This window comes from Caloenas nicobarica, chromosome 2, assembly GCF_036013445.1.
Source record: "Caloenas nicobarica isolate bCalNic1 chromosome 2, bCalNic1.hap1, whole genome shotgun sequence".
In the NCBI taxonomy this organism is placed as follows: Eukaryota; Metazoa; Chordata; class Aves; order Columbiformes; family Columbidae; genus Caloenas; species Caloenas nicobarica.
The window spans coordinates 3,758,288-3,829,879 of NC_088246.1; the positions used below are offsets into that span (position 1 = coordinate 3,758,288).

A 71,592-nucleotide genomic window follows, 5' to 3' on the forward strand; every position below is an offset into this window, starting at 1 on the left:
AAGACCCGTGTGGGGTCTCCTTCATGTATTTTAGAAGCTGCATTTACATCCATGCCCTTGCCTGAGTGATGCTTGAAGGTTTATCCATGCCCGGCCTCGTACTTTGCTGATCCTGACCCGCTGACTTGGCTTCCTTGTTAGAATTACAGAATCATCGAATCATTTTGGTTGGAAAAGACCTTCAAGATCATTGAGGCCAAGTGTTGACCCACCCCTGGAACTACCCCATGTCCCTGAGAACCTCATCTCCATCTGTCCAACCCCTCCAGGGATGGTGACTCCAGCACTGCCCTGGGCAGCCTGTTCCAATGCCCCACAGCCCTTTGAGGGAGAAATTGTTCCCCAGATCCAACCTCAACCTCCCCTGGCGCAACTTGAGGCCGTTTCCTCTTGTCTTATCACTTGCTACTTGGGAGCAGAGCCCGACCGCTCCATGCTCCAAGCTCCTTTCAGGCAGTTCAGAGATCAGAAGGTCTCCCCTCAGCTCCTGTTCTCCAGCTGAACCCCCAGCTCCCTCAGCCGCTCCCATCACCCTTGTTCTCCAGCCCCTTCCCCAGCTCCGTTCCCTTCTCTCAACTCGCTCCAGCACCTCAAAGGCCTTTCTTGGCGTGAGGAGTCCAAAACTGAACACAGAATTGTTGCTACAGACTTGTCTGGCATCTGCTGGGCCCTTGGCCGGACTTGATCGCTCTCATGGGACCTGCTCTACTCTCCTTGCTTGGGTGCTGTGGAACCAAGCCCATGTTGGGAGGCTGCTGCCAGCCTCAGCTCTTGGCTTCCCTCCTGCTGTGGGGCAGCCCCACTCCAGCTGCCTCTCCACAGCTCCTGGCCTGACCCCCAAACCCCCAGAAGACTCTGGCCAGCTACAGAGGCAGGTCTTGGCCTTGTGTGTTCCTCTAACACCTCTGCGGCCATGGTGGTCCCTGTCCCTCAACCCCTGAACCACTTAATGGGGACTGCGCAAGGCTATGGGATTTACTGGGCAGATGCAACTAATGTTGGCCATCTATTCAGCAAATTTATTTTGTTCAATGAAAATAATGTCCCAGATCTCAGAGAGGGCCCCAGATTGGGATTGGGTTGTGTGCTATACCGAATGTCATACTAAAGGACCCTGAAACTGGTCACTGCTTTGGGTCATTTTTTGAGGGTATCATAACCCATGTGGCTGTGGCTAAGGCTGGAGTCCCACCTCACAGAACCCCTTCCTATCACCCCATGGGGTGGGTGCAGCACCCAAACGGCTGCTCTGGTGCACCTGGGACATCCCAGAACTTTGTTGCGTCTGAGTTTTCCAACAAAATCTGGATGTCTACCCAGCCCTGAGCCACCCCACTGACTGCCACTGCTCTGGCTCAGCATCCAAAGAGGACCCACCACCCACAAGACCACCACCATAAGGTCATTGCAGCACCTGGTTGCTCAGACTTTGTCCTAGAATCATAGAATCACAGAATGTCCTGAGTTGGGAGGGACCCACACAGATCATGGAGTCCAACTCCTGTCCCTGCACAGGACAACCCCACAGTTCACACCGTGTGTCTGAGGACGTTGTCCAGTCTCTTCTTGAGCACTGTCAGGTTGGGGCTGTGACACCTCCCTGGGGAGCCTGTTCCAGTGTCCAGCACCCTTTGGGTGAAGAACCTTTTCATAATGCCCAACCTAAACCTCCCCTGGCACATCTTGCTGCCATTCCCTGGGTTCTGTCGTTGTTCACTAAAGAGAAGAGTTCGGCACCTGCCCCTCCTGCTCCCTTTGTGATGAAGCTGTAACCACCATGAGCTCTCCCCTCAGTCTCCTCTTCTCCAGCCTGAACAAACCAAGGGGCTTTAGCCGCTCCTCATACGGCTTCCCCTCCAAACTCTTCCCCAACTTTGTAGCCTCTTCTGGACACTCTCTCCTAGCTTTACATCCTTTTTATCCTGTGCCCCTAGCCCTGCGCACAGTGCTCCAGGTGAGAACGGAGTCCTGCCCTGTCCTGCACTCCCAGGGCCATGTCTCTGCCCCAGGGACAGGATTTCCCCCCGCCAGCCACGCTCCCAGATAAGTGCCACAACTATCAATGTCTTCAAAGGGGACAGAAGCACTGCCACCTCACTGCCCGTGTGGTTGCCCCATTGGTTCGCCCCCAGCGAAGGAAGAGTCTGTTAGAAGCACCTACACAGTGTTGCACCCTGGAGTGGTGGCCCTTGAACACCTAAAGGTGAATTTGGCATGCGGAGGATGGTGCCTGCACACTGGGCATCTCACACCACCTGCCCCTCCAAAGCTGGACCTTGGTAAGACGTGGGGACAAATGGTCATGGGAAGGTGGCTGTCACAGCGCCGAGTGCTCCAACAGGTTCTGCAAGCTCTTCCCTGCACCTCCTTGGGCTTTCACTGCTGGTCCTCAGGTCTGCCCTGACGTAGGGCAGCTGTCACCTCGCATCAGGCTGCTGTGAAACAGCTACGTTGGAGGACAGAGCGATGAGAAGTCCTGTCTGGTGTCTTTGCCATGTCTTTGCAGGTACGGCTCTGCCCTGCCCTGCCTGGCCAAGCAGTTCTTTCAACTTCCTAGCAGAGACAAGGAGAAAGATGAAAACCAGAGCAATATAATAAAAGGAAAGGTTTATTCCAATTCTGCTCATTTCAGTAAGTATTAAAATGGTGAGATTCTTTGCCAGTAGAAATGCATAATTGATTATTAATTCCCTTTGCAGCCGCATTGTGTCCTTTAGTCCCTGCTTCATGTGGGCTGCAAATGGATTACAGGATGAAACGGTGTTGACGGGGTTACATTTAGCAGAAATCACATGTGGCTTATTGCCTATGCCGTTCAGGCTTTTAAAAGTCAAAGTACATAGGGCTCCCTGCTGATAAAAATATTGCAAGATGCTGCTTGACTCAAGGGTGAGCGCAATGTGAAAGCTCCTCAAAGCGGTCGGTGATATTGGCTTAAAAACCACTCTCACTGTCCTCCTGCACGGCTCCTTTGGTTGCACCAACGTGCCCGTGGGGTTCTGCTCTGAACCGGAGCAGGGAACTGATGGAGGTTTTACAGAGGACTACATCACCTCTTTTTTTTTGCTCCGTTCTCTGATCTTCCTCACCAAACCCATCACGTCAGGGCAGGACAGGAATGAACAGCGGGGCGTGGGAGGACTTGAAGCCAGTCGGGTCATTTTTACATCACGTGGAACCTGGGCAGAAAGGCAAAAGCTGCCTCGAGGATTAGGCTGCTTTCTCTGTCTTTGGTGGAATGGAAGACGAGAAAGTCGGAGCAGGGAGTACACGGGCTTGTTCAGTGGTGGTGAGACGCTCCGGGCAGCTTGTGCCTTCACGTCGTAGTGTCCTCGTACCTTCCCCTGGAGCAACATCGCTGGTTATCGATGAATTCAGGCTGCTCCTCTGGACAGACCCAGCTGATCCTGTCCCATGACTCTGATGTTGCTGAGTAACGAAACAAGCTGTGAAGAGTGCCATGAGAACTAACAAACTGCACTTCTTTTTTTGGGAATACTCCAAGCTGTATTATACCCAGCCAGTATTTTTCCACGAACCATTCAGTTTTAAACCATTGGTTTAAAATGTAATGAGTGCATCACTATTTATTTGATGCCTTGCAAAGTTCACTATATGTCACTCTAAACACTTTGCTACAAGCAATGTGAAAATGAGATAGGGCTGGATCTATAGAATGAATTTGTCTGGTGATTATTACTTTTGAGGGAATAAAACTGATTTGTTAAACTGGGAGGTAGTTGTTGTAGGCTATGTAGGAGCAAGGGAAATAATCTGTATGTAAATCAGGATAACATCAGAAACACACATGAGAAACTCAGTCTAAATCCATAATTAAAAAAATATGCAAGAAGGTCAGTATGTATTTAGCATTTCAACATAAATACAGAGGAAGAGGAGGTGGTTGTTCATGCTATGGACAGGTGCACTGTAGAACTCCTTGCCCAAGGTTGTGGATGTAGTTGGAATCTGTATTTGGTGGGGGAAGCATCACTTATTCTTCCTGTGACATCTGCTCATGGACACTTTTGGAAACAGGGCAGCAGCCTATTTGTGCATTCAGTCTGAATCAGTATCCCTGTTCCTTTGTCCTTATTATATCCTCATTTATTTATTAACACTAAACCATTAACATGAATATGACAAAGCCGAATATTCATTTCATTGACTCTTCTCACGTTATGTTCAAAACAAACCGTATATCCTGAGAATGTTTATACACACCAACATTACATTTCTTAAATACATGTGGTGGGACGCAATCAGTTCAGTGAGAGCAGTCAGAACCTTGAATGTGTTCATCAAATGCTCACAAAATTGTGGATCTAGATTATGAATTATGACATTCTAGAATAATGAAGAGCAAATAGAAGACTTTACCTCCCGTTACGGTAATAAATAAGCTATTCTAGAAGTTAGCAAATCTACTTTCCAAATCCCTAGGAAATGAAAATGTAAGACTTTCATGTTCCTCCATCACGGATGTTTTGGGAAGTAATGAAATGAGCATTACAATGTGTGGCTGGCTTTACTACGTGTTTATACTAGTCTGAACGCAGAGCTCAGCCCGTGTCTCATGTCGATGTGTTGGGAATGCAGAATGATTCGTGACGTCTCCTGACAGCCTGTCACCCTGCTGACAGTGTTGGGGAGAAATGTGGCAGGTACAGGAGAAACACTGGCTGCAGATGAGGATCTCGACTGAGCTTGCCTTGCCAGCCATTGTCAGAGGAGCGTCATAGAGTCACAGAACGGTTTGGGTTGAAGGGACATTCAAAGCTCATCCAGTGCCCCCCTGCCATGAGCAGGGACATCTGCACCAGCTCAGGTTGCTCAGAGCCCCGTCCAGCCTGGCCTGGGATGTCTCCAGGGATGGTTCATCCACCACCTCTCTGGCCAACCTGGGCCAGGCTCTCATCACCTTCATTTCTTCCTCATGTCCAGCCTGAATCTCCCCTCCTTTAGTTTAAAACCATCACCCCTTGTCCTATCACAACAGGCCCTGCTCAAAATTCTGTCTCCATCTTTCTTATCGGCTCCTTTTAAGTACTGCAAGGCCGCAATCATGATCCGCTATCTCGGGTAAAACATCCTATCTCCATTCAGAAAAGGACTAATCTCCTCAAACACGGTAAGGCTGTGACTACTGGACACTTGTAAAACTGAGCACGGTGAGAATTTTTTAATCTCACACACACTTTCCCATTTTGCAAACGATTTGCATTCACTGTTGACGTATCTAAGATATCCGACAGTGGGTTGGCTCCGCTGTTCATCACAAGGCGTGTCCACATACCATAAATAAGTGGTTGTGAAAGGCATAAAGACTGCAATAGCCCTCTCTTTCAGATTAGGGTACACCTGTCTTTTTAAGGTGTGTGCTACCAGTTGGATAATTCACAAGTGTTTACCTTGGAACCAGAATCATGACTTCTAAAAGCAGGACTTGGGTCCAGCACTCAGGAAGTATTGGTGAAGACATTTGAGCTCTAACGAACTACTGCGTCTATTTTGTTTTTAACATCACCATCAAATGCCAACTTGAATTCATCCAGGGAGATGTCAAGGGTTTTTTACATGTCAGTGTGTTTTCTTCTATTTTAATTTAAACCTCTTAGTGGAAGTGTCAGTATTTGCCATGCTCTGTTCTTCCCCAGTCATGGCTAGGGTCATTAAATCACAAGAAAATCCCAAAGGCAAACAAATTAATAAAGCAGTCCTTTGTTTTGTGGCTGGCATGAAGATTCAACAAGCCGGTCAGTCAAAAAATCGTGCTTTTCTGAACGCCACGGGGAAATGAGGGGGTGAGCACCCTGCCTCTTTCTAACCACCGCGCCACAGCGCTAAGAAGCGAATCTGCATTTCGTGCAAAAGATGAAAGTGTAAAAACTCATTCATCAAAAGAACAGCAAGTTATCTTCACAGCAAGGCACTGCTCATGTTGGCGGCCGCTTCCACAGCTTCCTGGGGATTTAGAGACTTCTGCACGATTTTGTATAATCCACTTGGCCGGGCTGCCTGACCCTGGATGCGCCAGGGTCTAGTCTGTGCTCACCCCATTCCATAGCACCTTGCGGAAGGAAAAATTAAAATATATTCAATTTACTTGCTTTGTCACCCCTTCCCAATGTGACCATCTTCCATTCAGTATCAGTAAACTGGCTACAGAGCAATCCAGGAGCTGCTCTGATTTCAACTGGCTTGGTTGCTTTTTGTGGTGTGGGTTTTTTTGTTTGTTTGTTTGGGTTTTTTTTTTTGGTATCTTTAAGCTACTTCACACATGAAAAGGAAAAAAAAAATTAAATAGCCTAAGTAGCAGCAAGTAGTTTTCTGTCTGGTCTGGTTTTGCAAACTGTTGCTGTCCCCACCTCTCAGCCTGTAGGTAAAACAGCTCTTCGGCAACTGAGGTTTTAATGCATTGTCAACGTGGTGGTTAACACAGAAAGATTCTTCACACACTCTAGTATTCAGTGGTGGATTGTTATTTTTTTTTTCTTAAAAAGCAATGGAACAGGCTGCCCAGGGCAGTGGTGGAATCACCATCCCTGCAGGCGTTTAAAAGATGCGTAGATGGTGTTTTTAGGGACATGGTTTAGTGCTAGGTTTAGGTTATGATTGGACTTGATGATCTTAAGGGTCTCTTCCAAGCAAAATGATTCTATGATGCTATAAATACTCAGTTTATGCTTTATAGTTTTGTCTTTGACATGAAGATGTGCTGCTTCTAAATGGAAGCAAAGATTGGCTTCAAATTCCCTGGCAGAGCTTCTCAGCCAGGATACAGATCATCTCAGCTTATCTGGTTCAAGCCTGCCTGTTGTTTTCTTTGGAAGTTGTTCTGTGCTTCATTGTTCTCATTTCTTACAGTTGGAGTTGTAGGAAAAAAACCCCAAAACAAATAAGCGTTTTGTTTCTTTTCTCTTCGGCACTTCAGTAAATCACTGCTGATGTGGATAAAACATTTTTTCCTTATAATTGTTTGGACTCAGCCTTCAAACTTCTTGTCCCACGTCTGCTACCTACTGCAAAGATGGGTAATATTGGGTGACTGGTAGCAGGCTGGTGGAGCAACTGGAAAGATATGGAGTATTTCGATGGGATGAGATGAAATGGCCTCAGGTTGCACTAGGGGAGGTTCAGGTTGGATATTAGGAAAAATTTCTTCATGGAAAGGGCTGTGGGGCATTGGAACAGGCTGCCCAGGGCAGTGGTGGACTCACCATCCCTGGAGGGGTTGGACAGACGTGGAGATGAGGTTCTCAGGGACATGGGGCAGTGCCAGGGGTGGGGTAACAGTTGGACTTGATGATCTTGAGCATCTTTTCAGTAAAGCCTTTGATAGTGTCTCTCACAGTATTCTCCTGGACAAGGTGTCCAGCACACAGCTGGGTAAACACACAGTACAGTGCGTGAGCAATTGGCTGATGGGCTGGGCTCAAAGCATTCTAGTAAATGGGGTGATGTCGGGCTGGCGGCCAGTCACTAGCGGGTTCCACAGGGATCCATCTGAGGGCCGGCATTCTTCAATGTCTTTATAAATGACTCAGGACTTGAGGGATTGCTTAGTAAGTTTGCTGGTGACACAAAATTGGGAGGAGCTGTCGACACTCTGGAGGGCAGAGAGGCGCTGCAGAGGGATCTGGACAAATTGGAGAACGGGGCAATCACCAAGCACATGAGGTTCAACAAGGGCAAGTGCCGGATTTTGCACCTGGGACATGGCAACCCCGGCTGTACGGACAGACTGGGGGACGAGAGGCTGGAGAGCAGCTCCGTGGAGAGGGATCTGGGGGTTCTGGTCAATGGCAAGTTGAACATGAGCCACCAGTGTCCCTGGAGCCAAGAGGGACCCGTGTCCTGGTGCACCCAGCACAGCACGGCCAGGGAGGGGATTGTCCCGCTCTGCTGGGGCCGCACCTGGAGCATCCACTGTGTGCAGGGCTGGGGACATGGGATAAAAAGGAGATAAAGCTACTGGAGGGTGTCCAGAAGCGGCTACAAAGTTGGTGAAGGGTTTGGAGAGGAAGCCGTATGAGGAGCAGCTGAAGACACTGGGTTTGTTCATCTTGGAGAAGAGGAGACTGAGGGCAGAGCTCATGGTGGTTACAGCTTCCTCACAAGGGGAGCAGGAGGGGCAGGCACCGAACTCTTCTCTTTAGTGACCAACGACAGAACCCAAGGGAATGGCAGGAAAATGTGCCAGGGGAGGGTCAGGTTGGGCATGAGGAAAAGGTTCTTCACCCAGAGGGTGCTGGACACTGGAACAGGCTCCCCAGGGAGGTGTCACGGCCCCAACCTGACAGGGTTCAAGAAGAGACCGGACAACGTCCTCAGACACATGGTGTGAACTGTGGGGTTGTCCTGTGCAGGGACAGGAGTTGGACTCCATGATCCTTGTGGGTCCCTTCCAGCTCAGGACATTCTATGATTCTTTGAGTCTATGATTTGGTGGTCATTGCAGCCTTACTGACAGACTGGCATTTTCACTTGTTGTGCTCCTCATTTTCTCTGCCAGCAGGTACTGGGAAAGAACGTCAGTGGCTCTGCCTACAAGAAGCTGCAAATCGTCGCCTGGAGGAACCTGTATCTCCCAATCTTCTGAGCTGCTCTCGTGCTACAACTCGGTGTAGTCAGTAAGACAGAGCCCTGCGAAGCGGTGGCTCTTGTGCACCGGGAGGCTGCTAAGCTACAATAACCTCAGGAGTTCACTTCTCAACATACAACGAATTTATAGATCAACCCCCTAGTCTCTATAAAGCACAGGAACCTTGCATTTTGTACTGCATTAGGAGAAATGGGTAGCGGGAAGGTTTTTGTTGCTAAGATGAGCATTATCAAGCCTAATCTCTGTTGTGCAGCATTAACCATCTGACACAACTTCTGTCCACTTATCCCTCCTGGGCCAGCAGCAATTCAGCCACAGCTTAAGCGACATCCCTGCTCAGTCTTCTGGCCCCACAAATATCTTGAAGAGCTGTAAAAGAGGAGAGCGAAGGCTGGAGTCTCTACTGCTTTCAAAGGATGCTGCCTTGGGCTAACAAATCCCTACAGATCCTTTAGCCAGCTCCTCAGAAGAACTTGTGAAGCGACCAGGTTGTGACACCCCAACACCCTAACTGGCTTGTCTCTGCCTACTGACAAAGTACAGCTGCGAGAAAAGGGAGAAAAATACCCCATTTCCTTGAAAATAAGACAGGATCTTATACAATTTTTGCTCCAAAAGATGCTTACTTTTTTACATGTATAGCTGCCTGGACACTATTTAAATTGAGCTTTTTAATGAGCTGTAACTAGGGCTTATTTTTGGAGTAGGGCTTATATTTTGAGCATCCTCAAAAATCCCGAAAAGTCATGCTAGGGCTTATTTTTGGGGTAGGTCTTATTTTGGGGAAAGAGGGTGTTTGCTTTGGTGGCAGCATAGTTCCCTCTAACACACCTGGGAGTATGGATGCAGTGACTGCTGAGTAGTTGGTGCTGCTCACTGTATTGTGGACCTGTTTGGTCACCAGCTTCCTAAGAGAAGTCGAAAAACCACAGGAAAAAGCTCACCAAACAACACAGCCACTTGTTTTGGTGGCGCTAGCAAGAGAGATGTACTCTTTAAAGGCAGAGGGAGTGAGATCAAAATCCACCACACTGTGGGAAGTGGGCAAACATCCTCCTGCACGGATGAAAGGAAATAATTGTTTGGAATGAAGCTGATTTATTGCTGTTCCCCAGAATCCCAAATACATCTTTTTTTTCCCTAAAGTGGGATATTTCATTTCGCCGACAGGTAGAATCCAAAGCAGCAACCCTCAGTGCGGATGAAATCAGACGGTGGAACAAGCTGGACCTGCACCAGTGTGACGAAATGTTGTGATGAGGAGTGGAAGCTGTTAAAACAACAGTAAATGATCGCGGTTATTCACTGCACATGGTGCTCAGCAGTGCTGCTATTGCTTAGAGACAGCAACAACGTCATTACACTCAGGTAATGTCCCCATGCCAAGATTTGTGAACTCAGAGCTCCCACATTCAGTAACTGATTTTTTTTTTTTTTTACTCTTTTTATTCTTCTGTTGTATTTTTTTTTCCACATGGACGTCCTGTGAGAAGACAGTCTGTGGTGTGTTACTGCCACAGCACCCGCAATGAGGCACAGGTATCATTCCAGATGTGGAACTGCCTGAATTTTTCTACGCCTGGCACCACCAGAAGGAAGGAAGGAGGTAATTTACTTTGAAACCCAGCTCACCTTCTGCAGCAGATCTTAATTAAAAAGAAAAATCCATCTGCTGCATAGGATGCACAGCGGTACAGAGCTCCTCTTGAAGCACCAGCATGAGAACTGAGCTAGAGAGCTTAGTGTTCATAGAATAGAATCATAGAATCATGTTGGTTGGAAAAGTCCCTCAAGATCATTGAGTCCAAGTCCACCCCTGGCACTGCCCCTTGTCCTGACAACCTCATCTCCATCTGTCCAACCCCTCCAGAGATGGTGACTCCAGCACTGCCCTGGGCAGCCTGTTCCAATGCCCCACAGCCCTTTGGGGAAGAAATTGTTCCCCAGATCCAACCTCAACCTCCCCTGGCGCAACTTGAGGCCGTTTCTTTGTGTCCCTGTCTCCCCTCAGCTCCTGTTCTCCAGCTGAACCCCCAGCTCCCTCAGCCGCTCCCATCACACTTGTGCTCCAGCCCCTTCCCCAGCTCCGTTCCCTTCTCTCAACTCGCTCCAGCACCTCAAGGCCTTTCTTGGTGTGAGGGGCCCAAAACTGCCCCCAGGATTCGCGGTTTGGCCTCCCCAGTGCCCAGCACAGGACGGTCACTGCCCTGGGCCTGCTGGCCACACCAGTGCTGGTCCCAGCCAGGATGCTGGTGGCCTCTTGGCCACCTGGGCACACGCTGGTTCACGTTCAGCCGCTGGCACCAACACCCCCAGGGCCTTTTCCACCAGGCAGCTTTTATTTCATCCCACAGCTTCCAGAAGAGCCTGGTAAGATTGTGTCATGTTTGACTTCGCCCGACTTTCGCCAGGGGAGGTTCAGATTGGATATTTGGAAATAATTCTTCATGGAAAGGGCTGTTGGGCATCGGAACAGGCAGCCCAGGGCAGTGGTGGAGTCGCCATCCCTGGAGGGGTTGAAAAGGCGTTTAGACATGGTTTAGTGCTAGGGTTAGGCTATGGTTGGACTCGATGATCTTGAGGGTCTCTTCCAGCTGAAATCATTCTATGATTCTATGGCTTCGTGTCCATGCCAATGTGCTTTGTGCCACTGTGAAAATCTCCCGTTCTCCCTCCCCGGCTTCTGCCCCGGCTCCCGGCTGCACCGGCGTGTAGGAAATTATCATCGTGCCAATAGGCCCAGGCAGGATCTCTCAGCAAAGCTTCTTTTACTAACAATTTTGCAAGACCAGGCGTTCTACCTAAAGGTAAGCACACACAATAGGGCAAAAAGCCCCTGCTTATAGCCCCCGAAATCCCGACCACAACTGCTCTCCGTCGCTGTTCCCCATGGGTTGGCTCTGCAGGTTGACAGACACCCCACCCTGCCTCAGTTTACCTGTCTCATTCGTATCATTTTAACAACCCCCTTCCCCTTATTGATTCATTTAAAATATGGATTCCTGGCTCTTTGGTCACCCTTCCCCCTAGCCTAACTTTTTAAATAACCAGTTTGCATTCCGGGGTTAGCAGGAAGAGACTTTATTTGACATTAAGGATCCACAGTCTGATGTCTCTCAGTCCCTCCCCCCCCGCGCTGGGATCAGGCGCCAGGTCGGGTCCTCCAAGCTTCCACCACCGCCGCCTTCCCGTCCCGGCGTGCCCCGCGCCGCGGCCGCTCTACCCGCCGTCTCTATGGGCGGAAGGGGGCGGGGCCGCGTGTGTTGTGGTGTCGCCGTCGCCGTGACAGGCCCGGGGGCGGGAGAGGTGAGCGGAGCGGGGTCCTGGGGACTCTGCTTCTCTTCATCTTTCTCCTTTTCTTCCTCAGGCTCCTTCTGAGTTCCCGGGGATGGGGGCTGGCGGGGCTGAGCCGCGCCGGGGGGTGTGTGTGGTGCTTGAGGGGGTGTGATGGAGAAACGGGCCGTGAGGGGGTGAGATGGGGCAATGAGAGGCTGAGAGGGGATCTTATCAGTGTTTATAAATATCTCAGGGCGGGTGTCAAGAGGATGGACCAGACTCTTTTCAGTGGTGTCCAGTGACAGAATGAGGGGCAACGGGCACAGACTGAAACACAGGAGGTTCCGTCTGAATATGAGGAGAAACTTCTTTCCTTTGAGGTGCCAGAGCCTGGACCAGGCTGCCCAGAGAGGTTGTGGAGTCTCCTTCTCTGGAGACATTCACACCCACCTGGACACGACCCTGTGTGATCTGCTCTGGTGACCCTGCGTGAGCAGGTGGGTTGGACTGGATGATCTCCAGAGGTCCCTTCCAACCCCAACCAGTCTGTGATGCTGTGATTTGGGGCCCTCTGGCAGGAGAGGAAGGTTTGGGGTGCCTGAGGGGGGTGTGGGGAGGCGGAGAGGGGAGCTGGGGGTGTGGGGGTGAGCAGGGGTGATGTGTGTGTTGGGGTGGGATCCTGGCGTAAGGATGTAGGATTTGGGGGTTCTGTGGAGTGCTTGAGAGGTGTAGGGGAGGGAGGACTTGGGTTGGGCTGGGGTTGTCTGGAGGTGTGTTGGGATAATCATAGAATCATTTTGGGTGGAAAAGACCTTTAAGATCATTGACTCCAACCATTAACCCAACAGTGCCAAGTTCACCTCTGAACTGTGTCCCTAAGAACCTCATCTCCGTGTCACTTAAACCGCTCCAGGGATGGTGACTCCACCGCTGCCCTGGGCAGCCTGTTCCAATGCCTGACAACCCTTTCCATGGTTAAGTTTTTCCTAATATCCAACATGAGGGTTTGGGACCTGTGGAGTGGAACTAAGATTTGAGGGTGTCTGGGGTGCTTGGGGGGTGTGTGGGGAGACTTGTCAGCACAAAAGAGTGCCCTGGTGAGGGGAGTGGCTTTCGAGGTGTCTGGATTTATTGAGGAGGAGGGCTTTTGGGGATTTTGGGACACTTAATGTTGAGGAGAGGAGAGTTTGGGCATGTGTAATATGGTGAGTGAGACAGGCTGGGTTTAGGAGGGTCATTAGTTATGTGGGCTGGTGAAGGTACGGAGATGAACTGGTGGGCTCTTGGGAGGCTTCGGGGTACACATTGGTGGGGTTGGGTGTGCATTTGGGAGCAGATAAGGTGGCTGGTGTTTCTGATAGATTAATGTATAGGGAGAGCTACCTTACTGGGTTGTTATGGTGTCGTTTGGGCAAGGGTTGGGAGGACTGCCGGTTGAGGCCGTGCTGTTGAAGAGGGAGCTGAATGTTGGGGTTTGAGTTTTGTGTAATGTGTATTATTTCTGGTAATTTATAGGAGTATGTGTAGATGGGAGGTTTGTTATGGTAAGGGGTTTCTACATGCTTCCCTTTGGGGATAAGCAGAAAGCCTGGAGGGTTTGTAGGCTCTTGATATGTACCAATCCAGTTTTAAAAGTTGAGATAGTGTCATGCTTTCAAGTTGGTTTTATTTACTGCTAAATCTGGAGTGTGGCTCTCGTTGGTCTGTAGGTCTGTGATATCAGTAACTTGGTCATCGCTGTTGTCAGTGTTGAGGGAGAGCAGCTGGGAAGAAGCAGATGGACACAGTTACTACAGTCTTAGAAGATGAGAAATTTAACAGTATTTCAGATTTGCATTCCAGGTTTGCCTTTTTAGGTATGTGAGTGATCCTTGTGATCCTGCAGAGAAGTAGTAACTCTCCCTCATAAACTGTCTCAGTTTCTTGTTGGTTGAGGCTGAAACCAGCACTTGAACTTCAGCTCTATTAAATGTTTTGTGTTTGACTGAGTCAACCCGAATCTCTTTCGTATTGTGGCGTCTCCGCTGTAGCTCACTCACCTGAGGAAAGATGCATTCACTGCAGTAGTTCTGATCGCGCGTCCAAAAAATTTCACAGGCTGCTTCAAGAACCTTCTGGACTATGGTAACAGTCGCTAAAACTTTCTGCTCTTCCTTCAGTAGGAAGGTCAGAACTTGACAAAGGAATTGGATGTTGTTGGGTTTGAAACTGTCCCATGTGCCACCTCTAGAAAGGAGGGAAACGTGACTGAACAGGGGGAGATGGCAAATGCTTAAGAGAGATCCTGGTACCAGCACATTCCTTGCTAGTGTTACGCCATTCTTAGAAGGAAACTTCTGCTTTTGTTGGTTCGATAAACTAATTTATTGAAGAACAGTATTTTAAAAATAATTCTGTGACCTGTGTACTGGTTTGCATTTACTTTCACAGCCTTTTCAGTAGATCCTTTTCAAAGTACAGACAATAAGGTGGGAGTTTGTCTGGCGTTTGCAGAAGCATGGAGCTGGTGAATTGGGTCTAATCTTCTTATTTGAAGGAGCTTGCATAACAGTGTAGTAAAGTGTAAGAGGTCTTATTAAGGCTGCCTTAGTAATCCCTCCACAGTCTCTGTGGAGAGAGTTGGCTGCTACTTAGGGAGGGAGGGATAGAGGAGCTGCGCTTCCAATGATTTCTTGGATTTCTGATGTGGGAACATCCTGAAGAGCCTTGTTTGTTATAAGGCTGGTAAATATGTTCTGTTTATGTGAGTCTTACGCTGAGCAGTTTTCTTCTGAAGTGTTGTTAGAAGTTCAGGTGCTTCAAATAACGAGTAAACAAGCCTTGTTTACTTCAGTCATAAATTATAACTTGTTTCTTCTGAAGCAGTCACTTAAAATATTTCTCAAGGTTTTGCCCTGTAAAATAGTTGGGCTGACACAATGTTATTAATTCTGAGCACTGCAGGATTTGATATCTGCTTAATCAAAAGGCACAAGCACGTTATCAAAGTTCGGGACCCAAGTTCAAAGGCCTGCCACGTAAAGTCCGTTGCAGATACGTTGGCCTGCTAATCATGTGCAAATAGAAAGAGGCTGGAGGAGGAAAGGGTAGGTCGATCTGAAATAGTAAGGTCATGGATTCACTTAGTTATGTGCACACCTTGATCAGTCCAGAGAGCTGTGATAGTGTGTGTTTGCTTACAGGTGACGTGGCAAGATTGGCTTGTAAGTAATTAAAGTTTTGAGGGGGGTGACATAGTCACTGTTATTTGCCATGGACACAAAATAGCTTTCAAAGTGCAAGTGACATGAGGCTTGTGAAAAAGGAAAAATAAACCCCAAAGCCTCATCGAGGTGCAGTGGCAGAGGAGGTGAGCTGGGGGAATGTGGAAAAGGAAAAGGATAGATGAGATTGAGTGATGGGTGCTTGGTGATTGGAGTTCTGTCTAAAGCAGGTGAATTTATTTTTAGGCTTTGCCCTCCTCTGTGTCATGATGCTGGCTCTTGCCTCTTTTAGCTAATGCAGAATCACAGACTGGTTGGGGTTGGAAGGGACCTCTGGAGATCATCCAGTCCAACCCACCTGCTCACGCAGGGTCACCAGAGCAGATCACACAGGATCATGTCCAGGTAGGTTTGAATGTCTCCAGAGAAGGAGACTCCACAACCTCTCTGGGCAGCCTGTTCCAGGCTCTGGCACCTCAAAGTGAAGAAGTTTCTCCTCATATTCAGATGGAACCTTCTGTGTTTCAGTCTGTGCCCGTTGCCCCTCATTCTGTCACTGGGCACCACTGCGAAGAGTCTGATCCATCCTCTGACACCCACCCTGGAGATATTTCTGAACATTGATGAGATCCCCTCTCAGCTTCTCTTCTCCAGGCTGTGCTACATTTGAAATAAACTCCTGAATCATGAAAAACTCCTATTTTTTTATTTTTATTTTTAACTCCACAGAAGCCTTTACAGGTGCTGTTCTCAAATCTCACACCTTTTTGCTCTTTTGGGGCGTAGGGTGTTACCTACGCAAACATTCCTTTAAACCATGTAAATGGGAGCTCTGTAGGAAGCAGAACCAGTGAACACATTTCCAGTTGTTTTGCCCTGAGGTTGTGCTCACCTGCTCTCTGTTAAGTTTAGAGTCATTGTATCAGCATTTCCCTCTGTTGAGGATGTACCTTTCTTTTATACACATTTACCTGTTTTTACAAAACCAAAAGATATCTACCCTGTTTCCCCCAAAATAAGGCAAGGTCTTATAATAATTTTTGCTCCAAAAGGTGCATCGGGGCTTATTTTCAGGAGATGTCTTATTTTTCCATGAACAGCAATCTATGTACATTTATTCTTGAACAAAAAAAAAAAACCCAAACATTTATTCAAATATAGCCATGTCATCACATCCTGTCACATTTGTCCTGCTGCATTCTATTGCCAATTAATTTTTTTACCTGTGTAGCTGCCTGAACGCTATTTAAGTTGACTTTTTAAATGAACTTTAACTAGGGCTTATTTTTGGAGTAGGGCTTATATTTTGAGCATCCTCAAAAATCCTGAAAAATCACACTAGGGCTTATTTTTGGGGTAGGGCTTATTTTTTGAGAAACAGGGTATCCCGCTTGCACTTACAGCTTACTTGCGCAAGCCTCATTTCCTTGGGCAGCAAAACTAAAACTTCACAGGCAGGTAGATTTAAAAATAAATCAATCCTTTTGGATGAATTACAGCAGTGATAGTCTGGTAGTACATTACCGCAGGTATATTCTCCAAGAAAGCGGCATTGACTTATTTCTCCAGTGAAATCTGGGATTTAATTTGGAAATTTGCCTGATGATGTCTGATATCAGGAGAACAGAGAATCCCTCGGATGAGCTGCCGATATTTAGTGAAAACCTTGTGCCCCAAAGCACGATGGTTTGTATATCTTGGAAAGTTGTACATCATTACATGTGCGCTTGGTTGATTATAGGTGGTGTTATCTGTAGTGGTGAATATATATATATTAATCTTAGCATGGTGAGATGAATAATTTCCTAGGCTAGCTACATTTTAGAAAATGTCTTTGCTTTCTTAGTTTGGTGCCTTTCCGTTTTCCTGGTCATCTTCTGGCTGGTTTTGAAGGGTAAATGAGAATGTTCAATGTATCGTCTCTGTGGCGTTTGGCAGGTGGGATATTTTGGATTTATATTAATACTTCATCAGCATTACCAACCATTAGCCATGAAACCATGCTGTTCTGAGCAACCATACCTAAAAGTTGGCTGTGTTAAAATGAGTATTTCTGAATTGGCAATTTTCTTTTTTGTTTTCTTTTTACTTTTCTATTAAAGTGTAAGCAGATCTCTGCACTGTTTCTTTCATGGCTGCTAGTGCAACACATTGGAGATTGATGTGATATTTCAAGTTGACATGTGATAATCATGGTAATTGTTGCAATCTTTTTTGGTGCATGCTGAAATGAAGTTAGTGAGCTTAGTTTGATTTGACAACTCAAATGACTCCTGGAGAAGAGCTGTGAGAGGGACACTGGAAAACAATTTAACTTCCAATTCTTCTTTAATCTCAATTTTATAAGTTCAAAAGAACACATTTCAAGTGATGTGTGATCTTCTGTAGTTTTAATATCCTTTCCTAAGGAAACAAGTCCTGTGCAATTATGCTTTCTGTCAATTCCTCTGACAATTGTTAGTTGTTTTAACACGCTGGCAAATACGTTTGACGAAGAGATGTTCCTACAAATTGTGTGGAAATGGTTCCTGTGGAGCAGAAATGAGACTCTCTTAGTTCTGCTCCTGGTAAGAACTCAACACTTATTAAACATCAGAGCAGTTCGACAGGCGAGAGAGTTTATAAACACCTGAACTAGAAGACACTTCGCTCTCCTACCTTCTTAGACATGAAAAACACTTGATGATGACACACAGGTTTCAAAGAACTTTGAGCATCGTAATGAATTGTTTGATATTGGGCTGTTTAAAGCAGTTGTTCCCTCTATCAAAAGTTTGAGTTCACAGTTTGATATTTTTTTTTCTTTTTCCCTAATGCTTCATTTATGTAGTTTGCCTGAAGCAGAGTAAATGCCTTATTCTTTTTTTTTTTTTTTTCCCCTTGACTTATTTGTGATAATCACTTAAAGTCTGCTGATTTAGAACTGATCTCTTTACAGGGAGGTAGAATAACTTAAAAACAATGATTGGGGCATCAGGAATATTTTGCGTATCATTTCATAGTGTCTTTGAATGCTTCTAGGAATCGATATATTGAATAAAAATATGCGTTGTTTGTTTTCCTTTAGGCAAAATACTTTCTAGGTTATGTTAACCAATTGCACGGGACGTTTTATATTGTAAATAAGTATATACATACTGGTCATTAGTTCATTTCTTAAAATGTTCTTTGTGGTTATCTTTCAGAGATTATGTGAGCTGCTACGTTAGTCTTCTAACATCTCGCCCTTAATACTCATGAGGAAGGACAGATCTCTCCTGTGTTCTGAATGTACCAGGTAAATCCCAAGAATAACTTTTCGTGGGGGTTTGTGACCTGTTGAAGAGTAACAAGTCAAGAGAGGGCAACTTTTATTCCATATTTAATCCTAGTTGATTCTGTAAAAAGAGCCTGACGGGCTGTAGCCTAAAAGTTATTTTTGTATTTGTGTGTTACACTAGAAAATCGGACAACTCCAACACTAATACAGCTGTTTGCAACACCCGTGAAGATGCAGCGTGTCAGTGGGATTTAGCCAGTTACCGTAAATAACCTTAAGAACTTTACAGTGAGGTAAAGCAGAAAATAGCGATATTTTCCAGGTAGATAACTCCGCTGTCAAACCCCCTGCCTCACCTTTTTGTCCGAGAGAGCCAAAATATTGACACACCTGTGAATTTTGAGAACAGTTTGGTTGGTTTTCAATGGCAGTGGTGTTACGAGAGGTACTGTTTAGTGGTGAATAACTTGTTGTATTCCTGGCTGACGTATTGGATTGTGAGTAACTAATATCATGTCCGTTAACCTAATTTAATATTTTGTTTTCAGGTTGTCCTCATGAGTGCTCCAGTGGAGAATGTCCATGATCTTCTTTGCCTGTGTGGTGCGGGTGAGGGACGGGCTTCCCCTCTCAGCCTCCACAGATTTTCATTTCAACCAGGATTTTCTGGAATGCAGGAAAAGATTAAAGGCGTTATCCTCGATTCTGGCGCAGTATCCGAGTCGAGGCACAGCAAAAGGACGTGACCTTAGCATACAGTAAGTCCTTGTTTTCGTTTGTTTGGCTTTTTTTTACTTTAATTTTTGAAATGATTGCCCTGGGGATTAGCTGAATTTAAGGTATATTCTATAATGCCTAACTCCAATCTGAAATCCCGCCATGCACATCTGGATTGTAACCATGCAGTATTTTGAAACCTTATATCTCCGCACCGTGGCCACACAGCTCCTACTCAGTTTAGCAAGCGTATTTTAAGAATTTCTTGGTTTAGCTGTCATTTTTTGTAGCAGATGCTTTCTGCTCGATGGGCAGTACTTGTTACTATTAGCAACTGGAGTATCTTGGGCTTCTACAAACACCTTCTAAGACAATATCCTAGTGCCTGGGAATGACTTAGTTTAGTCTAAACCCCAAAACCTTTTCCTAAGTGTCTGTCAGGTCTTGCTGATTCATTTTATGAGGCCGCTGCAGTTCTGATTTCTGGCTTGCACAGAACTGCCCTGACTCCCTCCTACGTGCTGCCTTCGCCATTTGCTGAACACCAGTGGCGTTTGAGTCTCTAGAAGCTGATAAGCATGTCTTGAGGAGACTTGAAGCACACCGACAATAGCCAGTACAAGGAAATGATAACTCTTTGCTTTTATTTATTAGAAAAGGATCTGCTAGTCTCAATTTGATGGAACTGAGGTTTTATTCAGAGATGAGAATTTTCATTTGCTGTTGATTTTGGGCTAGTTCAAAAAATGAGTTTTAGCTTATCAGCAAATGTAAAAAAAAAAAAAATTAAAGCGACCCTGAACTAAAACTAAATATCCCTTTTCAGGGTAGTTATTGGAGAAAAAAAAAAGATACATGAATTCACACTGAATCGATTGGAAAGGCAGATTAGCATTTTAATTCCCATTCCCTCAAAGTGAACTCGTGCCCTTTAATGCTGACATGTTCTGCTGCTTTTAATCTTCTGTAGGCTCTCCAGAAGTAGCATCTGGCTCTGAAATGAGGAGAGTGCAAGGAGATACTTGGCAAAAAGGCTATAAATTATTGACAACTGAGAAAAGGTGGTTTTATGCAGGCATGGTGTTGATCCTCAGCTGTGATCTGTGGAAAAAAGGGAATTTAGGGAAGCTATCTGGTGTAACTGGGCTGGCACAGAGCTAATCATAACCGTAAATCCAAGTACAGAGTGTAATAAATACATAAAAATGTGATAAAACAGAAACTGCAAGTATTTCCATATGAGAGGAGCGAACTGTATAAAGAGTAGAAAAGAGAGAAAATAAGGGGTCAGCTTCAAAACTTTGTTTTTTTAAAAGAAATCTTGCTAACAAGTGGCTAACCTATTAGGGAAGATTACCTCAGTCGTCTTCTTTCAGAGATAATTATAACACAAATCTGTAATTCTGGTGGGGATTGGGGAAGTTTAGCTCTCTACGTTATGAGTGTTGACATCTGAACTTGGTGCCCTGACTCCCATCTTAATTAATTAAGCCTAAGTGAGAGTGATTTCTCTCATCCTTATGTACACGCCTGCAGTTTGGTCAGATGAATCCCCGGTTAAGGTTCCTAGAGGGTTTGGAGCCATCTGTAAGTGGAAACTTATGTATAAATACATGTTCAGTGTTAGAGGGACCCCTCTTGGAGTAGAATTTCTATTGTGCTGTTCCTCATACAAACTCATCTTAATTTGTTACAGATGATTTAGTGTTTGAATATCTTGGTTTGCGTGAGTTCACCAATACCTCTTGCTGTTAATAAGTTGAAGTTGTTATATTCAAGGAGAACAAGGAATATATCTCCTTGCTTCCAGTGAACAAGCTTGTTTTCCTTGGTTTTACTTTTGTTTGTGGGGAATCAACTGTGTGTTCTTTGAAAATCTTGCCTGTGACGTTTTCCGGCCATCTCTTATTAACATGATTTAGAGCCAGCCTGAGAAAATAATGTCCTCAATTGAATAAAAACTATATTGTGATCTTTAGTGTGCTAAGGTGTACTGAGTGAGTTAAGTGTTAGATCTATAGGGGCTGCAAGACTATTACAGCAGCATAAACTATTTTTGGGGCCGCAAGACTATTACAGCAGCATAAACAATATTTTTGGGGCCGCAAGACTATTACAGCAGCATAAACAATATTTTTGGGGCTGCAAGACTATTACAGCAGCCCAAACAATATTTTTGGGCCTGCAAGTCTATTACAGCAGCACAAACACTATTTTTTGCAGTCTGCTCTTACAGCGCAGCCTGTACATTTTGTTATGACAGAAAGCACAGTTTGCTTCTCATGTTCAGCATGACTCCTTTTACCTTTTTATGTTAACATTACATATTTTTTTCTATTTCAGTTTCCTTTCTTCTGGAGATATTGCCTGCATGGCAATCTGTTCCAGCAATTACTCAACCATCATGGCATTTTGCTTCCTGGAAGAGCTTCAGTGGGAATTTGCTGCTTCTTATGATACAACAAGCATCAGTTTAGCTTCCAGACCATATGCTTTTCTTGAATTTGGTTCGTAATTTTGTTCTCTAATAGTAAGAATTCTGTCTGCTACTTTTATGATGGTAAACAGTGTCTCCTGGCCAAAGCCTGATCGTAAAAAATGAGCCTGTGTTTGTGCCTGTGCATGTGTAGGAGGAGGGGGAGATCTTGTAACTGCCTTAAACTATTAGATGGTTGGTTTTGCAGTTCTTGAGCACCCCTGTAACAGATGAACAGAATCCTGTGGTGATTAATAAACATGCACAGAAGAAAAAGAAATCCACATCTCCAACACGCGTTAACTTAATTTTAAAAAATCTGACAAGTGGAGACAGATGGGTACAGGGAAAAAAGGGAGACGGAATAGATTATTATGGGCAGCTTTACTTCTGGCGTGACTTAGACTCACAACTGTGTGTTGTTACTGAGTCTACCTGATGCTGCATGTGATTTTTTTTTTTTTTTAAATTTCTTTCCTATGTTTGGATCCAAGATGCCCTTGATGCCTAAGATCTTAATCTCTTGCCTGGTAGTTACAGATCATTATAACAGGCTGATTTAAGTTAAACCACAGATTTTTCCCTAAGGAATGCAGTGTGTACCTTGTACAACATAAAGTCCTCCTGTGTGGTCTCCAAACTCATGCTTAGGCTATTACATACGCATCATATACACTAGTAGTTGTAGTCAACCTATGCAAGTCTTCTAGCGTAGCAATATCTTAAGAATGTGGATTTTACTTATAGGATATTTTAGCAAAATAAATGTTTCTGCATTTTATTTCCCTAAGCATTTGAAATAGTTTGATTTTGGCCAGTATCTTTGCACAATTAAATAGGAGGTAGCAGCATCCGCAGGGAGGTACTTCAGCTCTGGAGGTGTGAGCAATTTGTAAACGGACAAATTCTCTCCTTAATCTGAGCGCAACTCCTCTCAAACCAGTAGCCACACTTGCGGAAAGGGATTTGCTCGCAAATGGTATTAAATGGTATTAAATTTAAAGTGTGAGAGACGAAGCAGGGCGATCTACGTAGATCTGTGGGTTGAACAGTGGTAGAATCGCTGTGGAATTGTCTCTTCCAGTCGGAGTTGCTTCATTACTCAAATATAGGTTGAATTAATTTATCTCTGTGCTGGAAAAAACAAAACAAACAACCCCCCCTCAAAAAACCCCAAATAAAAACCCCAAACTAATCATTGACTTTGATAAAATAATGTGGAATTGCCTCTCATGGTGGTTCATGGGTAGTTTCAGAGATGCATTAACATCTATCCTGCAATATCAAAGCTTGTTTTCAGTCCACTGGTAGGCAGGATGTTGAGATTTAAAGTATCCAGAAAGGATTGCATGTGATATAAAATACCCAGGAAAGGTATTTTTGTTCCCTACACAGTGATGGAATTGTATACTTGGAACAAGTGAGAAAAGAAACGAAGAAAGAAACGAAAAAAGAACACCACGATTTGATTAACAATTACCTAAAGCACTTAACTTTCGCAGAGCTAATCGAAGCGTGTCTGTATATTGTTTCAGATAACATCATTCAGAAAGTGAAATGCCATTTTAACTCGGTGAGTCTCTCGCAAGCCAAGGCCAAGTGGGCGAAGGTTGAGGAGGAGCTGAAGTTCTGGCCCCCGGTTCAGCTGCGACTCGAGGACGCGGCGCTGCCGAACGGGGTGACTAACGGGGGGCATGCGGGCGCTCATGTGGAGGTTGGTAAGTTACTGCACAACTTGCCAAACTTAACCCTACAAACCAGAAAAACGTGGAACACCAGCAGTTCCTTTTATACTGACAGATATATTTTTTTATATATATATATATATATATATAATGTGTATGAAACCCAAGAAAAAAACTGCCTTTCTCTCGTAGTAAACAGCAAATGTTCTTCAGATTATAGCAGGTACACACCAGAGCCTTGAAGAACTCGTAGTAGTGTCTTTTTTTGCAGCCTTAGTTCAGCTTCTCTGTATGGACAATTAGTTGTAACTGGACTCGGCTTTTTCTGTCGTAAATTCTCCTGCTTTTAAGGTAGTTTGTTAAAATTTCCGTGACAAGAGGAGCTCAGCTAATTCATCGCTTGTGGCAAACTCTAATAGAAGATACGTGATTACAGTCTGAGTGAGTTGCTTCATCCTTGAGGAAAGAAAACAGGAGCCGAATATGAGCTGAGGGTAAAACTCTTATTCCCAAACTATCTTGGGTTGTTCTCCCCTCTTTGCTTTCTCCATTTACCTTAGTCTTTAAAATCTGATGCATCTGACTAAAATTCTGAAAGAGGATATGTACATCTGTACAAACAACATAGAGACTTGACAAGGGACCTTTTCGTAACAAATACTGACATTTTACCTGCTCTGAGAGGGACTAACCTCTATTTATTGTGAAATTGTTGTCTTATTTATGTTTCAGTTGCATAGTCAAAGTCCTGTCTACTTCTACAGAATAAAATGCTTTTAATCCTATTAATGTGGCAGTTTAAATGCAGCTGGATGAGCTCGTATTTCTTTTCTTTTTGTTATTGCTCTTGGCTTATGAAAGACTAATAAAATCAAGTTCCAATTGCTCAGTCTTAGCGATTCTGATGGATGAGCTGCAATCTAATTTGACGCAGGTATTTTAAGTTAAAATATAGAAGGGCAGTAGCTAGGAGGAAGAAAAATAGAATTGAAAATGTTTGATTTGCCAGTCAGATTTGTGAGTGTTCCTCAGAACTGTCCTTGAAGGTGAAATATTTTCATGATGTGACAGGGCTTAAAAATTCCTAGCGCTAGTGTGAGCAGTTTCAGTGCCAGTGAACATTTGCGAGCGAGTCTGTGTCCCCAGATCAGAAATCCATTTTCAGCTCCCCCATATTCTTAATTACTTTCCATCTGGCTTTGTATTTCTGGCTGTTCTCTCTGTCTAACCCAAATACTCTTACAGATTGTTCTGCCTTTATTTTAAGGATCATGTTTATGATCATCTGGTTCCCTCAGCTGGACTCAGCTTTCCTGGCTCGTGTCTCTCTCCTCTCATCATTACCAACCAGCTGAATCCCACTTTGCTGCGCTAAGTTTAGCTGTGTGGGTAGTGTTTGTTCCCATATTAATGTTATTTATATTACGGCTCTGCCATACAGGAGACTTCTTGCGCATACGTTGAAGCATTCTGGTTGCAGGAGAGCAGAATTTGTGTCTACGTTCTATAATGAAGATAGATCAATCAATGGATTGATCAAACATCGATCTCCTTATGCGTTTGTAGCTGGCTCCTGTTCTTCTTTTGAGCTGTGTGATCACATCCCCTGACTCTTCATTTTAGTATGAAAGGAGCCTGAAGAATCGGGGCGGTTTTGTCCTTGTTTGTATATATGGGAACTGGAGCTTTTTATTTCATTTCTTTTTTTTTTATTTCATTCTTTCTCATGTTTGTTCCTTCCTTCATTAACTAAACCCAGCACAACTCTTGCTAGCAAGATACCAGCATTTTATCCTTGATCAATATCTCCACAACCTCAGTTGCAAAAACCTCATCTTGTGTCTCGATAGGGGCACAGCTGATAAAGCTCTGGAGGACAGCAGGGTTTGTACACAGAAAAAATGCGAAGCAAAAGTCGCTTTCTCTGAAAAGGGACATTTTTCACCTCAGAAATGGCTTTATGAAGCAGAAGAACAACTTGTGCTGTTCATCTAGTAAGCACACTCTTAAATTATGCAGCATCGTGCTCCCCTTGATGAATGTTCTTAGTCTTTTGTAGGCACGCAGAGTGTCCTTCGCAGAGTCCCTTTTAAGATGTCTCACATCTCTGTCCTTTGTGTGCTTGCATTTTATTTTAAAACTCCTGAGCCTGATTAAATTTTTCACTCCTGGCGCTGTCTTTTATCTGGAGCTTTGAGTACGTGACTCATTGTCAAACCCTCGTGTTCTGCCTCGAAGAGACAGAATCGAGCGTGGTACAGACACTCATGTTGGTCTCCAGTTAAATAGCCAGAGGCCTCTTCTCCGAAAATCTTTTATAGGCAGAAGTTTCCATTTTTTCATTGCGCGAGGGTGTTTTCACAGAGCTGTTCTGTACAAGTTCAAGCCTGTAGATGCATTTTTCCTGAGTGATGGATAATCCACAGTCCCCAGAACATCTTCTATGTAGTTCTTGTACTCTGAAGTGCACAACTTTTTATTTGAAGAGTCAAGTCAGTTTGAATCCCAATTAGCATTTAATTGTGCTTGTGCAAAGTTGCGCTGCCTTGGACTAAAAGTGCTGGTAGGCTCTTGTTCCCCTATTTAATGTAAAAAACAATTCTGGTATGAGATTATAAAATAGGATTGAATTCCTACAAGGAAGTGCAATATTTTTTCCCTAGCAGTACCCGTCTCACTTGTTCTGTGCAATTTCAGTTCGCGTATTAAACCCCAGGATGATACAGCAGAAATAAAGCTCTGTAGCAAACAATTTAAAAGATCAATTTCCATAGAATCTGAAGCCCGAGCAACTGGGTGTTGTAATCTCCCTTGCATCTGTGACAACAATTCTTTTTATCCTACTGAACAACCAAAAAATAACTTTTACATAATATTCCCTGGGGACTGGGAACTCTTGACATGGACAATTTGCAGGATTCTGTACAATGAGTGACACTTGTTCTTGGGTATTTTTCTTTGTTTTGAGAGGCACTGTGTGCCTCTGAAAGAAACCTTAGAAACTGAGGAAGAAGAAACTGAGGAATAAAGAAATTAGGACATTTCCGTGAGAGAAACATTAGGTAATTTATCAAAAATAATAGGAAATGGAACACTCAGGTCCGTGAATGAACAAACATGCTGGTACAGCCTCTGTTCAGTGCACTGGTCGGACCTTGAGTTTCACTGCACAGCAAAAAAGCAAAACTGCCTTTGAACGATAGGGTTATTTGCACCATTTATTTACATGAACGTGTATGTCAGTAAACGACATAATGTGACGTATATCAAGTGGAATTCATACAGTTCCTTTTGCAGCTGCTTTGGAGATGAAATTATGGAGGAACAAGTGCATGCCAGACAAATTAATTACATAGACACTTATAAAAGGTTCTTTATATCCCTATATTAATTTGGCACCAAACTTTTTTACGTCCATCTATCAAAATCTCTCTTGAAGGAGAAGACACGAGTTGTTTTGCTGTCTTCAACCACGCAGTACTGCAATATCTAAGCTGTTCTGGTGTTTCATCTGTCGCTGAAACGAAACCGGAGAAGATCTTTGCTGTATTGCTGAGTTTATCTACCGTAGTTGGGAGCTGGCAACGTCTGGACAGGAGGCAGAAGGTCCTGAGAGCTGGGGAGGCTTCTTGAGGGCTCATTCATTGTATCTTATGGATGCTGGTGCAGGAGAAGATCTAGATTTGGTATCTGAGATGCAAATTGCCTGTATTGTTTTGCTGACAGGGTTCTACTTGAGCTGATGAAATGGCTGAAATGGAGATGAGTATCTAGGTGTGGTGTCTGTTGTTGAGCCAGCTGGTAGAGATAGGGAAAAAAAAACCCAGGGAGGTTTTGGACAACCAAAAGCCTGAATTAGAAGTGGCAGATTCCAAAGCTAATTACAAATTGCTTTGACCTTAATTAGGTGTGTCAGGCATTGGAACAGGCTGCCCAGGGCAGTGGTGGAGTCACCATCCCTGCAGGGGTTTAAAATACACTTAGATGCAGTTCTTAGGGACATGATTTAGTGCCAGGGTTGGGTTACTGGTTGGACTTGATGATCTTAAAGGTCTTTTCCAACCGAAATGATTCTGTAATTCTATGTATTAGTTAGAGCATCCTGAAGGAATGGCGTCTGGGTGTGTAGGCATTTGAATGAATAGTGGTAGGAGGTGGGAAAGAGGTAAATCGCTCCCTGTGAAATGTAGACAGGCTGGGAGAAAGGGAATTGGACTCTAGAACGTAGTTGGAAAACTATAGAATCCAGTTTAACTCCTAGGCCCCAGTTTTGAGCATCTTTTGTCAGTCCGAGAGGCCCAGAGGTAAGAGCAGCAGGTCTGTGACAGGTTCTTCTCCTCTGTGACTGGGCAGTGTCACCCTGACAGCTCCTACAACAACTTTTCTGGCAGCAGAGCCTCCAAGTCCTTGGCTCCTGCAGTTGGACTCTGACAGTTATTTGTTTAGGGCACCAAATGCTGGACGGAAACTGTGCAGGTGAAACTAAATTGCTGTGTAGGGGTTTGAACCCTCAAACTGTCAATGGGAAGGAATACGTCTTATAATTACCAGCTGAGGAAGAGATGAATCACTGTCTTGCTTTTATGGGTATCAGAAATTTAAGCCAGACTTTTGGGTGCTTAAAACTCTTTGTTTTTTACTGGCCTGCGAAGAGTGTTAAGTATGATAATCCGCTGAAATAAGCAGCCGAAAAACATCGATGTGCACCGTAGAAGACGACATTAATGCCAAGTAGCTGAAGAACAAATTCTCTTGCTTAATCTGTTCAAAAAAATACTCTGGAGCTCTTGCTGATTTCTAGATGTCTGAAGAACTGAACAGTGTAATGCAACAAAAAAAAAGAAAGGTGTTTTTGTTGATAATTATTCTTCTCTGGAGCAAGCGTGAAAGGTTTTGAAAATGTTTAAAACCCACATGAGCTGATTTGAGTCTTCTTAAGTTAAAAGATTCAAAGGAACAGTGTTAACTTTCACTGGTGTCTTTGTTATTTTTCAAGTCCCTACTTACAGAATGCAGCGAGTGACCCCCCTGGGGATTCTGTCCCTTGTTCTGAACATCATGTGTGGAGCTTTGAATCTCATCCGAGGAGTTCACCTGGCAGAATATTCATTTCAGGTAACCCCGTTGAACTGAAACCTGTAAATGAGTCAAAGGGAAAGAGTTATCTGGGTATCCAAATTAAAGGTGGCTGTTCTGCATCTTCGTAGTGGGTTTTTTTGTCCAAGGAATGTACAATTGGTCGCTCAGCTGCAAGACCTTGTGGTTTTTTGTATATCGCAGTACATTGCATGTCATTTTTTCTAGGGAGATTAAAATTTGGAGAAATATTTTAATCTCGCCAGGCTGGCTGGAATTTTTTTTACCTCCGTTCTTGTATTCTATTTTAGATGTTTTTCTGTAATTTTTTGTAAATAAATGTGAAATCGTTCACTTTTAAAAAGGGGAAAAAAAAAAAGTTGTCCTCATTATATGGTGGCACAGTTTTATTTAGCAGGAATTGTCACCTAAGCCTCAGTTCTTGGTATCTTGTTCCGTGACATTGATCTTGCTGTTTAACACTGTTACAGTCAATCAACATAAACTAGGATGAGAGGTACTTGATGAAATACAGTGTTCTAAAATATCTAGCAGCACTTGCTAAAAACTGGAGTTGACGTAGTTGTTTGTCGCATTTTTTTAATCCAAACAGGAGGACCACGAAGGGATTGGAAACGTGATAGCTTTTTTGCTACCTTTCCTAGCCTGTGTTTTTCAGGTATGTTAACTGCAAATAAAATGCTTTCTGATTATTTTTGTATTATAGTGTACAAGACAAAACAATTTTCCGTTAAGCAGAGGGACAGTTTGGTTTTTAGTGCCCTACCTAGGTGATTCCACTGAGGTGTTCCAGTGGAGTGGCACAAATACAACTAAAACCACAATTTGACCCTTGGTTTGTTTCCCAAAGGGATAAACACAGTGTCTTTCTGCCAGTGGCAGACTTAGTGATGGGCTTTTGTAGCGTAACCACCTTGAAAGACTAAGCAAATTATTGAAAATGTTCTAATCTACATTAAGAATTACTTTTAGTTCTTGAGGCAAATGTGGTTCCTGACTTCCTTAGATTTTTTTTTCCTGATGGATTATTTTCCCTGACCTCCTTATCCCCTTATTGGGGATCACTGCCTGAAGACTTCTATCTATCTATGGTATCTAAAACTCACAGAGAGGCTAGTTAGTATATCATAATAAACACAATTTGGTGTCTTTCAGCCTTCTTGCACCTCCGTTCACGGCAGAGCATTTGATGGAGATACTAATTTGGATCTAAACACTTGATGCAAGTCATTTTTCACAAGGAAAGGCTCTGTCCTGCTTTTTTCCAGTTAATACCTGGAGATAGAGAAGCTCTAATAAATAAAGAAGAGTTCTCTCTTATCCTTTTGATCTATACCAGTCAGCCTCACAGACTGCTTGTGCATAAATTGAGCTCAGACGTGAAGTGCTTTCTACATGATGATCTCTCCTTGTGTCGTCAGCACAGTTGGAAACTTGTGACCTTAAGTGAGAAAGCAGGATCTGTTACTGCCCGAGTTTAAAAAATAACTCCGTCGGCACTTTGCGAGTTTTCTGTTTCCTCCTGTAAGGGCTGTTGCTCTTCACACGTCTTAGCAAGTGGGTTCCACCTGTTCTTGAATTTAAAAAGAGCCCAGAACCTCGGCTAAACCTCTTGAGGTCTAGAGAATTAAGTCCTTTACTTATCTCAGGAAAAAATACAGCAGGAGCAGCTTTGGCTTTGCTGTTTTCCTGCTCCTGAGGCTTCGTCTCGCAATAATCACGGGTGGTTTTTGAAAGGTGCCTCCGCTTTCCGACTCCTTTTAATCCAGGTGGGAGGGACGCCAATTGTCTCTCGTCTATAAATACATATTTTAATGCTAACGCTCTCTCTGGTCCTTTCCTAGTGTTACTTGTACCTCTTCTACAGCTCGGCGAGGAAGGTGAAGACGTTTGTACTCTTATTTTCTGTTTGTTTATGCAACATTTACTTGTACGGATTACGGAACCTCTGGCAAATAGCCTTTCACATAGGAGTGGCATCGCTTTCTTCTTATCAGATCCTGACGAGGCAACTGATGGAGAAACAGCCCGACTGCGGAGTATGAAAAAGACTTGGAGTTTGCTACTCTATTTTTACAACTTTTTTTGTATTAAACTGGCCAAAAATAGCTCAGAGAATTTTTAAACATTTGTGACAACGGAGGATATTTCAAAGCAACTTGAAATAAAGTAGGATACTGTAAACGTGTCAAACACACGGTGAGGAATGCGGCTGTATTTAACATGTGGCAATTGTAGATCTTGTCAGGTGTCGTCAACAGGTGGAGGTTCCCATAAACAGCCTTTTGCTCCTTGGCTGATACCATCTCAGCAGCATTTTGCCATTTATCTTCCTGGCTTCGTAACATTTGCCCTGGCAACGCTTCCGAAAATATTAGAGTTGTGTAGTAAAATGAAGCCGAAGTGGTAACAGTTTCATCTCTAGAATTTCGTTAAGCGTTAAGATTCTTGCTAAACGCAAGTAAAGGAGTTTGCCATATTTAAATGAGTTCAATATCAGTGGGAGAAATTGTGAGGATGAGCTTCAGGGTAATTTTTGTAGGTTTTGAAAGAAAGGGAAAAGCTGTGGCTCTCTTAAAAACCGTAAAATCTATAAATATCTCCTGGCGAAACAGTGCATTGTAGTTAAGTATGTGCTCATTGGTTGACCGCAAACATGCTTGGGGCAGCATAAAAGAAACCAAGTGGATATAAGTGAACTTTCAGCTCAAATGGCCTTTATTTCCTTATTTAAGTTCACTCTTAATATAAGGGTAATTCCCTGTTTGCTTGGTCTCTACAGATAATAAATCTTCCAGGCCTCCTTATGACAGGGCACTGACTCCTTCACCTTTTATAAAAAATGTACAGCTGGCGAGCAGAAAAGCTGTTTCCAGTAACGGAAAGCAAGAGCAGGTCCTCTTTATTATAAAAACCACCTTTAGTTAATGGTGTTCTTACACTCAGATGAATTTATGAGCGTGCACTTTTGGATCTAGTGCTTCAGAGCTGAAATTCTTCACCTCTGCTGCACCGGGTGTTCTTGTGTTTAAAGTATCGAGGTGCATATGGGCATTTTAGAACACGTATGGATAATTTAGGCTGTTTAAAAAACAAAAAAAATGCATAGCAGTTTGTTGCAGGTGTCCTTGAAGGGTTGTAGAGACTCAAACTCAAGATGTAGAGAACTGTAGGTGTGTTATTGTGGAAATATGGTCCTAGATTACCTTTTATTTTTTCGTAGGAAACTCTTTTTTCTGGTCACCCCATTTCTTCCACCAGACGTCTCTCACCAAAGATTGATTTCCCTCCCGTATAGTCTCTAGTGGTTGCAAAGAGATTAACGCGATGCAGAGTTGTCTTCCTGAGTTTGCAGAAATGCTTGACAAAATTATTGTCTCGCGTATTGGCAAATTTTCCTGAAATCTCATGATGCAAACACGAGTATCGGTGAACTAGAAGACCAGAAATCGTGGAAGCGATTCTGTGACACAGCGACTGCAACAGCGGCATCGAGAGACAGCCTCGTACAACCCGAATAGTTTCTAGGACACCAAAAGACTTGACACCAGAGCGTTTTGCAGAAGTAAAATGTAGGTATTTCTTTTCCATCCCATATTAGGCTGTTTATGGTAACAGTAACGTAATGAAATCCTGTGAGGAATAGTCAAAATAGGAATGATGGAGGAATATTTTAGCCAGCCAGTTAAGGAATCAGCTAGAGCTGTGTGCCATAAGGAAATACTCTTCTGTTATAAGGGATTAAAGTTGTTTTTCTGTCATTACCGCAGTTTTCTGCCACACTATAAGTGCAGAAATGCGGCCAAAATTCAACCATCATCCTTAAGACACCCAGATGACCCCACACGTGGGGTTTTGGTCCTGACAAGCTTTACGTTTTCGTGCTGCTCGCTCCTGGTTTTACTTGGGAAGTACTCTTAGAAAATGCAGGGAGCTAAGCCACGAGTTTGGATTACGAGTTTAACAACAACAATCTGAAAAAGGAACACCCCCAAAAATCTGAGACTAGAAACTTCACACTTCGTGTGATGGATCTGAGGACTGATTGTGTTTCCCAGGAGGATAAGCTGGGTATCAACCTGCTACCGTGGGGAATCACCTTGTGGGGAATGGATGAAGCATTTTATACCACATTTAGACAAAAATTAGTGGAAGGGACCTCAGTGGTTTGACCCGACCCCCTGTTCCTGCCCTTTTACCCTCAATCTGGCTGCAGAATTCCCAAGAGCTTTACTGTTTCTCCATAGGCTTGGACAAAGCCAACCTGCTCTAACTTAAAGCACGTAGAAAATGTACAGCTGGGGAACTGAGTCGTTACCTGCTTAAATTTCTCATCCTTGTATTGAACTGATTGGAAAAAACTGTAATTCCCGATGCTTCCCAACATGGGACCGTGTGCCCTGTCATAAAACACACATCCCCGTGCCAGGCGATGTTGGGAGCAGCTCTGCAATGAGAGTGATAGAACAAGGGGTTTAATTAGCTTCTGTAATTAACACAGTTAGAGTGGATAAAGATTAAATTCAGCTTTTCTTTTTCCTGAAAATGCCACAGTAAAAATTGAACCAACCCGGTTGGTTCAGTTCTGCCTTCGTGCAAATTTTTATTCTGCTTTGTGGATGAGATGGAGGATGTGACCGGATCTTTTCTACCAAATGACCAAAGTTCTTATTTGCTGTTAATCCCTTTGCAACCTTTTTTCCTTTTTTTTTTCCTGTTATATGTGTAAGCCATATATGAGGGAATCTACGTGGATTAATACACATGCGTTACTATCTTTGTGGGTTTGGATTGTGGTTCCAGGAGGAGGCAGAGCACACGTGGTTTGACCTCTTTTTATTTCTTATTTTTAATGTTAGTATTTTGAATGGCTCCTGCATCTGTGTGGTATTTATACAGTTAATCATTTTCTCCTGGTGAAACAGCAAGAGGCACAGAATAGTTTACATTGATTTCAGTGCTTTCAGATTTAATAAAAAAGAATGACTTGCAGTTTGAGTACATGAAATCTGACTCATGAGATGGGATTATGCCTGTATTGAATCAAATCCCCAAACAGGAATCCATCCCTTTTTGTTTGACTTGAAACTGTTTAATGTAATTTGAATTGCATCTCCTTAATTCTGTCAGTTTGCAGGATAAGTCTTTTGGCAACTCTTCTCCTCACCCAGCAGCTCAGCAAAAGAGAATTGGCAAAGAATAAACGGCATTAGTTTAAAGATTCGCGGTGCTTAGTCACTTTATGAAGCTGATCGGTTTATGTGCATTTTTTATTTTTTTTCTTTCTCCCAAAGACCTGTTAAGTTTGTAGAAGGTGGGCTGGTACCTTTTTAGACGTTTTTGCACTGTATTAATAATTGAACCTGTGTAAATGTGTATAAAATCATTTTGCATGTATATGTATATATGTACATATATCTAATAAATGGCTTTTTTTGTAATGGTTGTCTTCATTTATAGTTCTGAAATAGCTGATTATATTAGAAACAGGGTTGATTACCTGTTTCAGTTTTGTAGTCATCTTTAGTGTTTCGTGTAGCAGTGTTCAAAATATTTGAAAAATAAGCTCAGTTCTTCAGCAAAGAGCTTCAAAATCAGCAAGATTTCAATGCTGTCATGGATTGTATGTGGTCTCTTACAGAAATAAATACCTGTATGAACTCGGGCTGACGTTCTCTGAGACTCCGCTGATCCACCTGGGTGCTCTTTTTGTCCAGGGGGAATTAGGTAGGATGTTTATTCAGTCATATACACACTGAAAAGTGACCAATTCATCGACCGAACTTAATAAATATATTTATAAATATGTATATAGAAAGTTACCCAAGCGACAGATCGCATTAGGCTGTGATAGAATCTCTTTGTAGCTTTAACAGTCTTGCTCTTTCCTTTCAGAGATCACGTTGTAGAGGCTTCTACTGCAAAACTTGCGTTTCGAAGTGTTGATGTTTGCAGTAAAATGTAACCCGGTTCTGTTGGTCCTTTTCCAGCTGCCTGGCAGTGAGTAATGGGGATTTTCTTAGGTCCCCATTAGATTTTCAGCCTAGTCTCTCAATGGAATTAAGCCTATCAGTCCTACCAGCCAGTCCCTACTAAGAGCTTGTGGACTTTTTTGGGCTCATTTCAACCACCTTTGATAAAGGCTCTGAAGACGCTGATTTATCAGGCTTTACAGAGATTAATGGCTTGATGTGACAGAAAATTCAGCTTTCCCACTGTCTGAATACGACGGTTCGGGTATTGGCATATGTGCTTTGGGAGCATGATGCTTTGAATAGCAGGAATCGTAGAGGACCCTGCCTAATCGGGAACCGAATAATATGGCAAGAATCAAAAAGCTGGAAGGAATTGGGCTTATGAGACTGCTGGTTTCTGCTCCATGTTTCTTCACAGACACGAGTGGCTGTAAAGTTACTCGGCAGAAAAGGAGCTGGGGGTGTTGGTGACAGTGGCTGAACATGAGCCAGCGTGTGCCCAGGTGGCCAAGAGACCACCAGCATCCTGGCTGGGACCAGCACTGGTGTGGCCAGCAGGCCCAGGGCAGTGACCGTCCTGTGCTGGGCACTGGGGAGGCCAAACCGCGAACCCTGGGTCAGTTTTGGACCAAGAAAGGCCTTGAGGTGCTGGAGCGAGTTGAGAGAAGGGAACGGAGCTGGGGAAGGGGCTGGAGCACAAGTGTGATGGGAGCGGCTGAGGGAGCTGGGGGTTCAGCTGGAGAACAGGAGCTGAGGGGAGACCTTCTGATCTCTGACCTGCCTGAAAGGAGCTTGGAGCCAGGGGGGGTCGGGCTCTGCTCCCCAGGAACAAGCGCCAGGACCAGAGGAAACGGCCTCGAGTTGTGTCAGAGGAGGTTGAGGTTGGATCTGGGGAACAATTTCTTCCCCAAAGGGCTGTGGGGCATTGGAACAGGCTGCCCAGGGCAGTGCTGGAGTCACCATCCCTGGAGGGGTTTTAAAGGTGTTCAGATGAGGTTCTTAGGGACACGGTTTAGTGCTAGAGTTGGGTTATGGTTGGACTCGATCTCGAGGGGCTTTTCCAACCAAAATGATTCTATGCCGATAGAGAACAACAGCAACCTTTTTTTTTTTTTTTTTTTTTTTCCTGAGGTGAGAGGAGAAAGCAATGATAACTCCCTTCTTCTTTTGAAGGTGCTGATAAAAGGAGGTGGGAGGATCAGAGGGTCCCTGTGCCAGAAGAGGAACAACTCCTCAGGTGATAGAAATACATGTTTTCATTTCAAGCAGAGCAACTCAACTTCTGCGGCGTGCCGACTTTCAAATGTGACCCAATTGCATGTAAAAACTGCTTTTGCAGCGCAAAAGGAAAAAGTGGCCACAAGAAAAAGAGCAGCTCGGTCTTCAAATGTGTTATCTGCCCGTGATGCCGCTGGCTCGGCTCTGGTGGCCAAGGCCACCCTTGGAGCGAGGCCACCCGGCCGGCGCTGGGGACAGTTGAACGGTCTCTCTCGAGTGGTTTTTGCTTTTAAAACCGATCGTCTCCCACATCTTAACATCATCTTCTGCTGCAGATGCGGGCTCAGAGGTTTTATTCCACCCCTGTTGGCTTCGACAGGTACCTCCTTGGTTGCCTGCAAATAAATCTCTACTAAAGGCGCGACCTTTTGGAGAACGTTTTGAACGAAGCAATGTCATGTCAGCAGGAAATGAAGGTGTGTTAGAGCTCCCTGAGGAGGAGCAGGGCTGGGAATTAATTCTCTTCCCCTCAGTCTTTCTTTCCTAGAAGGCATAACAAAGCGATATGTTTAAATTTGACCGATTGCTCTGCAGCGTTTTCCCTCTACATCGTTGTTCTGGCAAAAACGAGGACCTTGGAGTGGGGGCGAAGAGTATCTGCGGCGTTTGCCGTGCTGTAAATGTGTAATATCGCAGGACCGGGTTCGTCGGGCACTTTGGGAAGGGCTGCGCAAGGAGAGAAGCTTTAACCTCTGCAGAACGTAATATCCCTTCCCACGGGCCTGCCCCCCGCCAGGTGCGGTAGTACCTCTTCTTTTTCCAAATTATGGTGGTGAACAAGAGCATGAACTCAAGCTCATGGGTGTCTTTAACGCTTAGTTTAAGCCAATCTATCAGGAAAACGCAGCTAGAAGGGGAGGTGTCTCCCCATCCCTGAAGCTGCAGGTCTTTCCCTTGAGTGATTTTTTTTTTTTCTAGCCATAGGAAAGCTGATCCAGGCTGCTCAGAAGAACCATTTAAAAAGTAATTAAATGGTAACACAACTCAAAGAGCCCTTAAAAGTCTTTGCTTTCTGTTCCCGCTTAAAAGTAGATGATAAGCAAAATGCAGAAGCGTATAAAATTCCCTTTGGTGGAATAAATGTCGTTCGATATAAGAATGGTGAGAAAGGCTTCAATTAATGACCATTAAAATGTAAAGCACCAGTCAGTACAGTGTGACGTACGGCTGCGGAGGGCTGAGATTTATTCTTTCATTATGCAAGGAAAGACGTTAACGTACAAAATCGCTTATTTCATGGGCTCTTGTAGGGAAACACTAAAAAGCAATTATGCAGAGAGTTCAGCTGTGAAATACATGAGGGCCCGTCAGTACGCACCACGCAAAACAAACAAGGGGGCTTCTCCTGGGAGGTGCCACCTTCTCCTACCTGGCCTTGAGTGAGTGCTAAGGGCAAAACTTTCTGATATGATCAGCCCAAAACCATCTCTTGGAAACCCACCTGCCTCAGCATGTTGTGCTGTCCAGGAAACCTCTGGTGCGAGGACTCCCTTCCCATTGGATTTTACTCGGCTTATTCACATCGAGAACAGTCTTGGCCAGGTGGGATTGATTTTGTGATAGAATCACAGAGCAGTTTGGGTTGGAAGGGACCTTCAAAGCCCACCCAGTGCCCCCCTGCCATGAGCAGGGACATCTGCACCAGCTCAGGTTGCTCAGAGCCCCGTCCAGCCTGGCCTGGGATGTCTCCAGGGATGGTTCATCCACCACCTCTCTGGCCAACCTGGGACAAGCTCTCACCACCTTCAGTGTCAACAATTCCTTCCTCGTGTCCAGTCTGAATCTCCCTCCTTTAGTTTAAAACCACCACCCCTTGTCCTATCACAACAGGCCCTGCTCAAAAGTCTGTCCCCATCTTTCTCATCGACTCCTTTTAAGTACGGACAGATGAATGCTGTGCTCAGAAGATGTGGCAGGACAACTACGGCTGCTGAGCCAGGCATGGATCTGGGTGTCTGATCACAGCAGCTCTGCTTCACACAAAGTTTTATTGTCTTCACGTCTTAGGTGTGACCTGAGCGTGTGTACAGTATCAGGCTTCTCCGCGGGGGCCAAGGCACATGTTGGGTATATCTGCCTTGAACGCAGCCAGAAACTGGGGTGTCCTTCCAGAGATGGGTCTCCTCCCAAGGTCAGTGCCTTTCACCTGCACACAGCCCTGATTTAATGTTCTTGAGAAACATTCAGATGATACAGAGGCACGAAACTCCAATGCTTGAGGCATCTCGAGAGCTGGCAGCAGAGTCAAGCTGGGTTGCCAGTTTGGACTCACAAGCCAAAATTCCCCAGATGTGTTCCAGGTTGGTGCTGAAACTGCCGCTTTGTACGCAGCCCATATGTACTGAAGTCATAGCGTTATTTTTCCTCCTCTTGCTTTGAAGCTTCTCACTAGAGGTCGGCTTGCTCTGAGGGTGCTGGGGTTGGAGGGAGCAGGTGGAGAAGCAGCAGCGCTTTGTGGTCTTATGGTTTATAGGCTAAAATGAGCAGGGAGAAGCCTCACCGCCTCCCTTCCCAGGACTCACGTGTCCTTGGCTGTTCCCCACGCTCACATAGGATGTGAAGGTTGTAAAACACTGGCCCAGGTTGGCCAGAGAGGTGGTGGCTGAACCATCCCTGGAGACATCCCAGGCCAGGCTGGACGGGGCTCTGAGCAACCTGAGCTGGTGCAGATGTCCCTGCTCATGGCAGGGGGGGCACTGGATGAGCTTTGAAGGTCCCTTCCAACCCAAACCATTCTATGATTCTGTGACATCCTTAAACTGAGCAAGGAGGGATGGAGGAGTCATCCGAAGACTTGTAGGAGATCATTCAGTGAAATCTTCTTTTAGGGCATGTTCTTCCGAGAGGATAATTCTTTAATGCTTTTCTGCCACAGCTCTGGAATAGTTTGATATGCTAAAACACAGATGTACACATAGATATCTAAGAGTCTAGTACTGCTGGGTCTTCCTGCTTTGTAACACAGCAAAGGTTTGTTGGATATTCAGGCAACTCGGTTTGAAGGTGAGGTCTATTTCTCCAGACAAGTGCTTGAGTAAAAGTCCTTTGCAGACCAGAGAAGTGGGTCCCACAAGTTGTCTCTGTGCGATGATACGTGGTGGCCTCCACCATCCTATGGCCTCAGCAGTACTTCACAGCACTTTGGTGGGTTTGGGGTGGTTGGTGGGTTTGAAGGTGGGTTTGGGGTGGTTGGTGGGTTTGAAGGTGTCAGTGGTATCTAGATGTGCAATGAGGGGTTTCTGCATGTGGTGATTGGGAGGCGGTTGATTTTCATGCTAATCGTGGGATGCAGAAAGCAGATACTGGGATACTGGGAGGGAGAAGGAGGACAGGGGTGGCACTGGATGAGCTTTAAAGGTCCCTTCCCACCCAAACTATTCTATAATTCCCTATCCCCCCGCCACGTGTGAGTGGGACACAGCAAGGAGGATTTATATTTAAATTTTAAAAAAATCAGCAATTTTCAATGTTACTTCGCAAGTTCTGCTTCTCTCCTTGCAGGCACTGGGAGGCACCAGTGCACAAGCTAAGGCTGTACAGGCTGGGAGGGAAACCAAGCAGCTGACTCAGGGAACCTGCTGATTTTTTTACCTGCTTCTACAAATGCCATGGTTCTCCCGGCAGATTTTGCTGTGGGATTAATGAAACGGAGATAAAACACCCTGGAGACAGCAGCAGGATCACTTCGGGGATGCAAATCCACTTACCTACCTAGGCTGGAACCAATTTGTCAAAAGCAAAATCACTGCAGCTTCTTTTTTTTTTTTTTGCCTTGCTAGTCTTTAAGGAACAAAGCATCATTCTTTGTGCTAAATATTGGTGCTCCTAGTCTGAGCATCGGGGCTTTATTCTCAGCCCGAGGGATTCAGGAAGGGACTGGAGCTTTCTGAGAGAAGAAACAAGTGGCTTAATTAGCAAGAAGTCTGAAGGCACCCGTGCATATATTTCTGGGACTTAATTCATCTGCGGTAACTGCCTGGAAAGAAATCAGATGAGGGATTTGAGGCAAAAACCTTGGTTTTGAAACTCTGCTAATAAACGGGCCGAAGGGTGATGCTGTCCTGTGCTGCGAGGAGAGGGGGAACGCGGGGTGCCTGGCGCTGTTGGGGACAGAGGACATGCAGGACAGGCAGGACCTCAAACCTTGCTGTCTGTCCTGGGTCCCATCATTGCTGGGCAGAAAGGCCTGAGCTGGAGCTGACTGAGGTCCCCAGCCTGCTTCCAGTGACCAAACTGGGTTTGAGAGATGCTTTGCTAGCGGTAAAAGGGACCTCGCAGGATCCCATTAGTCATTGTTCCTTCCCCATGATAAACTTGTGTTCATGACCACATCTTCCTCCTGCCCTTTTGCCAGCAGAAGCGCTCATTTCTGTGTTCCCTCCTCCATGGTGGCAGGGGAAATTGGATGGGTGCGAAGAAGAAACTGGACCTGTTTCACTGCAAGCCAGTGGAGAGGGCAGCGTGGAGATGTAAAGGATGAACAGGGGACAAGGAAGCAGAGAAGAGCAGGAACCGGGACACTTGGGATGGCCATAATGCACCCTGGTTACATCTACCCCAACCTCATCCTGATCTCCAAGATGCCTGAGCTCCCCAGAACACATAGAATCATAAAAGCACAGAAAGAATCACCTTGGTTGGAAAAGACCCTCAAGATCATCGAGTCCAACCGTTACCCCACCCCTGGCACTACCCGATGTGCCTGAGAACCTCATCTCCGTCTGTCCAACCCCTCCAGGGATGGTGACTCCAGCACTGCCCTGGGCAGCCTGTTCCAATGCCCCACAGCCCTTTGGGGAAGAAATTGTTCCCCAGATCCAACCTCAACCTCCCCTGGTGCAACTCGAGGCCATTTCCTCTGGTCCTGGCGCTTGTTCCTGGGGAGCAGAGCCCGACCCCCCCTGGCTCCAAGCTCCTTTCAGGCAGTTCAGATATCAGAAGGTCTCCCCTCAGCTCCTGTTCTCCAGCTGAACCCCCAGCTCCCTCAGCCGCTCCCATCACACTTGTGCTCCAGCCCCTCACCAGCTCCGTTCCCTTCTCTCAACTTGCTCCGGCACCTCAAGGGCTTTCTTGTCCTGAGGGGCCCAAAACTGACCCTGGGATTTGAGGTTTGGCCTCCCCAGTGCCCAGTAGATGGAGGGAGATGTGACACTGGGTGCTTCTTCTTGGAGAAACCTTTGCTTTGAAGGGATTGTAGCCATAATTAAGGATTTCTGGCTGTAGCAATGGCAGGTCAGGTGATAGCAGAGACGTTGCTCCTGCCTGGATGAGGAGCACGTGGGTGCCCGAGGTCCCCATGGGAATTATTCCTTTTGGAAATGACCATGGGAGGCTTTTTGTGAGATAGGAATAGCAGCTGTACCACCCGACATCCTCTGCAGTGGCTCGGACACAAGCACTGAACCAAACTCCTTGGGTCACCAACTGAATCACAGAATCACAGGATGTTAGGGGTTGGAAGGGACCTCGAAAGCTCATCCAGTGCAACCCCCCCGCCGGAGCAGGAACACCCAGGTGAGGTTACACAGAAGGTGTCCAGGCGGGTTGGAATGTCTGCAGAGAAGGAGACTCCACAACCTCCCTGGGCAGCCTGGGCCAGGCTCTGGCACCCTCACCGGGAAGAAGTTTCTTCTCATATTTAAGTGGAACCTCCTGTGTTCCAGTTTGCACCCATTGCCCCTTGTCCTATCACTGGTTGTCACCCAGAAGAGCCTGGCTCCATCCTCCTGACACTCCCCCTTTCCATATTGATCCCCATGAATGAGTCACCCCTCAGTCTCCTCTTCTCCAGCTCCAGAGCCCCAGCTCCTCAGCCTTTCCTCACACGGGAGATGCTCCACTCCCTGCAGCATCTCCGTGGCCGTAATGAGACCATGAATGAGACCATCTTCCATCGTAAGGCAGCTCAGACAGCTCCCAGCTGTTTGCTCACCGTGTTTAACCAGCTGATGTCTAAACGAGAACTGGGAACTCGAAGGGAATTCATTACAAACTGGAAGGAAAGCCACGCACACCACCACCTCCCAAAGGCATTTCAGAGAAGGATGCCTTTCTCCTCACCTGGACAGACACCTTGGAAGAATGAGTTAGCTGGAGGACTGCCAAGCAAACCTCCTCCTTTGCTGCTGTTTGGAAACTGGATTCTCAACCATTAGAGGCTGATTTTAGCCTCTTCTGCACCACTTTCACTGCATTGTTTTGGCATCAGCTTTAGCACTGATAATTCCCTCTTGTTCCTGGCCTTTTTTCTTCACAGCAGTGATCTGTGCAATATCCCTTGGAAATGATCTGACAAGATGTGCTCATCTCATGATGAGCGAGGGATTCAGATCCTGCTCTGCACCCCTCCTTAGGACTGGTGAGATTGCACCTAAAATACTGAGTCCAGCTGGGTTCTTCAGTCCAAAAGGAATGTGGAGAAACTGGAGAGGATCTGGTGAAAGGACGTTGGGATTGCCATGGGCAAAAGCCTGTGAGCTGAGGGACACAAAAATGATCAGAGAGCTGGAACAGTTCTGCTGGGAGGACAGGCTGAGAGAGCTGGGGTGTTCAGCTGGAGAAGAGAAGCTCCGGGGAGACCTTATTGTGGCCTTTCTGTACTTAAAAGGGTGATAAGAAAGATGGGGACAGATTTTTGAGCAGGGCCTGTTGTGATAGGACAAGGGGTGATGGTTTCAAACTAAAGGAGATGAGATTCAGGCTGGACACGAGGAAGGAATTGTTGCCCCTGAGGGTGGTGAGAGCCTGGCCCAGGTCGCCCAGAGAGGTGGTGGATGAACCATCCCTGGAGACATCCCAGGCCAGGCTGGACGGGGCTCTGAGCAACCTGAGCTGGTGCAGATGTCCCTGCTCATGGCAGGGGGGGCACTGGGGGAGCTGGGAAGGTCCCTTCCAACCCAAAATATTCTATGATTCTATGAATTTATTTAGTCTTGAGAAGAGCTTAAGGGACAATCTGATGGCAGCCTACAACTGCCTTTGGGAGAATTGCAGCGATCACTGACATGGATCTAAACTCTTCTTGGTAGCAGAAAGGATACATGGAGCAAATAATTGCAGCTTGGAACGTTCAGGTTGGACATGAGATAGAAATCCCAGTAGGAGGGAAGTGCAGCTCTAGAACAGGTCACAGAGGTTGGGGTTTCTCCATCCCCAGAGGCTGTCACATCTTGGCTGGCAAAGCCACAATGTGAACTACTGCTGGTGTCAGCCCTGCCTCAAGCAGAAGGTTGGGCTGGATGACCTGTCCAGCCAGTATTTCTGTGATTTCAAGACCCTAGGACATACTCCAGTTTAGGGTTCTGGATGCTGCTTAGCTACTTCACAACACTTGGGTTTTATATTAGCATAATATTAAAAAAATCCCCACCACCAACCCTAAATCAAATAGACCTCCCTGAGGGCTCTCTCACTCTGAATCGAACATTAACGTAATTTAGCAAGAGCAGGAAGGCTTCACAGAGTAATTCGAGGATGTTGTTGTCATTTAACATGCACATCGCCTGTCTGTGCTGTGGCTGTGGAACGAATGACCATGAGCCAGCACTGGGCCCTTGTGGCCAGAAAGGCCAGTGGGACCTGGGGGGGATTAGAAGGGGGTGGTCAGTAGGTCAGAGAGGTTCTCCTGCCCCTCTGCTCTGCCCTGGTGAGACCTCATCTGGAATATTGTGTCCAGTTCTGGGCCCCTCAGGTCCAGAAGGACAGGGAACTGCTGGAGAGAGTCCAGCGCAGCCACGGAGATGCTGCAGGGAGTGGAGCATCTCCCGTGTGAGGAAAGGCTGAGGAGCTGGGGCTCTGGAGCTGGAGAAGAGGAGACTGAGGGGTGACTCATTCATGGGGATCAATATGGAAAGGGTGAGTGTCAGGAGGATGCAGCCAGGCTCTTCTGGGTGACAACCAGTGATAGGACAAGGGGCAGTGGGTGCAAACTGGAACACAAGAGGTTCCACTTAAATTTGAGGAGAAACTTCTTCCCGGTGAGGGTGCCAGAGCCTGGCCCAGGGAGGTTGTGGAGTCTCCTTCTCTGCAGACATTCCAACCCGCCTGGACACCTTCCTGTGTAACCTCATCTGGGTGTTCCTGCTCCGGCGGGGGGGTTGCACTGGATGAGCTTTCGAGGTCCCTTCCAACCCCTGACATCCTGTGATTCTGTGATTCTGTAATTCCGTGATTCTGTGACCTTACTCGTGCAGAACAGCCAGCATTAGGGCAGCGGGGAGAGAATTAACCTTGTGCTGGAACGGTGCTGACTTGCAGCACATCAGATTTGTGCCTTAACAACACGATCTGAGGGGATTGCTTTTGCTTTAGTGATCTTGCTTCCTGTTTAGAAAGGTGACCTTAGGGCCTGCGGGTAATGAAGCAGCATAATTACACATAGATGATTATTTAAAGTTACCTCAACTATTTTGAATTAAAAAAAAAAAAGAGGTAATTTTTTTTTCTGGGTGTCGTCCTCACATAATTTTCCCCAGTTATCAGGAATCTGACTTAATGAACTTCCAGTTTACATGTTTAGAATATGTCTCTGGGAGAGTTACAATAACCTGGCAACACTAGTGCCTTCCCCAAGTGGGATTCGAGTTTGTTGTGGGTTACACGTGGGAAAAATATGTTTTTCCTGTGCCCTAAGGTAGTTATTTTTCTCTGATGTTTGAGACATGTCAGGCTCCAAAACAGACATGAGCACATGCATTGTACCAGAGACTTACATGACTATATAGGTGTGGAAGGGTATGATGCGCAACTGGAAGCATCGACATCCCCTGGATGTTATCAGCCATATCTTCAGCCCAACTCTTGGGAGCTTTTACTGTCTGGAAGAATTCCAGTCACTTTTAGGCATTAATTATGACAGGAAAGAAAGAACCTCTGTCTTATTGATGTCTTGGTTCTATTGGGAGACATCATTTGAACTAAGAGGAGCATCTGAGGGACCTGGGGGTTTCAGCGTGGAGAAGAGGAGCTGAGGGGAGACCTTCTGATCTCTGAACTGCCTGAAAGGAGCTTGGAGCGTGGAGAGGGCTGGTCTCTTCTCCCAAGGAACAAGCAATAGGATGAGAGGAAATGGCCTCAAGTTGTGCCAGTGAAGGTTCACATTGGATATTGGAACAATTTTTTCATGGAAAGAGTCATCAAGCATTGGAACAGGCTGCCCAGGGCAGTGGTGGAGTCACCATCCCTGGAGGGGTTGGACAGATGGAGATGAGGTTGTCAGGGACATGGGGCAGTGCCGGGGGTGGGTTAATGGTTGGGCTCAATGATCTTGAGGGTCTTTTCCAACCAAAATGATGCGATGATTCTAAGATGATGGTGCTCACCTCTGTGCCTTTCATTGGCACTTCTCCAGTCTTGCATCATGGATGTATCAACGTAGCTGCCACCTCTGTCCACTGAACACTTGCACAGCTCGATGCCACCGCGAGCAGCTGCTGCTTCGTTGCAAAGCTACTGCCACAGTGTGATGTGATTTCAGGTTATTCTTTAAATTCTGCTGCTTCCCAGCTTGTGCTGGGTCTTATTCACTTACTACCATGCTGGTTGGTGCTTGACAAACAACCATGTAGATCTTCACGTCTTCTCATTACCCAGGAGTTGAGTGAGTCAGATTAGTACAGAAATGAGGGCTTGACTTGATCACCTCTGGTTATTTGAAAGGTCAGTGACTCATTTCTCATCACTGACACAGGACTGAGCTGATGTGAGGGCAGAGAATGATGCTCATTGGAGAAGGGGCTATAAACAGGAATATCTGTTGATCGTAATGCCTGCTGTGTTGAATCCTTAATTCCTTCTGACTCTTCCCTCTGATAAATATTTTAGAATGTATCAGGACCAAGCACAATATTTTACTGGATATTTGATTCAGGAAAAAAAAAAGAGATTTTTTTCCAAACATGAACAGAACCCATTCAGTTGTTTCTGTCGCAAATAGAAAAAATCCAGAGTTTTTTTTTAATTATTATTTTTATTTATGTTTGTTTGTTTGTTTTGTTTTGTTTGCTTATTTTTACACTTGAAATACTTCACTTTTCATTCAAAGTGATACTTTACTTCTCTATCAGCTACAATCACAATAAAAGTAAAAAGGAAAACATCCTGAAAATGAAATATTTTGTTCAGCTCAGAGCAGTTTTTGCCCAGGAAGGCCTAGAAACAGCAAGAGTAAGCTGTGACCAAAGAGTTTGATCACATAAGAGTTTTAAAGGCAGGAATACAACTGGTCGTAGCCCCTGTTTTGTCTGTCTCTAGTTCAAATTCAGTGTCCATCTTGTTTGAATCCCATTGCCTTTTAAGACCAACTTAAAAATTGAAATACTTAATAAATCAATGGTTGCAACTAAAATACATTACGGGCTGGTCAGCTGTATGGAACCCCAATCCATCAATGTACCGAGCAATTAGGGGTGTCAGTTGGTTAATCATGGGACCAACTGCTGCTTTAAACACTCTTGGGTATGTGTGCAAAAAAAGCAAAATGGCTTTGACAGTATCTTTGGCCCAGGTTAATAAGCAGCTTTTGCCTCTGGATCATATCTGTCCATCCATCACTGCCGGGGAAGAAAATCAATCCTTTTTGTAGCAATGAGCATATTCAATAGTTCAAAAGGTCGTGGCATTACACACGATGTGGTGGGGTCTTAAATGAGTGATGGACTGCGGCTTTGACTTTGAAAAACCTGCACTTTTTTATTTCAATTTGTTGCCAGCAGCTCAGGCATCTCTTGAAAACCCACCTGCCTCAGCGTGTTGTGCTGTTGAGGAAACCTCTGGTGTGAGGACTCCCCATTGGAGCCCACTTGGTTTATTTTCATTGAGAACAGTCTTAGCCAGGTGGGATTGATTTTATCGTAGAATCATAGAATAGTTTGGGTTGGAAGGGACCTTCAAAGCTCCCCCAGTGCCACCCCTGCCATGAGCAGGGACATCTGCACCAGCTCAGGTTGCTCAGAGCCCCGTCCAGCCTGGCCTGGGATGTCTCCAGGGATGGTTCAGCCACCACCTCTCTGCCCAACCTGGGCCAGGCTCTCACCATCCTCAGTGTTAAAAATTTGTTCCTCATGTCCAGCCTGAATCTCCCTCCTTTAGTTTAAAACCATCACCCCTTGTCCTATCACAACAGGCCCTGCTCAAAAGTCTGTCCCCATCTTTCTTATCGGCCCCGTTTAAGCACTGAAAGGCCGCAATAAGGTCTCCCCGGAGCTTCTCTTCTCCAGCTGAACCCCCCAGCTCTCTCAGCCTGTCCTCCCAGCAGAGCTGTTCCAGCCTCGGGTCATTCCTGTGGCTCCTCTGGCCCCTCTCCAGCAGGTCCATGTGTGTCCTGTGCTGAGGACCCAGAGCTGGCCCAGCACTGCAGGGGGGTCTCACCGGAGCGGAGCAGAGGGGCAGAATCCCCTCCCTGACCTGCTGCCCATGCTGCTGGTGACGCAGCCCAAGGTACGATTGGTTTCTGAGCTGCAAGTGCACATTGCCGGCTCATGTCCAACCAATTTTCTAGCTAACAGAATATTGTTTGGTGTTTGCAATCGAACAGGCATTAACCTATTTCTTTGGCAGAAGCTGATTCTCAAGGGACATCTTCTCTGACAGTCTTGGCACCATTTTGGACGCAAGATACACAGCCACAGTGTTTGCAAAGATAAATACATATTTTTTTAAAAAAATGATTATTTTTTTTTTTTCTGAGGACTGCAGATCACATTAGCACCAAAGATTACTGGATGAGGGGTTTATTTCCACTTCGGTTCACACAGGCGCATCTGCAGTAGGGTACAACCTAGCAAGCTCAGTGCTGTGGTGGCATTGAACTGAAGGCCGCTTCGTGATCTTGAACATTTGGGAAGCAAGGTCAAGGTCAACTCTATATTGAGTTCCAAACCTGAGTTCCACACCAGCTGGCTGGAGAGCAGCTCTGCAGAAAAGAACCTGTTTATTTCAGTGGACAAGTGGAACATGCGTCAGCACTGAGTCCTCACAATGATGAAGGCCAACAGCATCCTGGCCTGTATCAGCAAGACTGTAGCCAACAGATGAAAAGAAGGGATGGTTCCCTTCCAGCTGGCATTTGTGAGACTGCTTTTACAGTGCTGTGCTCGGTTTTGGATGCCCTGGTAAAGGAAGATACCAACATATTAAAATGAGTCCCGTTGAGGCAAGATGATTATGGGGCTGGAGCACATGGTGCGGGAGGAGAAGCTGAGAGAACTGGGTTTGTTCGGGCTGAATAAGAGGTTGCTAAGGGGAATGTAATTATTGTCTTCAGCTAACTAATGAGGGGTTATGGAGAAGACAAAGCCATATTCTTGTTGGAGATGCCCAGCAAAAGGATGAGAAGCAGCAAACCGAAGTTTCAAAAAGGGAAATTCCAATGATATATAAGGAAACACTGTTCACCGTGAGAATGGTCAAACACTGCAACAGGGATCCGGAGAAGTTGTGTCATCTCCATCCTTGCGGGCAATCAAAACTGGGCTGGACAGGACTGGGCATCCTAGTAAATACTGAAGCTGGAGCTGCTTTGAGTGGGGGAGTTGGACTAAAGATGTCCTGAGATTCCTTCAAATGAAATTGTTCTGTTATCTTGGTAGATCTAGTTACTTTACAGTAGAAGAAATGTAAACCTAGTTCATTATTTTATGAGTCAAGACTGAACATGGGGAGAACAGAGACAAAAAATGTGACCTGTGGTGTGAGGGATGCAGAGATTTATGCACAACTAAAAGGCCGAAGAGCTGTCTAGAGTCCCTGAGAGCAACTGCTTGGATGTCTATGAATGGCTCAATAAAAAGGAACTCAGCTGTGAAACTGTGACATTATATGAGGTCACAAAGAGAGGGAAATGGGAAAGTCCCAAAGACTTTAATTGTCCTGTGGGTACTGAATGCAACAGTCTAGCTTTAGAAGCAGCAGTGACTTTGGAGTACAAAACATTTACACCAAGGATCAGAAAGCACTGTTTATGAGAGCATTTGAGAAGCCAACAAATGTCACAGAGATAAGGGAAATCATGCCAGGTCTCACGTGGCCTTTGGCTGGTGGGAGTGTTGGCCACTGTTTGCATCACTAGAAGAGATCTGAGGACTTAAGTGTAGTGAAGATGGAAGGAAAGCTGAAGCTTGAGGAGCACAAAAAAGAAGACCTGGAATCAGGTGATGAGATGGACATTGAGGAACCTGACCAGCAGGACTAGTTTCAGAGCACCTTTGAGAATTCAGCCACTTTCTTTAGGTACATAGGTTGGATTTGGGCACAGATTTCCAAGACTCGTCTTATTGAGCCCAGCTTACAATGTTACTCAGTTTAGTAATGTTTTTCCAGTTTCATAGAATCATAGAATCATTCTGTTTGGAAGAGACCCTCAAGATCATTGAGTGCAAACATAACTTAGCCTAACTCTAGCACTAAACCATGTTGCTAAGAACCTTGTCTAAACACCTTTTAAACCCCTCCAGGGATGGTGACTCCAACACTGCCCTGGGCAGCCTGTTCCAGTACCCGACAACCCTTTCCATGAAGAATTTTTTCCTAATATCCAATCTAAACCTCCTCCGGCGCAGCTTGAAGGCCATTTCCTCTTGTCCTATCACTTGCTACTTGGGAGAAGAGACCAACCCTCTCTGTGCTCCAACCTCCTTTCAGGTAGTTGTAGAGAGTGAGGAGGTCTCCCTCAGCCTCCTGTTCTCAAGAAAAGAAGACTTTCTCAAGGAGAAGAACACTTAGAGGGTTCCCATTTTGAAGTGACCAACTTAGATCTCAGCAGAGAATTCCACAAGCCAAGGAGGTGGACAGGCTTTGACCCAGCTGTGGAGCTGAAAGGGCCCGTGTTCAGTTCCTGCTCTCTAATGATGTCCCGTGTGAATCTGGTCAGGTCACGTAGGGCTGTGCTTGGGCTCTGTCTCGGAAATCAGTCACCATGGCAGGCAGCACATCTGAGCTCAAGAAAGTGAATTAGAGCATCTTCTCTTCAGGCTCAAGTCCCCTTGAGACCCATAGATCTGACACCAACGTGAGGCTCTCGTGGCCCATGTGCAGGATACATGAATATCTGACTTTCTCTGTGTCTTTCTTTCTCCTACATGAAACATCTGCAGAACTTTTTTCATTGGACTATTCTCTGTCAAAGAAAACTTCAGAGAGAATGTGCCTGTTCTGATGAAATTTCACTCAAAAGCAACAGGCAGAGCATTTGGAATTTTTGAAACAATCCTCCCTCTTCCAGTTTGGCAGTCAAGGAAAAGAGAAGTTGCAGTCTTGAAGCAACACTCCCTTTTATTGTTATGGGAATGTTTAAATGGTCCTGAATAGAATTTATTTAAACAAACAAACAAACCAATCAACCAACTACAAAACACTTTAGCTTTTTTTTTGTTTTTTTGGGGGGAATAGCAATATTTTTGCAGGCAAATTCCAGCAGAAAGGAATGATCTGATCTCTAAGCAGAATAATCTGATCTCTCTCTCTCTATTCCTTTCTCTTATTCTTCATTTCTTCTTTACGTAAGTGAAGGATTTTCCAGGGTGCCTTTGAACTGTATGAACTTAGATCAGGAACGTTTTTATTACATATAAATAAGTAATATGCCTGGAGAGAGGTGGCACTTTGTGATCGCAGCCTGAAATCTCCGAGCAACTGATTGCGGAGTAAACGGGCAAAATCCACGGCCGGTGTGTCAGCAAACGTGGTTTGTACAGCACCTTGCATGGCTCGCCGGAGCCTCCGGTTGCTGCTGCATTAAAATAACTGTGGTTTCTACCAGAACTTATTCCCCTAAAGAAAAATCACAGCAGCAGCAGAGCATGTAGATCCACCAGAGGAAATTCTGTCCGTGTCTCAAAGAGCTGTTTCTTGATTTCCACCAGATTAGGACCTGAATGGTTGTTTCCTTCAACCCATGAGAATCAATTTAAGCTGGAATTTCTCGAGAAAAGCCTCCTTGTTTAATTTCTTCTCTCCCTTTTTTGTGTTTCACATACAAATTTGTTGGGGTGTGTTTGCCACAAGCCTCCCCAGCAGAGAAGTAATCGCATTTATTGGAAATGTTTCCTGATCACATATTCATTTACCAGCTGCTAAAGTAAAATGAACTGGGCAAAGTGCCACGGGAGAGCTGGATTCGTAAGCTGGAGAAAGCAAATGAAACAACTGCTCAGTGTGCAGTTGCTTTCCCTCTCCAGCAATTTGTTATCCTCCTATTCAGCTAATTTAGGATGTTAAAAGGCAGTCAGGATGGCAGTGAAGAGGTACTTTGTAGCATGAGCATAGCTTTGGGGTGGCCCAATTTACCTTTGACTGCACTATAAAGGGCACGACAAATACCCTGACTTTATTTCTCAAATGTGATGTAATAAGTGATAACGGTAGTAGAACACATTGTTCTTATTTCTTGATTGCTCTCAGTCACTCTTATTAGAGTTGACATTGACCCATTTTGATCCTCCCTGTCCTCCTTCTCCCTCCCAGTATCCCAGTATCTGCTTTCTGCATCTCACAATTAGCATGAAAATCAACCGCCTCCCAATCACCACATGCAGAAACCCCCCCATTGCACATCTAGATACCACTGACACCTTCAAACCCACCAACCACCCCAAACCCACCAAAGTACTGTGAAGTACTGCTGAGGCCATAGGATGGTGGAGGCCACCACGTATCATCACACAGAGACAACTTGTGGGACCCACTTCTCTGGTCTGACTTTTACTCAAGCACTTGTCTGGAGAAATAGACCTCACCTTCAAACCGAGTTGCCTGAATATCCAACAAACCTTTGCTGTGTTACAAAGCAGGAAGACCCAGCAGCACTAGACTCTTAGATATCTATGTGTACATCTGTGTTTTAGCATATCAAACTATTCCAGAGCTGTGGCAGAAAAGCATTAAAGAATTATCCTCTCGGAAGAACATGCCCTAAAAGAAGATTTCACTGAATGATCTCCCACAAGTCTTCGGATGACTCCTCCATCCCTCCTTGCTCAGTTTAAGGACGTCACAGAATCATAGAATGGTTTGGGTTGGAAGGGACCTTCAAAGCTCATCCAGTGCCCCCCCTGCCATGAGCAGGGACATCTGCACCAGCTCAGGTTGCTCAGAGCCCCGTCCAGCCTGGCCTGGGATGTCTCCAGGGATGGTTCAGCCACCACCTCTCTGGCCAACCTGGGCCAGGCTCTCACCACCCTCAGAGGCAACAATTTCTTCCTCATGTCCAGCCTGAATCTCCCCTCCTTTAGTTTAAAACCACCAACCCTTCTCCTATCACAACAGGCCCTGCTCAAAAGTCTGTCTCCATCTTTCTTATCGGCTCCTTTTAAGCACTGAAAGGTACAATAAATTCTCTCCGGAGCTTCTCTTCTCCAGCTGAACCCCCCAACTCTCTCAGCCTGTCCTCCCAGCAGAGCTGTTCCAGCCTCGGGTCATTTCTGGGGCTCCTCTGGACCTCATGGACCAGTGCAGGCTCAGGAGCCTTATGGTGGTGAGGAATGAAAAGCAAATCTCATCTGTACACATCCGTCAGCAACCGGAGAAATGCACCAGCAAGGGACAGCCAAAATCCACCCAGTCCTGCCCAGGCACACACCAGAATGGGATAAATTTCATTCAGAGCACCACGTACTGTCAGAGACTCCATAAAGATTCAAAAAAAAAAGCCAGAATGAGCCAGATGTGCAAAACAGTAGAGGCAGAAACCCTCTGGTGCCCACAAGAGAGTATTTTTCAAGGCATGACCTTTTTGTCTATCACTTAATCTTCATCCCCAGAGAAGACCTATAAAATCTGTTGAAATATGACCATATCAAGTAAAATATATAAATCTACTAGATTTGGAAAATCAATATACATTGATTTTATGGTGTATTACTTTTCCACCCCTCCATACTGTATCTCAGTCCCCCTGGCAGTGGCAGAAAAGAAAGAAATTAATTATATTCCTGCTGTCTTCCTCCCCATCCCATCATTTTGTGTCTCATGAAGGCAAATGAACCTGTAGCCTTACTTGAGATCCGGAGCATTTCCTCTCACCGTATATTTAGCTTCAACATTTATGTTTTGACTTCAGCCTGAAGAAGGAACTGTATATTCAGAAGTTTCTCTTTTTTTCTTTTTTTATTTTTTTTCAGACATGACAGTCTAATAAAGGGATGAGTTTACCCTCTTTGGTCCTGTTTAACATATGAAGGGAAGGAGCTGGATGGTGTATCTCTGAGACTAAGGGAGATATATTTTAAATATAAAAGTTACTTGATAGTCTTTGTATCACCGAGCATCTTGGGTTCTCTTTGACAATGTGGATGCATTGCTTTCTATCCAGAAATGTAGTCAATAGCTGTCTGTGTGAAGATTGCTTATTAGACTCAAAATGGATGCAGAGTGTGATATTACACATCCTAGACAAGCAGACACTGGAACGGGGCTGATAAAGGCTTGAATTACTTGAAGCGAGCTTAACATAATTGCTGGTTTTCTTCTGCAAAGAGATTTCTACAAAGCATATAAAAGCAACGCTTAAAAAGGAATTATTTGTGGCATAAGTGGCACGATAAACATCTGAATATTAATGCTGTTCCAGTAAAGAGCCATGGAAATTTGTGTCTTTAAATGTCTGTTTTCCCTAACTTAGGCACAGAGATTCCTTTGTCTGAATATCAATGTCTAACAGCATTTGAGGGTCTCCTGTTTGGTCCCACACTGCCAGCCCAGGAGGGTTTAAGTCTTGTGGGTTGTCTTCCAGTCCTACGTGGACATCTCAGATATCCCAACACTGCTCAGATGCCATCAGATACCTTTGCTTAGGCAAGTGAGTTGAGGTCTACGTATCAGAACATAAATACTCTCGTTTCTAATATTTGGCCTTTGAAAGACAACACCAAGAGAAGTTTTCTACTGAAATCCCAGATCTTCTGTCCCAGGACAGGGGATGAGGAAAGGAGACATCTCAGCTGGGTCAGGTGGAACCACTGCTCCATCTCTGAATGGGGCAGAAGGGACATTTCAAACTCCATGTAGTCGCTGTTTCCTCAAAGCCCTTTGCAACCTTCAGGGAGGGTTTCTGGTGCCATTTTGAACATCGTAGATGTCCAGCAACTTGATTGATGCTTGGGCTCACAGGAATCAGTTGGCTACAATGTCCACTCCATTCCTGTGGCAAAACAGGAATTTTCTCCCGTGTGATATTTTACCTAGACTGATTTAAATAATTTGAGGGGATTTTTAAACTTTATTCTTCATTCTTCATTTGGTTTGTGGCAATTGTGGTCTGTGTGGTTCATATAAGCCCAGGACACTGATGACAGTAACAACTCCAACAGTGAAAGACTTTCTACTTATTCCTAAAGATGCTCAGTCTGTTGGTTTTTTTGGATTGTTTTTGCATATTTAAGTCTTTTATAAATATTCCTGTGGCCACCCACATCAGCAATTTGAAGGTACGTGTTCATCTTCTCTGCTTGGATGGCTGCTTTATTAGAAGATGATCTGTAGCTGGACTGCATTTAGCAGACATCTGTGGGGTAGGTGTGTAAAGGTACAGAGATACATCTCCATGAGAGGATGTGTTTGTGTGGTTGTGTGCATCCATATTTCACAGGTCCATCATTTTGCCAGCCTTACATGGCCAACATAAACTTGTTCTTTCTAGCCAAGAAAATATCTCCAGTCTCATTCACATCTTGGCAGTAGCTGGGCATGTGATTTTATTGGGGGAAGTTAATTCATCTCTGCCTTTCTGTTGAGCTGGAGCCAAACTGAAGTCATGTTTACTTGAAAAACTTCTCTCTTTAAGTCTGGTTATTTTTCCAGCACCCTCTGTTAAACCTTCACGTCTATAACTGTTGTGGCACAGGTCACCTCCTGTTTTCATGCATCTAAGTTAAAAATAAAGGGCTGGATTCTCAGCTGGCATAAACCAGTGACACATACTTACGGTGATGGGGCTGCTGGGATTTACACCTGCAGTAAGTGAGAAATCCAGATGAACAGGGCCGGTTTTGCAATGGACTGTGACAGATGAAGTCTCTATATTGAGACTTCCCCATCAGCAGCAGCTCAGCACAAAAGTCATTCAAAGGCAACACCAACACTTCTCATTGCTGAGAGACTGCATGCCTGGAGAGGACAGAACGCATCGTGTTGTCCCCAGCCAAGGACTCCATTGGCTTCGTCTCATGTCTTGGAGGATTACGACACTTTCAGGGATCTATTATTTATGTTACAAATATCTCATGGCTGGGTGTCAAGAGGATGGACCAGACTCTTTTCAGTGGTGCCCAATGACAGGATGAGGGGCAACGGGCACAGACTGAAACACGGGAGGTTCCATCTGAATATGAGGAGAAACTTCTTTCCTTTGAGGTGCCAGAGCCTGGACCAGGCTGCCCAGAGAGGTTGTGGAGTCTCCTTCTCTGGAGACATTCAAACCCACCTGGATGTGATCCTGTACATCCTGGTGAACCTGCTTTAGCAGGTGGGTTGGACGGGATGATCTCCAGAGGTCCCTTCCAACCCCAACCATTCTGTGATTCTGTGATCTTTCCCTCTGCAAGATCAGGCGATACTAGAGGTGTGGTGGCAAGAAGGTATGTAGCTGGACAAGCCTTTTCTCACTCCATCCATCCTAGTTATTTGTGCTTCAGCCAGAAAAACCCAACCGTTGCTCTATTTAAAGCTGACCTCTGTGTCGTGAAACTTTGCTCCTTTCTTTACTGAATCTACTGCCCTGTGTTTCCTTCTTCCTTTAGGACCGCAGCCAAAACTTGTGTGAATTTCCCAGAATAACTCCTCCTTTTAGCCCCACCATCTCCTGGAACATTTCCTCTAACCAAAGCCAAGGTCACCGTCCCCATGCCAAGCTGAGCTGCTGCAAAGCCAACTGTGAAATGCTCTTGTGACTGAAGATGCTCATAACAGGTGTGGGTGGAAGGACAAGCTACCATGCTGAGCTGAACCCAGCTGCACTGTCTAGTTCAGATAACAGTTAAGTCTGCCCTCTGATAGTAGAAATGCCAATTTTTCTCACAGGTATGTGGCACTAAGTGTCTTGGCACAGTTTGATTTCCTCCAGAGTTTCGTATGGTAACATTAAAAGTGATTTCACATGTTGTTCTGGACTCAAAGCTCTAAAGAGTGTCTTTTCTGCCCAAATGTCCTCACGACCACAGCAACAATGTGAAAAATCCCACATCCTTCAGAGCCCTTGTGTTGGCTTCATCTCCACATGCTGTTTGTCTGCATAACTCTGGCAATGTTTGGCTTCAAATTCAGAAAAATAGTTATTTAAAGCTGAGGCCAACACTGATGAAACAATCCATGAGTCAACAGATAAAGAAACTCAGACAGTTATTATTAAAGGAAATATCAACAATTTACAAAACAAAACATTCTTTCTCTGGCTTGTAAAGGTACATCAATCCCAGTTGATGGCTAGTGTTGTAACTGGCACTTTGCATGTGGAGAACATCTGGAGCAGAAGGAATTCAATCAGTGGTTCACCCTTTTCTCAAAACACTGAGTGCAAAAATGCATCTCCTTGAAAATACAAGACTTTCTCACAAACACTCCGAAGACGTCACTAAGCACCCACACAGCTGATGGGACTGGCAATGGGGTTAATGCTGCTCAGGTCCTCTGGGATCTGCCAAGTGGGGCTGTGTCATTCAATTGCTTTCCTATTTTATACCAAGTGTTTTATCCTAGTCTGTCATCATGGTCTAAAGCCAGTCCAGCCCAGTCATGGTTTGTCCTCTCTAAGTGAAATTATATTTTTAGCTATTTCTTATAGATACTTCTAGGCCCTACCTTTGGGTTTGTTTTACCAGTATCAATTTACCATTTTATCAGTCACTTGAGGCAGCTGCAGCCTGGTTTGAATTGAAGGACCAGGTGACAGTGGGATGACTCCTCATGCCATCAATTGTCCCAAGCAGAAACCGTGAAAGGGGTAAAGCTTCAGTTCGGACTAGGAGATGTCAGAGAGCCACAGAATGGTTGGGGGTGGAAGGGATCTCTGGAGGTCACCTGGTCCAACCTCCCCTGCTCAAGCGAGGCCACCTAGAGCTGGTTGTTCAGGGCCTTGTCTCCCTTGAACAAGCCGAATTTTCATTTGAACTACAACTTTTGCCTCTAGAACTTGGATGAATCCTTTAAAAATAGCGATGAAACCCATTTATCTTCCCAAAGGGAGTTTTGCCAAGAGCACTATTGCATTATTTTTCATGCGGCATATTTGTTTTGTTTTGATTTAAGTTATATCTATTATCATTTTAAAAGACTGCAAATTGGCTGTAGGAAACAAAGCAGGCAGTCAGGTCGTAATGAAGTATCTTCCATTACGGAGAAATTGTATTCATTCTCAAGTATCCCTCTCATGTATTAAGTATTGATTTAAGGGGAGAACATTTAACAAAACTACCAACTGGTTCTGACCTGTTTGACCAGCGTAAATCCAGAGTGACTCCTTAGAAATCGATGAAATCACATTGATTCAGAAATGCCGCAATTAAATGCGCTAATGTTTGGGGCCTCGGTGGTGGAAGATAAATGAGAGTGATCTGATCAAACGGGTAAGCTGCCAAAAGAGGTGAACTCAGCAACTTCTCGTTTCTCGGGTGGACCGTGGGTGTGTTTGGGCACATATTTGTTTGGGTGTGTTTGCCTGTTGCTTGCTGAAGCTGGTGTGTGGGTGGCTGAGTGTGCGAGAGGCTTGTGCAAGTGTGTGTGTACCGTGGGTGAGGCTGGGAACCCAGGCGGGAGGCTGCTGCGTTAAAAGGAAATAATGATCTGAGTTGGTCTGGAAAAGCTTTCCATTGCGGTAAGCAAAATGATTCATGGAATCAGAGAATGTCCCAAGTTGGAAGGGACCCACAAGGATCACTGAGTCCAACTCCCGTCCCTGCACAGGACAACCCCACAGGTCACCCCGTGTGTCTGAGGACGTTGTCCAGTCTCTTCTTGGACACTGTCAGGCTGGGGCCGTGACACCTCCCTGGGGAACCTGTTCCAGTGTCCAGCACCCTCTGGGTGAAGAACCTTTTCCTCATGTCCAACCTGAACCTCCCCTGGCACATCTTCCTGCCATTCCCTTGGGTTCTGTCGTTGGTCACTAAAGAGAAGAGTTCGGTGCCTGCCCCTCCTGCTCCCCTTGTGATAAGGCTGCAACCACCATGAGCTCTCCCCTCAGTCTCCTCTTCTCCAAGCTGAACAAACCCAGTGTCTTCAGCTGCTCCTCATACGGCTTCCTCTCCAAACACTTCACCAACTTTGTGACCCCCCTGTGGACACCCTGCAGCATCTTTATATCCTTTTAATACTGTGGTGCCCAAAACTGCACACAGGGCTCCAGGTGAGGCCGTGCCAGTTTCTTCTAGACTGCAAAAGGCTGAGGTCAAGTGCTAGAGGCTGTATCGTCCTCTCTTCTTACTGCTTGCTCACTCTCGGGCTGTGATTTGCGCACCTCCACCTATGCCTTTCCAAGACCAAGACAAGATTTTGGGAATAATTCACTGCAGTGGCTATTTCCCACCATAGTCCTCTATCCCTGCAGTGTCTCACGGTGCTACCCGAGCAAACTTAGACCCTCCAACATCCTTTCACATCCTTGCATCCCACCCCAGGGCATGCACCTCAACCCCTCGCCTTCAAGTCATGCAAACTCCACTCTGCTGGGCTGCAGCAGAGTCCCCTGCTTTACTTTATATGAACTGAACTGAAAAAAAAAAACCAAAGTTAATAATAATCATATTTTTGGGCCACAGAAAAGACCGGTTGCTCTGTATTGTGGATGCAGACTGAGAGAGCTGGCCTTGAGGAAAGCAAAATTGGTTACCTATAAAGTATTGCTTATATATTCTATACTTTAGGATCAGTCTTAAACTGTGGCTGGGAACTGTCTGGCCATGGCCAAATCCCTGCCAGGGGCACTCGTTTCCATCAAGGGTATAGATAAGTTTCAGTGATTGGAAACTTTCCTGAGTTCTGTCTAATTCACTAGTGCGGGTGCAGCTCTAGAAGTTCCACTCAGAGGTGACAAAGAGACCATACCCAAATAGCTGACAAGCCCTTGACTTCGATGTAAAACTGGCTAACCTGGCAGTAAATCGTTCCCTGCGCATCCCTGAGCTCTGTAGGTTTGAACTATAAGGACGGCTGAAGTACTTCCAGATTCTCCCGGATTTGTGAAAATAACTTTTTCAGTGATACTGCTTGTCACGGCTGAAGCAAAAAGTATTTGGTGTTTGAAACCTCTGAAAGATGTCTGTCTTTATTCTCCTACTGCATGTCCCTGGAGAAGGGCATTATGCATCCTGACGATTCACAAGGTCAGACAGACCAAAGAACAGATATTTAGGGAACGGGAGAGACAAGTAAAAGTCCTGTGAACGAGGCCAAATAAGTTGAAGGACAGTTTTGGAGATCTGGTGGAAATATGACTGTCAAAGCGCTGTATGACCTATGGCCATATAGAAGAAATGGACTTGTTCAGAGCTGGGTGAGAGAGTGGAGGGGTTATTATTGTCTTCAAGAAGGTAATAGAGAGCAATAAGTGAAGGGGATAAACTCTTTTCCACATCCAAAGGGAAAAGGACAGAAACTTTAGGTTTATGGTACAGAAGGGGAGTTTTAGTTTAATGTTAGGAGAAGCTTCCTGATGGTGAGGGAAGTTCAAAATGTGAAGGGATTTTGGGGAAGGGCTTCCATCCCTGGTTACAAACACATTATCAGGATGGTTTAGGTATAACTAACAAAGCTTTGATGCAGAAGGTGGACAAGTGGCTTCCCGATGTCCTTTCCCATCATGTTTCAGTCTCCAGGGCTCAGGGCAATGAGCATCACCAAGTCTTGTACCTGTCCTTCACTCTAACATCAAAGACAGCTAAACACAGCCTGAGAGAAGGCAAGTCATGAGGAAAAGGTGACCAAAGCAGTGGCAGAGCCAGCACCACCTCTCTCCTGCTCTCCAGAAGGTCCTTCTGCCGGGAGTTGCTTGTTGGCCTGAGGCACCATGTCGCTTTGAGGAAAGAGCTGTTCAAGTCAGACAGCTGTGATCCACATCTCGGCCCTTTGCCCAGAGCACAGGAGCCCAGCTGGGAGAAAAATCAGCTGATCCTTGGCCCTGAGGTTGAATTCTCCTCCTTGCTTTGTGCTATGAGTTTGGGACAGAGCTTTGATAGAGCCTTCTGTGATCAAAAATTGTGTGCTCAGCTGGATTTTATGTGTAAGGTTGGCTTAGCCACGGGTGGACGAGGACTCTCAAAGGTGGTGCCAGGATCCCTGTGTCACTGGGGAGAGCAGGACCTGCCAGATAAAATCATTGCTCGCCCATCACGACACCTGTTTCTGATCCCCAAGCCTGGCTGTTAGGGCGATGCTGAACTCCAAAACCTCCCCCCTGGCCCCAGCAGCCTCTTGGGGAGTTTTGCAGGTAGCTAAAAACTGAAAATGCCTATAAACTAGCTTTACTACACCAGGGGCTCCATCAGCCCTGTGCAACTTTTGCTAATGTGGGTGTAAATTTACGCTTTACTACTGCAGAGCTGAGCTCAAAAATAATGAGCCCTGGGGTGACAGAAATGTGTATGCCATTATCAAACAGAAGGCGATGGATTGCCCTCATATTTTCACTATCAGTTATGTTTGTACAAAGCGAATATAAAAGGTATCAGGGTGCTGGTGCTTTCCCTTCTCTTTGCTCTGTAGTGACAGGGGAAAATCAGGCTGTTTTTTATTTGACAAAAGTAAATGTGTTGCTTATTTTTCTTCTGCGTTCCTACTGAGCAAGGGGCAAATACCCATGTCAGACAGGACTGAACAGGGGAAAACCTGCTCCTTCCTTGCCTGTGGAGCACAGGGACTTGTAATTTGAAGTCCTTCTGAAAAGGCAACTAGAACTGTGAAACTGGGTGTTAAGAGAAAGCAAATTTGACAGATCCTCTGCATTAGCAAGCATGATGCATCACCAGCTGGGGATCCTGAACAGAGCAGAATTGTGATGGGAAGGTATCGACCCCAGTGCTAGCAGCACACGTTACCATGTTTCACTTCCATTAGGACCTTTCTACACTCAACGATCCACACCATGAGTTTCAAACAGGGGAAATTGAGGCACAGGTGAGGAGCTACAGCCACAGGTTTGAGCAGAAGTGGAAAGAGAATCAACAGCTTTGTTGGGCTGGTCCTTGAGCTGCCTAGTGGTAGACCAAATCTCCCCAGTCTGTCTTTGCTCCCCTTTAACCAGGGAGATGGCATTGGAAACACCGTGAGCAACACAGGCTGCAGATAAGAGGTGGTTTGAGTCACATTTGGCTTCAGGATATTACCCTTGTGCCCCCAGTTCCTCTACCCTGCTGCTGTACCCCAGTCTAGGAGCCCTGATTCCTTCTCATCACTGTCTCCTTCCATTCCCCTTCCAGCATCTCTGAGCTCATGACATCTTACTGGGACCAGAGGACAGTGGAGCAGGACACGGAGCTTCCATTGCCAATGTGTAACGGAGTTGGGCTCTTGAGGACGGACGGTTTCCCTCTTTGGAGGCCTGGGATGAGGCTTAGCTGTAGCAAAGCAAGCTACCTGCTGTTTTTCACCCTTCAAGGGACAAGACAACCTTGACATACCACACAGCCTGACTTCTTCCTTATGTTGCCAGTGGTTTTCAACCCTGGCAGACCTGTCAGCGTCTTTTTATTGCGCCTGTCAGTGCCGAGCAGCTTTTTTGTTTTTAATCCGGGGAAGTGTTTAAGCCTGGGTGATCTCTGGAGGGGAGATGCTCTAATTAGCTGCTGCACATGGTGAGGAGGGAGACAGTGTTTTGCTACCTCGCAAAAGAGCAAATCCAAGCTGTCCATCAGCCAGGCATGGCTCTCCTCGTGCCTGCCAGGGGATGGTTTCTGTGCAGAAATGCTGAGGAGCAGCAGATGATGAGGGGCCTAGAGCATCTTTCTGATGAAGAGAGACTGAGAGAGCTGGGGCTGTTCAGCCTGGAGAAGAGAAGCTGAGAGGGATCTTACTTGTGCTGATAAATATCTCAAGGGGGTCCTGGGGACTCTGCTTCTCTTCATCTTTCTCCTTTTCTTCCTCAGGCTCCTTCTGAGTTCCCGGGGATGGGGGCTGGCGGGGCTGAGCCGCGCCGGGGGGTGTGTGTGGTGCTTGAGGGGGTGTGAGGGAGAAACGGGCCGTGAGGGGGTGAGATGGGGCAATGAGAGGCTGAGAGGGGATCTTATCAGTGTTTATGAATATCTCAGGGCCGGTGTCAAGAGGATGGACCAGACTCTGTTCAGTGGTGCCCAACGACAGGATGAGGGGCAACGGGCACAGACTGAAACACAGGAGGTTCCATCTGAATATGAGGAGAAACTTCTTTCCTGTGAGGGGCCAGAGCCTGGACCAGGCTGCCCAGAGAGGTTGTGGAGTCTCCTTCTCTGGAGACATTCAAACCCACCTGGACACGACCCTGTGTGATCTGCTCTGGTGACCCTGCGTGAGCAGGTGGGTTGGACTGGGTGATCTCCAGAGGTCCCTTCAACCCCAACCAGCCTGTGATTCTGTGAAAAGACATTGCCTGAGGATGAGGTGTTGAAAACAGTAGTGACAGACTCTGGATGCCCAGACTGGAGAAGCTGCTGATTTTGGCTAGTTTGAACACAGGAACTGCCCATATTTCATTTAACTTGCTCTCTCAGGGCATCATGTAATTGCAAGGCCTCTTGTATCAAACCTGGCTCTTGGTTTTCAAAGACACGGACTTTTCTTGTTGGGCCAGGCTGGATCTTTCTCTCATGGAGTTAAGAAAATTCAGAGAGCAGCAGAGGTTACACCAAACTACACCGGGCACTCAGGAGATCTCAAGTCCATCGTTATTTTGGTTTTGACGCAGTTTGATTGAATTTCCCCAAAGAAAGTATGAATGGATGCCTTTAAGAGACCTACTATAGGCAGAGTCTGAATTGCACTGGTACGTGTGTGCACGTGCACATTCGTGTGCTCTGCAGCCTTTGAGAACCTGGAATAAATATTTATCTCAGCGGTGGTTTAATAGTGCCTGTGTTAGTCAACCTTGAAGGTGACACCAAGCCGTGGCCATCACCCCATTTTCCTGATTATTTCTACAAGTCTTCATGGGTCAGTGGGCAGAAATGGTGCTGCCGGCACATGTCAGTGATAAATACTGTCCCCGTGCTGCTCTGGTTGCAGGTGAAAACACAGGTTTTACCAGTTGCCACTGGGTTAATTGGGATTTGTTCACATCTTGAATACGGGGGCCAGTTTACAGTGCTTCTCGCCAGGGAAAGACTGTAAGGAAATGATGCAATCAGTTGCAGCACTGATGCACTAAGGATATTCACCATCAGCTTTCTTTTATTTTTTTAATTTTTTTTTCATTTCTATTTTGTAAGCAACCTCTGCAGCATGAAACACAACTGACCTGGTTTCTCTCGGAAGGAATAAAATAGCAATGCAGGCTACCTGGAGTCATTAAAAAGCCGATTTTATGTTGTTATAGCATGAGCAACAGTGCTCTAGCCCAGTTTGCATCCTGCTGTAGATGTTCTTCACGACCAGGAACAAAGCTCCTTCACCTAAGGGTAGGTTGTTTAAAGAAAAGTCAATGCTTAGATGCTCTAGTGATGACACCCACATAAATATTTGGATAGGCAGAAGCCTCTCGTGGCAGGGGGACTATGCAAAGAATGCTGAATACGCAATGAAGGATATAAATGGATGGTGGAGCAGTTCACCAGATTATTCCTGACATAAACACAGAAATGTGTTTATAACCCAGCAACCATGAAAAGAATCTCAATATTTCAGGAAAGTTTGATCCCAATGCTTTGGTGGCTCTTCCATGAGCCAAGGGCAGCTCTGGTGCAGTGGAGGTACCGATGCAACATCTGCACTGTCTGAAGCAGGTTGTTGCTTTTTAACCTTCTTACTTGTGCTTAAATCTAAGCCCTAATCTGTGCATATTCGTGTAGTAGTCACCTGTCTGCATCTGCAGCTGTCAGAAAGGAAGAACCTGCCATTTCACTAAGCCCAGCTCCATTCCCTCCATGTGTTTCTGATTTCCAGATTAAATTTGTCCAATTTTAGTTTCCAGTCTTAAATTTTTATCCTGCTAACGAGCCCACCAGTACCTGGGGTTACCTCCCCACGAGGCATCTGCACATCTCAGTCAAGTCTCCTGTAACTTTTCCTTCTGTTAACTGAACAGATTCAGTTCTTAAGTCTTGTTAGGAATTTTCTCATGTTTATGAATCATCCTTGTGCTTATCTTCTATATATATATATTTTCTTTTCCTTTCCCCAGCAGTCTTTTAAAAATAGCTGCATTGCTGTTCTCTGGCTGCAAATTGTGACCTTTGGGCCATGTAAATGTCTTCTTAGAGAGATCTGTGTTTCCATTTGCATCTGCTTGCTGTATTTTTTCCTCTTTCAAGCAAATTATAAAGTGGCCAGGAATGCAATTACATTCCTGTGATTACTGACATTGTTCTGGCTGAGGTGGGACCTCATTAACACCCAGGCTGCAACACACTGATTAGAAAAATCTGAGGTGCTCTGAAGGTGCTGGGGAGCTGAAACAAGCTTGTTTTCCCTCTGTATCACCTGGGATACAACTCCTGGGACGCACATTTGTCTCTGCAGATCTAATCCATTCCTCTTAATGACCTGGGAGAGATGGTCTTGGCTTTCCTGAGGGCTGCACCGAGTTTCATCCGTGAGTGTGAGTAAAAACAAACAGCAACGTTTTCGCTTAGGAGGAAATTCAGAAGCTCCCCTTGGTCTTTCTGTTGCTCTCTTGAGCAAAACCATCCCGAAAGAAATGTAGTCATGGCGTAGGTCTGAAGTACATTGAAAATGTCCAGTTACTTGTACTCTAAATGAAGAACAACTGTCATTTGTTCTTGCTGTGTTACCATGGTCTGTAAAAGCCCACCTGTGAGATCAAAGCAATTTATTAATCGTGTATGTGAAGGGAGGGAATGGTATCAAACTCCGGCCTGAACAGGAGCTGCAGGTGCCTTCCCGGTTAGTGTGTGTGTGGCCTTGCTCCCTTTGCACCCTCAGCAAAACCAAAGTTGTCGCTTCTGTGCAGGCTATGAAGGGGAAAGAAAAGGAGAATGAGCAATCTGAAACGTCATGCTCATTGACCACAGCTTGTAGCTCATGTCCAGAGTATTATGGCTTGGAGGTGTTTATTGCTGGTAGGTAAAAAGCAATGAACCTCAGCATTTTTGAATCTGGAAATGATTTAGCATGTCAGACTCAGTACTTAAAAGGGGCCTATTGGAAAGATGGAGACAGACTTTGTAGCAGACCTTGTTGCGATAGGACAAGGGGCGATGGTTTTAAACTAAAGGAGGAGAGGTTCACGCTGGACATGAGGAAGAAATTTTTGACCCTGAGGGTGGTGAGAGCCTGGCCCAGGTTGGCCAGAGAGGTGGTGGATGAACCATCCCTGGAGACATCCCAGGCCAGGCTGGACGGGGCTCTGAGCAACCTGAGCTGGTGCAGATGTCCCTGCTCATGGCAGGGGGGGCACTGGGTGGGCTTTGAAGGTTCCTTCCAACCCAAACTGTTCTATGATTCTTTGACTTTACTGGAGACTGCTCTTGTGCTGAGGAGGATTTACATAGCTTTGTAGCCCTGGAGTGAAGCCTGTATTTAGGCTTTTGTGATCAGGAATGCCATGGAAAGGCAAAAGGTTGACAAACAGCTCTCTGCACAGCCATGGCCAAGGGATAAATCTTCATTTCTTTGCTTTCCGGAAAACCCTGTGACCTGCATCACAACCAGGATCAGCATAAAGGCTTGGTGCCAGGTTTCTTCACTGCGATGAAGGGATGCAGTGGCGTAGGGCCAGTGCCAGAAATTTTATATGTTGTCTCCTCAGCGATCCTATATATCTCTGCCCTGTGGCTTTGGACAATATCCTTTATACCTACACTGTGCAGAAAAGGGATGGGATTGTGGGGGCACTGAATGACAGCAAGATGTTCTACTGCAGCCATGGCTTTGGCCTCTGACCACCTGCCTCTTCTGGGCATATTTCCTTCTGAGCTGCGCTCTGTGCAGAAGTAAATCCCTGAGAACCACAGATCATTTAACTTGAGATATCACTCGTTATCCTCATTTTAGGATGCATTTCCCAGGTGGCCTGAGGGGACCAGTGATGCCTTTTCTGAATTTTCCACTAAGCCCTAGGAAATGTTGTTGCTTGGATCTGTATGGAGATGCCCAGTGTTTCTACAGCCTGGTTTTTTTAACAGGATACCTGGTTCAGTGCAAGTTTCTTGGCCAAAACTTTTGGTGGATTTTGGGTCAAATGCTCTCTGGATTTTTGCCATGTATAAGCCAAAGCCAGGTTGTTTCCACAATGGGACAAGGAAAGAGAGAAGTAGGCTGTGGCATGAAGCTGCCTGCTCCTTCTACTCCCATAGCCAGCCCTCACTCCGGTGTTAGGAGAAAAATGTCCCTATTGAAATGCTCAGGAGAAGGACTGAGCGCTGTTGAGGTTTCTCCAGCAGGAAGGAGAGGTGGTGAGGAGGGCTTGCCCTGTCTCCAGGCTTCAGGACCTGTTGATTCACGTATCAGTGGTACTGCAGTTTTCGGAAGCAGCATGCCAGCTAAAGTGCATGTCAAGGAGAGGTGAATAAATGCCACAGGCGGCTGAAAGCCCCAATGCTGAACTCAGCTCTTGCACTCGTAGGAGATGGGACCAAACAAGGAGCATCTTTCCAGGTGGCTGCTGGAGAGGTGTTGCTTCTGAATGCAGTCTACAGCCAGAAACCCACAGCAGGAGGGTTTCTCTGAGTTTTCTATCATTCTTGGCAGTAACAAGACACGCAGGAGCTTTGCCAGTACAATCAGCATTTGCAAACTGCGTCATATCTAGGGCAGCATCAGTTCTGGTGAGCTATATTTTTCTTTTTAAGTGGGCTAATTCCCTCCCCCAGCCTTCAAATTTACAGTCTCTTTTCTCGGTCACAAAAGGATGTCTGCTTTCTATTTTAAGGTTGTGGTCAGAAAACACAGCCGCAGGAAGTGGCTCCAAGATTGCTCTGAAGTGGTGTCATTATGTCATCTGATGACTGTGCTTGGACCTTGGTTACATCTTCACCTCTGCAGTTCGCCCATTGCAGCCTCAGTGACCGGAGAGCTGCTGGTTGCACAACGCGAGCAGCTGACCCAGCAGGAACATCAACAAGGTGTTTGGTGACATGTTGCTTACCTCAGAGCGAGAAGCATAAACATTTAGATAAGCAGATAAGTGTGGGGGTGTTTCAAGCTTTTATTGCAGTCATGCACTTGTGCTCATGATCCTGAAACACAGAACACATCCTCGCGGTGAGCTGGGTCAGTGCTTTTAAAGAGACAACACACATGCAACAAGCTGGTGTTTCTGGAAGGACCAGGGTTGTCCTTCCCTTCACTCATGGAAGCTCAATTCTCCTCTCTTTCCACTCTGTTGTCCAGCACTGTAGCAAATGTCTCCTTTGCTGTAGTGAATGTCGTCTTCTTCGTTGTTCTCCTTCATTTATCTGCTCTAGGTGAACATGCTTTAGCAGGTGGGTTGGACTAGATGATCTCCAGAGGTCTTTTCCAGCCCCAACCGTCCTGTGATTCTATGATTCATTTTGGTTTATCCCAGATCTGTCCCTGCAGTTCCTCATGTGTCATCAAATAGTCTCTGAAAGCACTTCAACTGATCATGCTGACAATGTGGATGATCGCTGGAAAGTGCCCCTGCCTTGACCTTGTGTGTTTACTAGTATAGAAACATCCTGTTTCACTGGAGAGGTCACATAAGCTCAGTTTTTAATCTGCCAAGTGAGTACCACACTGCTTTTAAAGAGGAGTTCTGAAAACAAAGGTTTGAACTTGGTGAAGCCCTTGGTAATGAGAACTGTAAGGACCTTAAGTGCATCATAGTAACACTTGTCAACTTCATTAGGTTTTTGAGACCATAGTATTTCCCAACACTTCGTCCATGACGGTCTCTGTTACTCCTGCTACATTGCAGCCTGAGACTCAAGAGCACCAAGAGGTTTCTTGACTGAGGTTTCTTGAATATTGTGAAATGACTAAGATGCACACAAGAAATACAACAGCGTTAAGACTCTGTAACATGTTGGTGAGAATTTCCTCTCAAATACTGGTCTTCAGTAAGAAAAGATGCTTTTGTATAGGGAAGAAATACTTTGGACTCCCTAATAAATCACTTTAACTGAGCAAATCCTTCTGATTTTACCTGCATTGGATTGGGAGGGCTCACACAAGCAGCTCGGCCACCCACCAGTAGACTCACCCAAAGTGGAGGAGGAAACATGATGGGCTGGTTTGTGTCACCTCTCACCAGCACAGCTGGATCTGGAAGAGCTTGTCTTTTTGCCATATACTTTTTGTCATATGCCTATAGCCTGAGGTCTTATGTTTCATCACTGGAGCTCTACACACACAGCAGAAATTGTGTAAGTACAGCACCATAATTGCACCCACACTAGGGGCTATACAGGTTCAATAGTGCTGGTGTATTTAAAACACACTGCACCATTAAAATGGGTATAACAAGTGGCTCAAATGGCTTGTTGTACACGTTTATACAACCCTGGCCCTTCTCGATGCACCAAATTAACTATGCTGGTCAAACTGGTACCATATTGGCCTTCTTCACAACATGGGGCTCTGGAGGACAAATTTCCATAAAAGTTGTGTCCACCTCCATCACTGGTTACACTGGTACAAACACTGCATTCCTCAAGCCTCATAAAACATTCCAATCATCTTTTTCCTATTCTTACTCCCATTTGAAAGAGAAGAGGCTTTCACTATTCTTCTTCCAAGAACTGAATTGATGTAACCTCTCCCCTTGGTGCCCTTTAAACATCTTTCATTATTCTGCCCACCCCACCCTCCAATTGTTACAGAGTGCAGTGATGCAGAGAACGGGATGAGGGATGAAGCAAAAAAATCCCATTGAAAGTCCTGATTTTTGCATCGTCCTAAACTTTAATAATTCCTGGCAATATTTCATTTATATAGCACTTTTATCCCAAAGTGTATTACAAATCCCATAAATAAATGCAATGCTGTGCTAATGAGGTCTTAGATCTGTCAAGGATGCAGCCTGAGGCTATATAACTGCAGATATTTCTCATCAAAATCACTTTGGTCTTTCTCTAACCTCCATCCTGTAACAAAGTGCTTACAAGGCTGTTTTGAGCACAGGCTAACATCAACAGGAAGGATGCTCACAGGGGCATGAGGCTGGAGGAAAAAGACGTATTTGAACCGAGGGATCAAGGAAAGATGTCGAAGTGAGAAAAAAAATTCCCCAGTCAATCCTTGTGATTAAGCCTGTAGCTCTCAGAGTTGGTGAAAGAAAAAAGGACCTGTAAATCAGAGCTGGCCTGTGCCAACAGATGCCCTATCCCTGGAGACATCCCAGGCCAGGCTGGACGGGGCTCTGAGCAACCTGAGCTGGTGCAGATGTCCCTGCTCATGGCAGGGGGGGCACTGGATGAGCTTTCAAGGTCCCTTCCAACCCAAACCATTCTGTGATTTATGAACAAGGAGGCAATGAGAAGATGGGGGGTCTGAGAAGTCTGAGGTTGTGAGTGAAGGGCCATGAGGGTGATTATGAGAGAGGTGGGGAGAAGTTTTACGTTTTTGCATTTGTATGTAAACCTATCAGCCCCAAAACCAGAGAACAGGACGGAGCAAACAACTATAGACATAGTGTTGTCTGGGAAGTGGACATTTCCCTCACTTGCTGGGTCATTGTAGGATCAGTGCACAACAGTCTATGGACTATCACATACCCCAGTGACAGCTCCACCTATGAATTGCCATAAAATAAAGGGCAAAGTGATAAAGGAGGCTGAGCTCAAGCTTTGAGGGTTTCTCATTTGAAATAATGGTGGATTAGTTATCTAAATGTTATTGCTGCCATAAAGCCAACCGAGATGATATGGCTCCCTTGCAGTTCACTCCCTCCATTTAGAGGTGCTTTGGCTAACATTCATAGGGGCTGCAGTGATAATAGCAGCAGCTTCTCAGTTATTAGGAGCTCTCAGAAGGATCTTTGTGTGCCAAGCAACCGTGTTTTTATTAGCATTGATGGTATGTGTCAGTGGTTGGCCTCTGTTTATGCTGGCATTAACAAGCATTGGGAGGAAAATTGCGTTGTTAAGCGCAAGTCAAGCAGAAATAACAGTACTTGGATTCTTTCTCTGCATCCATGATGTGATAGCATTTCTGATCTTTAGCATCTATTTTGTGTTTATGTGTGACAGCAAAAATCTTGCCTTAAAATATCACGGTTTCCCTAGGATGTGTTTAATTTTCTCTTCCGTAAAAATGTTTTTGTTTCTGGGGTTAGAAGCTGATTGTTTGCAGCCTTCATCTCCCCTCTGAATGCAGTCTCTTTCCCAACAAGTAAAATCTGGTCTCCAAGCCACATCTGGACTGCAGAGATCTAACGTGAGCTCCTGCTACCCTGGTTCTTTCAGGAAAGTCCCATCACGCTAAGAGAAACTCAGCTGATGTGCAGCTGCATTTTCAAACCATGGATATTTGCCCATGTCTCATGTCTGTGCCATGTCTAGAAAGAAGGATATATTCAAGATTTTGGTAGTTCAGCACATTCCAGGAGATCTGGATTTAGTCCCGTGTTCTGCTACTGAGTCCCCAGACGACCTTGGGGGATTCCTACACTCCATCTGTGTTTCACTTTCCTGTCTGTAAAAGAAGAACATCCTCCTCTCATTTTTTCTGTCTCATATTTGGATTAGGAGGTTTTTCTCAGCAGCAATTGTCTGTTACTTCGTGCAGTTTGTGCCTGGATCAGTGAGCCTTGGATCTATGTCACAGTCTGCAGCGAAATGTCAATACATCAGTATCCTCTCTAGATGACCATGGCGGTCTGTGCTGGCTTTCAGCAAGGACTTTGTGGCTTTGAGGCACAAACCTGACAAGAGGACATAGGCCAGCGTAGCAGCATCCCTGCAGCTTCTTTGAGGCTGAAATTACTGTGGCCACAGTTGACTTCTTGTCCTAACGAATAACCCCAAGAAGCACAAAACTTTATATTCCTTTAATCATAGAATCATAGAATAGTTTGGGTTGAAGGGACCTTCAAAGCTCATCCAGTGCCCCCCCTGCCATGAGCAGGGACATCTGCACCAGCTCAGGTTGCTCAGAGCCCCGTCCAGCCTGGCCTGGGATGTCTCCAGGGATGGGGCATCCACCACCTCTCTGGGCAATTAAATTCCTTTAATTTGAATTGGCTCCTTATTTAACCTGAAAAACCAAGATGTATCCAAAGCTCTCCTCAGTCATTCACCCCTGCTGTTATTCTCTGGAGAGTGAACACTAGTATATCCCTGATTTCATTTCTGAATATAGGTTTGACATCCATCACGAGCAAACTCTGCATCCTTCTTTTCCTTTTTCTTCAGCTGCCTGGTTGTATGTACACCCAGACAGCATATACCTCCTAGTACACTTGCTTGATCAGTTCAAAAAACCTCAGTGTAATTCATCTTTCACCTCTAGTTTAGCCCAGGAAATCAGAGCTCACATCCACCCCGCCAAACTGGGAGGATTTATTGTCGAGGCAGAAGCTGTGCTGCTGGTGTCAGGTCATTCCTGACTTTGGTTGTTTCTCTACGGCATGGTCTTTAAACCAAGTCCTCACATTGTATTTTACACCTGTAAAACCACTTGGGTTTTTAAGTAATGTTTTCTTAAACATGACAGCTTTGTAGCACCTGAAGAAACGGCTGATGTTCTGGCAGGAAGAAAGCCTATCCCCTTTTCTCTTTCCCAATCTATTCGTAGTGGCACTCTTTCCAAACCATTACATGCCTACGACCTGGTGTTTGGCATCAACTCCTTGTCTGGCTTTCAGGGACCAGTGATTTTTAAGATGTCTCACCTAATCTTAGTGCTGTCCAGCTCCTAGAAGCACCCAGGTGAGCAGAAGTTGGCCAAGGCAGAACATCACAGCAATGCAGTTTATTCTATTTTTCTATTTTC

At 45.4% G+C, this 71,592-nt stretch overlaps 1 protein-coding gene across 1 annotated transcript; it reads left to right on the forward strand.

Annotated features, from left to right (window-relative positions):
• The first annotated feature begins 11,857 nt into the window (after positions 1 to 11,857).
• On the forward strand, positions 11,858 to 33,688 carry SEC22C (SEC22 homolog C, vesicle trafficking protein). Its single transcript, XM_065629974.1, has 8 exons — positions 11,858 to 11,911; positions 18,270 to 18,361; positions 18,892 to 19,101; positions 21,404 to 21,567; positions 23,072 to 23,254; positions 28,218 to 28,336; positions 28,911 to 28,976; positions 30,163 to 33,688. Exons 3-8 carry the CDS (start codon positions 18,920 to 18,922, stop codon positions 30,361 to 30,363), a joined length of 915 nt encoding a protein of 304 aa, XP_065486046.1. The 5' UTR covers positions 11,858 to 11,911; positions 18,270 to 18,361; positions 18,892 to 18,919; the 3' UTR covers positions 30,364 to 33,688.
• The last annotated feature ends 37,904 nt before the right edge of the window (positions 33,689 to 71,592 follow it).

Excerpts from the sequence above, each read along its gene's own strand:
- SEC22C (XM_065629974.1), top strand. The coding sequence starts at position 18,920 with ATGTCCATGATCTTCTTTGCCTGTGTGGTGCGGGTGAGGGACGGGCTT. Across the intron at positions 28,337-28,910 it reads TGGCAGAATATTCATTTCAG|GAGGACCACGAAGGGATTGG; the intron begins GTAACCCCGTTG and ends TAATCCAAACAG. Across the intron at positions 28,977-30,162 it reads TCCTAGCCTGTGTTTTTCAG|TGTTACTTGTACCTCTTCTA; the intron begins GTATGTTAACTG and ends GTCCTTTCCTAG.